This window comes from Rutidosis leptorrhynchoides, chromosome 4 (assembly GCF_046630445.1).
Source record: "Rutidosis leptorrhynchoides isolate AG116_Rl617_1_P2 chromosome 4, CSIRO_AGI_Rlap_v1, whole genome shotgun sequence".
Taxonomy (NCBI): domain Eukaryota; kingdom Viridiplantae; phylum Streptophyta; class Magnoliopsida; order Asterales; family Asteraceae; genus Rutidosis; species Rutidosis leptorrhynchoides.
This window is the reverse complement of record NC_092336.1, coordinates 524,788,246-524,858,201: the sequence shown is the minus strand read 5'-3', so window position 1 is coordinate 524,858,201 and position 69,956 is coordinate 524,788,246. Positions and strand designations below refer to the sequence as shown.

Below are 69,956 nucleotides of genomic sequence, written 5' to 3'. Positions count from 1 at the left end.
GCAACAAGTGTAAAAGAAATGGTCATAGCGCGGCGAAGTGTGAGGTCTACGGACCAGGGGTTAATAGAACGAAAGGAACAAATGGTGTCGGAACGAGTAATGGCGGAGCAAGTAGTGTCGGAGCAAGTAATGCCAATGTAGTTTGTTATAAATGTGGAAAACCGGGCCACATTATTAGAAATTGCCCGAACCAGGAGAACACGAATGGACAAGGCCACGGAAGAGTTTTCAATATTAATGCGGCAGAGGAACAAGAAGACCCGGAGCTTGTTACGGGTACGTTTCTTATTGACAATAAATCTGCTTACGTTTTATTTGATTCGGGTGCGGATAGAAGCTATATGAGTAGAGATTTTTGTGCTAAATTAAGTTATCCATTGACGCCTTTGGATAGTAAATTTTTACTCGAATTAGCAAATGGTAAATTAATTTCAGCAAATAATATATGCCGGAATCGAGAAATTAAACTGGGTAGCGAAATATTTAAGATTGATTTGATACCAGTAGAGTTAGGGAGTTTTGATGTAATAGTTGGCATGGACTGGCTGAAGAAGATGAAAGCAGAGATTGTATGTTACGAAAATGCAATTCGCATTGTACGAGAAGAAGGAGAACCCTTAATGGTGTACGGAGAAAAGGGCAACACGAAGCTACATCTTATTAGTAGTTTGAAAGCACAAAAACTAATAAGAAAAGGTTGCTATGTTGTTCTAGCACACGTCGAGAAAGTACAAACTGAAGAAAAGAGCATCAATGATGTTCCCGTCGCAAAAGAATTTCTCGATGTATTTCCGAAAGAATTACCGGGATTACCCTCACATCGATCCGTTGAATTTCAAATAGATCTTGTACCAGGAGCTGCACCAATAGCTCGTGCTCCTTACAGACTCGCACCCAGCGAGATGAAAGAACTGCAAAGCTAATTACAAGAACTTTTAGAGCGTGGTTTCATTCGACCAAGCACATCACCGTGGGGAGCTCCTGTTTTGTTTGTCAAGAAGAAAGATGGTACATTCAGGTTGTGTATCGACTACCGAGAGTTGAACAAACTTACCATCAAGAACCGCTACCCACTACCGAGAATCGACGACTTATTTGATCAACTACAAGGCTCGTCTGTTTATTCAAAGATTGACTTACGTTCCGGGTATCATCAAATGCGGGTGAAAGAAGATGATATTCCAAAGACTGCTTTCAGAACACGTTACGGTCATTACGAGTTTATGGTCATGCCGTTTGGTTTAACTAATGCACCAGCTGTGTTCATGGACCTTATGAACCGAGTGTGTGGACCATACCTTGACAAGTTTGTCATTGTTTTCATTGATGACATACTTATTTACTCAAAGAATGACCAAGAACACGGTGAACATTTGAGAAAGGTGTTAGAAGTATTGAGGAAGGAAGAATTGTACGCTAAGTTTTCAAAGTGTGTATTTTGGTTGGAAGAAGTTCAATTCCTCGGTCACATAGTGAACAAAGAAGGTATTAAGGTGGATCCGGCAAAGATAGAAACTGTTGATAAGTGGGAAACCCCGAAAACTCCGAAACACATACGCCAGTTTTTAGGACTAGCTGGTTACTACAGAAGGTTCATCCAAGACTTTTCTAGAATAGCAAAACCCTTGACTGCATTAACGCATAAAGGGAAGAAATTTGAATGGAAGGATGAACAAGAGAAAGCGTTTTAGTTATTGAAGAAAAAGTTAACTACGGCACCTATATTGTCATTACCTGAAGGGAATGATGATTTTGTGATATATTGTGACGCCTCAAAGCAAGGTCTCGGTTGTGTATTAATGCAACGAACAAAAGTAATTGCTTATGCGTCTAGACAATTGAAGATTCACGAACAAAATTATACGACGCATGATTTGGAATTAGGCGCGGTTGTTTTTGCATTAAAGACTTGGAGGCACTACTTATATGGGGTCAAAAGTATTATATATACCGATCACAAAAGCCTTCAACACATATTTAATCAGAAACAACTGAATATGAGGCAGCGTAGGTGGATTGAATTGTTGAATGATTACGACTTTGAGATTCGTTACCACCCGGGAAAGGCAAATGTGGTAGCCGACGCCTTGAGCAGAAAGGACAGAGAACCCATTCGAGTAAAATCAATGAATATAATGATTCACACTAACCTTACTACTCAAATAAAGGAGGCGTAACAAGGAGTTTTAAAAGAGGGAAATTTAAAGGATGAAATACCCAAAGGATGGGAGAAGCATCATAATATTCGGGAAGACGGAACTCGGTATAGGGCTGAAAGAATTTGGGTACCAAAATTTGGAGATATGAGAGAAATGGTACTTAGAGAAGCTCATAAAACCAGAGACTCAATACATCCTGGAACGGGGAAGATGTACAAGGATCTCAAGAAACATTTTTGGTGGCCGGGTATGAAAGCCGATGTTGCTAAATACGTAGGAGAATGTTTGACGTGTTCTAAGCTCAAAGCTGAGCATCAAAAACCATCAGGTCTACTTCAACAACCCGAAATCCCGGAATGGAAATGGGAAAACATTACCATGGATTTCATCACTAAATTGCCAAGGACTGCAAGTGGTTTTGATACTATTTGGGTAATAGTTGATCGTCTCACCAAATCAGCACACTTCCTGCCAATAAGAGAAGATGACAAGATGGAGAAATTAGCACGACTGTATTTGAAGGAAGTCGTCTCCAGACATGGAATACCAATCTCTATTATCTCTGATAGGGATGGCAGATTTATTTCAAGATTCTGGCAGACATTACAGCAAGCATTAGGAACTCGTCTAGACATGAGTAATGCCTATCATCCACAAACTGATGGGCAGAGCGAAAGGACGATACAAACGCTTGAAGACATGCTACGAGCATGTGTTATTGATTTCGGAAACAGTTGGGATCGACATCTACCGTTAGCAGAATTTTCCTACAACAACAGCTACCATTCAAGCATTGAGATGGCGCCGTTTGAAGCACTTTATGGTAGAAAGTGCAGGTCTCCGATTTGTTGGAGTGAAGTGGGGGATAGATAGATTACGGGTCCGGAGATAATACAAGAAACTACCGAGAAGATCATCCAAATTCAACAACGGTTGAAAACCGCCCAAAGTCGACAAAAGAGCTACGCCGACATTAAAAGAAAAAATATAGAATTTGAAATTGGAGAGATGGTCATGCTTAAAGTTGCACCTTGGAAAGGCGTTGTTCGATTTGGCAAACGAGGGAAATTAAATCCAAGGTATATTGGACCATTCAAGATTATTGATCGTGTCGGACCAGTAGCTTACCGACTTGAGTTACCTCAAAAACTCGCGGCTGTACATAACACTTTCCACGTCTCAAATTTGAAGAAATGTTTTGCTAAAGAAGATCTCACTATTCCGTTAGATGAAATCCAAATCAACGAAAAACTTCAATTCATCGAAGAACCCGTCGAAATAATGGATCGTGAGGTTAAAAGACTTAAGCAAAACAAGATACCAATTGTTAAGGTTCGATGGAATGCTCGTAGAGGACCCGAGTTCACCTGGGAATGAGAAGATCAGATGAAGAAGAAATACCCGCATTTATTTCTAGAAGATACGTCAACACCTCCAACTGCTTAAAATTTCGGGACGAAATTTATTTAACGGGTAGGTACTGTAGTGACCCGAACTTTTCCATGTTTATATATATATTAAATGAAATTGTTATTTACATGATTAAGTGTTTCCAACATGTTAAGCAATCAAACTTGTTAAGACTTGATTAATTGAAATAGGTTTCATATAGACAATTGACCACCCAAGTTGACCGGTGATTCACGAACGTTAAAACTTGTAAAAACTATATGATGACATATATATGGATACATATATAGTTAACATGATATTATGATATGTAAACATATCATTAAGTATATTAACAATGAACTACATATGTAAAAACAAGACTACTAACTTAATGATTTTGAAACGAGACATATATGTAACGATTATCGTTGTAACGACATTTAATGTATATATATCATATTAAGAGATATTCATACATCATAATATCATGATAATATAATAATTTAAAATCTCATTTGATATTATAAACATTGGGTTAACAACATTTAACAAGATCGTTAACCTAAAGGTTTCAAAACAACACTTACATGTAACGACTAACGATGACTTAACGACTCAGTTAAAATGTATATACATGTTGTGTTTTAATATGTATTCATACACTTTTGAAAGACTTCAAGACACTTATCAAAATACTTATACTTAACAAAAATGCTTACAATTACATACTCGTTCAGTTTCATCAACAATTCTACTCGTATGCACCCGTATTCGTACTCGTACAATACACAGCTTTTAGATGTATGTACTATTGGTATATACACTCTAATTATCAGCTCTTAGCAGCCCATATGAGTCACCTAACACATGTGGGAACCTTCATTTGGCAACTAGCATGAAATATCTCATAAAATTACAAAAATATGAGTAATCAGTCATGACTTATTTACATGAAAACAAAATTACATATCCTTTATATCTAATCCATACACCAACGACCAAAAACACCTACAAACACTTTCATTATTCAATTTTCTTCATCTAATTGATCTCTCTCAAGTTCTATCTTCAAGTTCTAAGTGTTCTTCATAAATTCTACAAGTTCTAGTTTCATAAAATCAAGAATACTTCCAAGTTTGCTAGCTTACTTCCAATCTTGTAGAGTGATCATCCAACCTCAAGAAATCTTTCTTATTTACAGTAATATATCTTTCTAATATAAGGTAATACTCATATTCAAACTTTGATTCAATTTCTATAACTATAACAATCTTATTTCGAGTGAAAATCTTACTTGAACTGTTTTCGTGTCATGATTCTGCTTCAAGAACTTTCAAGCCATCCAAGGATCCTTTGAAGCTAGATCCATTTTTCTCATTTCCAGTAGCTTTATCCAGAAAACTTGAGGTAGTAATGATGTTCATAACATCATTCGATTCATACATATAAAGCTATCTTATTCGAAGGTTTAAACTTGTAATCACTAGAACATAGTTTAGTTAATTCTAAACTTGTTCGCAAATAAAAGTTAATCCTTATAACTTGACTTTTAAAATCAACTAACCACATGTTCTATATCTATATGATATGCTAACTTAATGATTTAAAACCTGGAAACACTAAAAACACCGTAAAACCGGATTTACGCCATCGTAGTAACACCGCAGGCTGTTTTGGGTCAGTTAATTAAAAACTATGATAAACTTTGATTTAAAAGTTATTATTCTGGGAAAATGATTTTTATTATGAACATGAAACTATATCCAAAAATCATGGTTAAACTCAAAGTGAAAGTATGTTTTCTAAAATGGTCATCTAGACGTCGTTCTTTCGACTGAAATGACTACCTTTACAAAAACGACTTGTAACTTATTTTTCAGACTATAAACCTATACTTTTTCTGTTTAGATTCATAAAATAGAGTTCAATATGAAACCATAGCAATTTGATTCACTCCAAAACGGATTTAAAATGAAGAAGTTATGGGTAAAACAAGATTAGATAATTTTTCTCATTTTAGCTACGTGAAAATTGGTAACAAATCTATTCCAACCTTAACTTAATCAACTTGTATTGTATATTATGTAATCTTGAGATACCATAGACACGTATACAATGTTTCGACCTATCATGTCGACACATCTATATATATTTCGGAACAACCATAGACACTCTATATGTGAATGTTGGAGTTAGCTATAGAGGGTTGAGGTTGATTCCAAAATATATATAGTTTGAGTTGTGATCAATACTGAGATATGTATACACTGGGTCGTGGATTGATTCAAGATAATATATATCTATTTATTTATGTACATCTAACTGTGGACAACTAGTTGTAGGTTACTAACGAGGACAGCTGACTTAATGAACTTAAAACATCAAAATGTATTAAAAGTGTTGTAAATATATTTTGAACATACTTTGATATATATGTACATATTTGTTATAGGTTCGTGAATCGACCAGTGGCCAAGTCTTACTTCCTGACGAAGTAAAAATATGTGAAAGTGAGTTATAGTCCCACTTTTAAAATCTAATATTTTTGGGATGAGAATACATGCAGGTTTTATAAATGATTTACAAAATAGACACAAGTACGTGAAACTACATTCTATGGTTGAATTATCGAAATCGAATATGTCCCTTTTTATTAAGTCTGGTAATCTAAGAATTAGGGAACAGACACCCTAATTGATGCGAATCCTAAAGATAGATCTATTGGGCCTAACAAACCCCATCCAAAGTACCGGATGCTTTAGTACTTCGAAATTTATATCATATCCGAAGGAGGATCCCGGAATGATGGGGATATTCTTATATGCAAATTGTTAATGTCGGTTACCAGGTGTTCACCATATGAATGATTTTTATATCTATGTATGGGATGTGTATTGAAATATGAAATCTTGTGGTCTATTGTTACGATTTGATATATATTGGTTAAACCTATAACTCACCAACATTTTTGTTGACGTTTAAAGCATGTTTATTCTCAGGTGAATACTAAGAGCTTTCGCTGTTGCATACTAAAATAAGGACAAGATTTGGAGTCCATGTTTGTTTGATATTTTGTAAAAACTGCATTCAAGAAACTGATTTCGATGTAACATATTTGTATTGTAAACCATTATGTAATGGTCGTGTGTAAACAGGATATTTTAGATTATCATTATTTGATAATCTACGTAAAGCTTTTTAAATCTTTATTTATGAAATAAAGGTTATGGTTTGTTTTAAAAATGAATGCAGTCTTTGAAAAACGTCTCATATAGAGGTCAAAACCTCGCAACGAAATCAATTAATATGGAACGTTTTTAATCAATAAGAACGGGACATTTCAGTTTGGTCGAGGTTAAATGAATGTATGAACAAACTTTGCTTATCGTGTCGGAATAATATAAAGATCAACTTTAAATTTGTTCGGAAATTTCCGGGTCGTCACAAATAGGTTGAATTCGTGTTCTAGGTTATGAATTTGTATGAACAGTGTATGTATCGATATATATGTATATATATATACTATATATGAATATGAATATAGAAAGATGATGAAGATAAATATGATCAGTTCATATTATTACATTTCATGAGGTTACAAGGATTACAAGATTGAGATGGATTGGTGAGGTGTGTGTGATACAAATTGTAAGTGTTGGTGTATAATGAGGGCTTTATTAAGTCACAAATTTTATATTGATATGATGTGCATTGTTGAATATACTAGTTGAAGTAAGTGATGAAGGGATGAGGTATAAATACCTTCATCACACTTAGACTCATGAGCTTTTCCACTCACTTTACACTTATTCCCTCACCTTGATTACACACACATGCTCTCAATCTTGTAACCTTGCACCTAATGAATCTTGGCACAACACTATTCTATCTGTTGTAATCATCATATACATTCATCTTCTACATTGTTCTTCATAACTATAATACATATACATATCAATATATATTCACATATTCATATAAGACTAGATAAGAATACCAATTAATCAAATCTATTCTCTACACTTAGTATCACACTTAGTATCAGAGCGTAAAGAATTCAATCCTATCGATCTTGAGCTCAATTTGTGTTCAAAACAATAAGAAAATAAATTTTTCAAGTTTTTCACCTTTTGAAATGATTTTAGCAAAATTTTATTTCAAAGAGTTTTGATCGAATATGTTAATGCAATGAGCTTTGGAATCATGTAATAAACATTCATTCAAAATCTCATAATCTAACGCTTTCAATCGAGTCCTAATTTTGAAATCTTCATTTTGAAAAATATAAAACACAGATCGAATTCAGGAGTTGGATTCGATTGTTATTTTGATAAAGTATAATTGCATAAGTGTTAGGAATTAACTCATGAAGCTATCTGCAATTTTTCACATCCAAATTCGCGTTTCTGAACTAGCTCTACCGTAGCACCGCCACGAACCATCACAGCCGTCGCCGGAATCTTTATAGTCACCTGAAAATCCTGTTACATAGACTGTCGATTGATACACTTTCTTTGACGATCGATACACTCTTCAATCGATTGATACACACCTCTCAGTCGACCATCAGTCACTATTCAATTTCAACAATCGATCGTTAGTGAATCATACCAATTCTTCAAAATTAAAATGTTATGCTGCCCAAATTTCGATTAATACGAAACAAAGATGAACTGCAGGAAATAAAGATATTAGGGTTCGTTAGTTTTAGAGTTTAATGTGAAAGAAGGGTTTAAGGTTTAATTTTATTAAGTTTTCAGAAAAACAGAATGATACAAATTGCGTTTGACGTTCAAGTTTGAAAGTTGATTTTGTTTGGGCATCGTGACTGTATATCAGAGAAGAAAATAAGGGACAAAGAAGAAAAAAAGATAATTAGAGTTCATCGTGTTTATCAGATTTAATTTTTTTTTTGGAACGAAGCAGTTAAAAATTCAATTCTAAAGGGATTAGAGGATATGTTCAAGGAGGTCTTTAAAGGTTCAATTGCATAGTAATTTAAAAACTCAAGACAGCTCAGTTGGTTAACACTCTCATTTGTATTCTAAGTGGCTCAAGTTCGAGTCTCAACCATTGCAGTTTATTTTTGAAAAGAATGTGTGACTTTTACTATAACAACCCATCAACAAAGAAGTCCAATAGCAAAAAGACCATACCCATCTCGATTTACAAGTCCATTTCTTTAATTGTTAACATCTAAGTTAACTATTTCATTAAATGTCTAACGAAGGATTAACGAAGTCAAGAGATTTAACGAATCTCGTTAAAATTTTTATTGAAAAGGTCAGGATGTTCACGTATATTTTTGGGATTTCCTAATTTTTGAAATATCTCAATTTCAATTCAATTCAATGATGTCAAAACAAAGTTTGTTTTCGTCGTTTCCGACAATACCGATCGCGGAACAAAAACATGAGCATGATGTCGAAAATATCAAGTTGCGAGCTGAGATTGATGAATTGAATTCTTTTCTTGCTCAAAGCAACTTAGGAGAAAACAGTTTGAATCTAAAGTGTATACCCTACAAGATGAATTTCAACAAAAATTCAAGACGTACAAAGAACAAAATACATGTGTTGAACTTATCATTAAAGGACTCAATGATGTGAAAGCTGAATTTGTGTCTGAAATTTCAATGTTGAAAACTCAAATATCGAAGATGGAATTGAGCTTATCTAAAAGAGATTTACTGGAAGAGAACCTACAACAAAAATTTCTTACTGAAACTGAATACCATTTGAAACCAACAATAGTGTCGATAAGTACACAAGTCGAAATCTCCGAGTGTTCAAATTCATATAGTTCGGAATCAGGGTATTCTTCTTCTATGGTTAACAAGAAGGCTCTTTCACCAGAAATTCCCAAGGTTTTCAAATCTCACAAATTTCTTTCTCACGAACAACGAGTGTATTTCAATTACCAAACCAAAATCAATCAACCGTTTCTACAACCAACTTATGTGAATAATGGGTATGTGAATAATGGGGAACTCACGGGATTTCGTGATCAATACGGCTGATATGCTCATAAACCAAAGCAACCCAGTTCAAAGAAACCAATTAATTCGTCAGCTAAACCATTCAAAACTACGCCTTCTGAACCATTGAAGTACTCGTATAAAGAGTTACTTTCCTTTAAGTCACAACCCGTGAATCTGGCTAAACCAAAACCTTTCAAACCGATATCCATCCTCGATGGAATGCAAGATCGATTAATCAAATCGACCATGCCTACAAATAGTACATCAACAACGATTTCAAACAGATTTGATTACATGATGGCGTATACACACTTCAGTGTATGCCCCACTCTTCAAGGTGTACTTTACTATATCAACCAATATTACATGACGATCCTGTTTCACACAATCATCATGAGGGGAAGAAATGATACAAAGGTTGATATTTGTATGAGATAACCTTCAACAAAAAAATCAAGATTCCTACCTACTAAGCTTCCACACACACACACACACACACACATACCATAATACTCAAATTTAACTCTTCTATCTCCCCATGTCTAGTTGAAGGGGAGTAAGATGATTCAATGATCAAGGGGGAGCTAAAAAAAAAATTGACCAAGCAAGTTCCTTCCTACATTCCTCCCAGAGTTTCAGACTTCTGTAACCAACAACAAAGGATTTTCCAGAAGAAGAAGCTTCTCTGGTTCGTCCTAACAATTACAATTATTTTCAAGAGGGAGAGTTCAAGACTTTAAAGAGATCTCTGAGAGCTTAAAGACCAATTCAAACAAAGCACATCAAGGGGGAGAATGTTAAGTCACAAATATTATATTGATATGATGTGCATTATTGAATATACTAGTTGAAGTAAGTGATGAAGGGATGAGGTATAAATACCTTCATCATATACATTCATCTTCTACATTGTTCTTCATCACTGTAATAAATATACATATCAATATATATTCACAAATTCATATAAGACTAGATATAGAACACGAAGTTATCGAATCTATTCTCTACACTTTAGGTAAAACAGATGGATTTTATTGTTCAAATGTCAAACGGATGTTCGTTTTGAATAGAGTACAATTGATGTGACTTGAAAGTGGTGATGGAGTAATTGTTGCGTATTGATCAAATTTTGATAAATTACTATACTATCTATTAGACAAAAATTATGAATAGTACCGAAGGTAATTTCGACTTTTCACTTTTTTTTTCCTTTTAACTAAATTTCATTTCACCACAAACACCCCCCACACTTATTTCAAAAATTAAAATCGACCCCCAAAACAGGGAGGTAAAGTGTCAAATCAACTTTTTCATAAAAAATCTTAAATAAACTTCACTCAAATATTCAACGGGTCATATCTTCTCGCTCGCAACGAGTTAAATTTTTCCGACACCATCGTTAAACTCGAAATAATTTTACGAACACAATGTCACTAACTATACACAAAACGGACACTTTTTAAAAAACGCTAAATATTTGGGGTACTTTTCATACACGTTGATTTTTCACTCGCAGGCTCCGTAACTATTTTCATCTATTAACAACAAACATATATGGGTCTTATTATTATTATTTTCTAATTATTTAATGATTTTTTGGATATATCTCAGTAAATCTTCTACTCTTAAATCATACGAAGTGTTAATATAAGATAGCGACTTAATTGCGTTAAATTTTTAAAAGTCAACAATTTCATAGCGGAACGCGGAGATGAACATATATTGTTAATTTAAAATAACATTTAAATCTTTGACGGATTATACCTTTTAGTTCGACTCGAGTTGCGCTTCAACGACATGATCGTTAAGCATGAAATAATTTTACAAACTAAACACAATAAAATACATTGAAAACCGAATCCCCGGCGCGAAGCGAGAGTTCGAAAACTAGTTGGAATGAAAACAGACAAATATATATAAACACTAATCCCTAAATTAATTTATATGAATAATTAAATTTCAGTATTCACTTAATTATGAACTCTTCCTATTATTCAGGATCTAAAGCAATTATGAACTTTTGGAACAATTGTAACGCTAGATACGGGTTAAGACTTAAGGTTGAGGATATATAGTTACATAAGGTTGTGGTCTTGTGGATATATTATATTTACAAAATAATACTCCATATTATTATGAGTGGTAGTATTTAGTGTTTAAGGTATATATAGGAAAAAAAGTGACATAAATAGATAGACGGTAGCTTATGTAAATTAATATGAGAGGTGAAAGTCACTCTAAAATGTGCAGATGCATCAAATATGAGTGTGTAATCAGTGATTCATCACATCTCTTTTAAACTCACTATTATGAAATAAAAATATAAATTAAATGATATTATGAGAATAAAAATATAAATGATATGTAAAAAAGAAATATAAATGATATATAGAGATAGAGATAAGAATAAATTAACAACAATAAAATACATAATATTATAATATATAATCCAAATCCAAATGGAATTTTGTTATAGTCCATATTTTCTAACAATTAAGATGTTATTTATCGATGTTTGACAACTTAATTTTTTCTCCCCATCAATAATAATTTTTGGATCCTTCACTGGACATAACATTTACATTATTTTTTAAGTTTTATAGATACATTCAAAAGAATACTGTAGAATTTATAAACTCAATTATATATACACGTACTAAACAGTGGCCTACGGATTTGAGGTCAACTACAAAATATATTGAAATCGTGGGCACTAATCCTTTAGAAGCGAATCCTCATTATTCTTTTTGGTACACCACTAAACTTGTATATATATTTCATACACAATAAAACCACTAGTAGACATATATGTCTATAGCTTTAATAATTACCGGCTTTTTGACATGTTTATAGAGACGGATCAAAAGATGAAACAAAGCGATATTTTTGCTCGTAGCTTTAATCAACACGACCAGAAACGATTTGGATACGGCGCACTGCTTGCTTGTTTCGTTGTCACATGGCACTTGTGTACCGTATTCAAGCCTTACTTTGGCCCTCTATATGTTTGTAAGTAATTCTAAGATATGTTTTCGTGATCCTAAAGATTTTACAGATAAATATATTGGTTACAAAAAATTCGTTTGTGTGTTACCTTTTTTAAAAAGATACTCCGTATATGTTTCTAGCGTAGGACTAGCAGCATTATGCGTTAAAAAGTACTCGTTATTTTATTTTTTTAAAACATATTTACAAATTTTACACACATATGCATATATGTATCCCTTGATTTACACTTGATCAAATTTTATATTTCTTGTATATATTATACATAGGCTTATAGCTAGTTGAGCTTAATGATTTGAAAGACACTTTGTTAACTGCATTCTTGATAATCATGGTGTGTTGTATGAAAGATTGATTAGTATGATGTTTTTTTTCTCTCTTTTTACCATTGGATTTTGCAGTAAATTTGAGATTGATGATGGTTGATGAACTAAAGTTGGCGATGATTACTGACATGACAAACGAACCGAAGCGACCATGTAAGTACAAATTGTCTTAGATCTAAGTAACAGCCAAGGACCAACATATTTTAGTTTGTCCTTTTTACTAGATGGTATATACAAATAAATGGGGAATGTACAAATTTTATACTCGTACATAATTGTAAAAGTCTCGACTAGTCAGGATTTTAATCCCATTAGTCCCCAAGTTGGTCGTTTTATTCGGTCAAAGATAACAAAATTTTAATTCAAACGATCAAAGTTAGATATATTAGTTCAAAATCAGATTAGTTCGGTCAAAGTAGGTCATATACACTCAAATCAAAGTTGATTAACGTCCCACTAGTCTTCAACTTGACGGATTAATACCTACAAGGTCTCGACCGACTAGTTACATTTACAACCTTGATTATACTCCTCCGTCTCACCACAAGTGTACACATTATTATTTTAAGATGGTTCATTTCAAGTGTTAACTTTGTATTTCAACTAATCGAAAAAAGTTATTCTGAAGAGAAAAGATTTTTGATTGATGGAGAATGAAGTTAATTAAATTTTCTAAACCTATATAAAAGTAAGTGAACACTTATTATGCTTATCATTTTATGTATATGCATACAAACACAAAAAGTCAAAACACTACTCAATCTCACCGAGAACGTACTGTATACCACGTGATTAACATGTTTTTTTAGGACGACATAACGTGATTAACATGTATGTTATGTTTAACAATAAGATGAAACTGGGCAATAGTAATGTCACTTCTCAAAACATTTTGATTAACTTAAACTCGTCTAATTAATGATTGTAATTAGATGTTCAAACAATGGAAACCAAGCCAATTTGCAACACATTCAGAAAAAGATCAGATACTTGCGAAATGAGCGGAGACGTAAGGATTCAAGGCAATTCATCAACCATCTTCGTCTCTACGTCAAATGTCACAAACGTTTTATGGACGATAAAGCCTTACGCACGAAAAGGAGATAACGCCGCAATGGCTAATATTACAACTTTCAAAATAATACAAGAAGCTGCAAAAATGCCTGAATGTAACAGAACTCACAATGTACCCGCCATAGTTTTTTCAGTTGGCGGGTACAGTGGAAATCACTTTCATGCCTTCTCGGATACCATAATCCCTTTGTACGAAACTTCTCGAAAGTTTAATAGAGAAGTGCGGTTTCTTATGGCGAACAAAAATTCGTTTTGGACAAACAAGTTCCAAGAGGTATTGAACAAACTATCAAGGTATGAAATTATTGACATTGATAACGAAAATGAAGTACATTGCTTTCCGAGTATGATAGTTGGTTTAAAAAAAGACGATCGAAAAGAGCTAAACATAGATTCAATGAAGGATTTCTCCAAGTTTTTGAGGAGTTCCTATTCATTAGAACGATCAACCGCAATAAATATGACAAAAAGTATCAATAAAAGGCCCCGGATCTTGATAGTTTCAAGGAAGAAAACACGAGCGTTTACAAACATTAAATATTTGGTTCGTGTAGCACGAGACTTGGGGTTTGAGGTTATTGTAAGTGAGATGAATGCGAATTTGACGCGTATTTCTAGGCTTGTAAACTCGTGTGATGTGATGATGGGAGTTCATGGGGCAGGGCTAACCAACATTGTTTTTTTACCTGAAAATGGTGTGTTTATACAAGTGGTTCCATTAGGGAAAATGGATTGGATGGCAAACACCTTTTATGGAGAGCCTTCAAAGGGGATGGGATTGAAGTATTTGGAGTATGAGATAAGTGAAAAGGAAAGCAGTTTGATCGATCAATATCCGCGTAATCATCAAGTGTTTATGGATCCGTATTCGATTCAAAACAAAGGTTGGGAAGCTTATAGATCAGTTTATATGGACAGACAAAATGTGAAACTTGATGTTGTTAGGCTTAAAGAGACATTGTCCAAAGCCATTGAACTTCTTTGTTAGTTTAAGAGATTAATGTTAACTTTTGTTAAGTCAATGTTAAGTTAGTTATGCTCACTTATGTATAAACATTCAAAATTGAAAATACTAATGTTATCTTAGAGTATATATGCAATCCATTATATTTACATGTGTGGTTTGTCAATGCAGGTGCCAAATGAGTACACTTGTTTCTCACTGAATTTACTCCTTCATGGATGCATGTTTTTTGCTATATTATGGAATAACATACAGAAAGAAAATGGAATCGAAATGATCTCACAACTATTATTAAAATTTGAATTTCGATTACATGGATTGAAAACAAAGTGAATGATCAATTGTAACAGCCAACGCAACCCGTAGTAGATATTGTCTCATACACAGTCTCACGATTTTGCTTTCACTCATTTTCGAAAAACGAAAAAAAAAAAAATCTTGTCACTTTTCATAAACGGGTTTGGGTGGTTTCATCAATACATACTACAATCTACAGGAATGAAATAACGACGCCTGAACAATTTACAGAATCTACTCTGTACTATAACAAGTGACAGAAACAACCCCTGAAGTTTACTAGACTTGAGAATAACCTATCAAACTTAATTAACACTTTTTCATCAGTAGCATTAACAAATGAATATTTCCTTACCCGCTAACATTATATGAGATATATATACTACTCCATATTAAATTAAAATTGTATATAAACCATCATAAAGTGACTTGGTGGTGGACGTCCTAATATATTCATACAAAAAAAATTCATGTTCAAACCTATACTAAAAACATAAAAATTCAAAAACATTCACATAATAACCAGTTAAACCACATACATCTTAGTATAATACTACATTAGAGATCAGATGGTTACTAACGTTACACAAATAAAAGTAATGAATACAAATATATATTTTAAAAAATCAGATCCGAAACTATCATTATTGGCTAGGTAGTGATTTGTCAACTTTAATATTAATTTTCTAACTACTGATTAAAATTAGCATCGAACTTTAGTTTACAATATATGTTGGTTAACAAATACCTTTCGTATTAATCATGACATGATGGGCGGTCTTATATACAATCTGAGATTGCCTAGTGTCTATAACTATGTACATAACATCTATCTATTTATTTATTGAATTATAATTAAATTATAATTATAATAAAGAGAATTTTATATATAAAACGACTATGTACCAAACGAACCATGACCTACAAAAGTCAACTGTTGGAAGCTTCGACGAGCCCAACACACCCACTATAGAGGATCTAGACTATACTAGACTCACTACACCAACACTTTGACGTTGGTTAGCCTTTAATTTTATAAATCCTTAGTGCATAATAATACTTAGGCGACAGTGTCGACCATATATCATTTAGGCGGTATAACCGACCATGTATCACTTAGGCGGCAGAGCCGACCATATAATAGATACAACACAAGTGCACTAAGAACTTAAACACAAACTAAGGCTTAACCGGGAAACTTAACAAATAACACTTTTATTAATACAAAATACAATTACAATATTACTTACAAGCTTTTCTTCTCTACTCACACTCTTCTCACTTCTTACTTCTTCTCTACTTCTCAACTCACTCTTTTCACAACTTGATTACAAATGAAACTCCTCACCCATATTTATACTTGTCCATGGAAGTTTCTACACACTAGATATTTCCATGGATAAATATCTAGATATTTCTTACCTACAAATATCTAGATTTTTCTACATATAAATATCTAGATATTTCTTTTTACATATTAATATCTAGATATTTTCTTATACATATTAATATCTAGTTATTTTTCCATACATATTTACAAATTCCATATTATTTCAAATTTGCATTGTATTTTAACACTCCCCCTCAATGCAAATTTTCTTCCAACGATGTCTTGGAGACCATTCCAAGTGCTTCTCTGAATTTTGTAAACTTCGATTTACTTAGGCTCTTGGTGAATATATCTGCAACCTGTTCATCTGTCTTTGTTGGCATCATCTTGATCTCTCCTTCAAGGACCTTCTCGCGAACATAGTGATAGCGCACTTCTATATGTTTTGTTCTCGCATGAAAGACTGGATTTTCTGCTAGACGAATAGCTGATAGGTTATCGCAGAAAAGCTTTACTTGATAATCTGTTGATTGATGAAGATCTTCCATTAGTTGCTTCAACCACATAATTTCTTGTGTTGCTGATGCTGCCGATCGATATTCTGCTTCAGTGCTTGATAAGGATACAGTTGGTTGTCTCTTGCTGCACCATGATATTACTCCTGATCCAAGACTAAACATGTATCCAGTTGTTGACCGTCGTGTATCATAGTCTCCAGCGTAATCGGCGTCACAATATTCAGTCACCCGACATTCTTTTGTTCTCTTATATAAAATGCCAAAGTTAATAGTACCTTTAACATACCTTAAGATGCGTCGTACAACATCAAGGTGAGGCTTCTTCGGATTGCTCATGTATCGACTAACCACTCCAACTGCATAAGATATGTCTGGCCGGCTTAGTGTGAGATAAATAAGACTTCCGACCATCTTTCGATACATGGTAACATCTTGAAGACTTTTTCCTTCATCTGCTCGTAGTTTTGTATTCGGATCCATTGGGGTTGAAATAGGTTTGCAATTAAGCATTCCGTACTTTTGTAAAAGATCTCGCGCATATTTCTGTTGTCCCGGAAATAATCCTTCTCTTTTCTGCTCTATTTCGAGTCCAAGAAAATGTTTGAGTTCTCCAAGCTCCTTCATATGAAATCTAATAGACAGATTCTCTCTTGTTCTTTGGATCTCCTCATAGTGATCTCCCGTGATGATTAAGTCATCCACATATACTAGCACTATGGCTAGTTTTCCTTGATCTTGTTTCACAAATAAACTAGAATCTGAAGGAGCAACTGTGAAACCACTTTGTACCAAGAACTCACCAATTTTTCCGTACCAAACTCTTGGAGCCTGCTTCAAGCCATATAGTGTCTTCTTTAATTTGCAGACATGCTCGGGATGGATTTTGTTCTCAAAGCCTCTTGGTTGATCCATATAAATGTCTTTGTCAAGTTCTCCATGTAAGAAAGCGTTCTTGACATCCATCTGCCACAGCTTCCAAGATTTGCTAGCGGCTAAAGCTAGTAGAGCTCGAATTGTTGTGATCTTCGCCACTGGACTAAACGTTTCTTCATAATCCAGCCCATATTGTTGAGAAAAACCTCTAGCAACAAGTCGAGCTTTATACCTTTCAATGGAGCCATCTGATCGAGTCTTCACCTTGTAAACCCATTTACAAGATATTGGTTTTATATCTTTTGACTTTGGAACTAAACTCCATGTCTGGTTTTCTTTTAGTGCATTAATTTCTTCTTCCATCGCTTTCTGCCACTCTCGACTTTGTGCTGCTTCTTCATAAGTAGAAGGCTCAATAGGTATTGATTCATCCACATGAGCAGCATTAGCATACCTCGGATTAGGTTGCCTCGGCCTTGTTGATCTCCGTAATTCTTGCACATGCTCCTCGGCATCCATTTGGCTTGGACGAACCTCTTCGGATGTAGATTGATGTACCCCAGTTTTCCATGAACTCGTTTCCTTATAGTACGATCCATCTCCTTCTTTAATTGGATCCGATATGTGCTCTTTATGTTCTTCTTTCTCTTTTGGAACTTCTTCTAATCCATGAGATTCTGGAAGCTCTATCTTTTGAGGTGACCACCATGAAGAAGCTTCATCAAATACCACATTTCTTGAAGTATGGCACTTTCCGGTATATGGATCACAACATCTCCATCCTTTTCTTGATTCGTCATAACCGACAAAAATGCATCGAATTGCCTTCTTATCAAATTTGCTTCGTAGATGATCTGGTACGAAGACGTAGCATACACATCCAAAAACCTTGAGATGGTTGACGGTTGGCTTGATCTTCCATAATCTTTCATATGGTGAAATATATCCCAACTTTGTTTGTGGGAGTCTGTTAATCACGTATGAAGCCGTCCTCATACATTCGGCCCAAAATCTTCCTGGTACATTCTTACCATGAAGCATACTTCGACAGGTTTCAGCAAGATGGCGATTCTTACGTTCTGCCACTCCATTCTGTTGTGGAGTATTAGGGCAAGTTAATTGCCTTCTGATCTTGTGCTTCTCAAGATAGATATTGAACTCGGTTGATAAATATTCTCCTCCATTATCTGTGCGTAAGCATCGAATCTTAGTATTGAGCTCACTTTCTACCTTGTTCTTGAACTCTTTAAACTTCAGAAAAGTCTCTGACTTCTCCTTCATGAAGTAAACCCACACATACCTTGAGAAGTCATCAATGAATGTCACCATATACTTCATTCCTCCAAGTGATGTTTGTTTCACTGGGCCGAAGACATCTGAGTGTATGAGCTCTAGTGGTGTCTTGGACTGATGCGCTGACTCCTTGAATGGCAATTGGTGAGCTTTACCAAATTGACATCCAGCACATATTGTATCTGTTCGGATATCAATTTGAGGAAGCCCATTTACTATGCGTTTCACCATCATCTCCTTTAACTTATTGTATCCCACATGCCCAAGACGTTCATGCCACAGATCAGCCGTCTCATTCTTTCGAGTCTTATCCACATAAGCTGTTTCAGCAGATAATACATAGACCGATTCTATTCTTCTTCCATGCATAACTGGATTGCCAACCACCTTTACTCTCTTGAATACGGACACATCTTGTGGTCCAAAGAGCACATAGTTCCCTTCTGCTGTCAATTGTGGTACTGACAGTAAATTCTTCTTTAGGCCAGGGATAAGATACACCTTTTAGAGTTGGAGCTTTTGAGAGTCGCCTTCATTTGGAATTATTGTCTTTCCAATGTGAGAAATAGACAACCTTGAATTGTTGGCTGTCAACACGACTCTCTTTCCTTTGTAATCCTCCATTTCTTGTAGCTTTGTCCCATCGTTGGTCATATGATTTGAGCACCCAGAATCGATGATCCAATCATCTTTGTAGTTTATTTTTGACTTTAAAGTTGTTGTAAGAGCTTGATCATCTATGTCAGCTTCAACAGAGAGTCCAGCTTCTGCATCCCATGTTTCCTCATTAATGGATGCTTCGAATGTGACCTCTTTCTTCTCATCTCTTGCAGCGGACACATTTCCTTCGAAAGTTCGCCTTCTGGGGAATCTACAATCTCGAGCAAAATGACCCTTCTTGCCACAATTGAAGCATTCACCATTCTTTCTCTTATCATTTTCCCCGTATTGTTAGCGATGATCTCTTCTTCCTTGTTGAGCTCCCCCTGAAGCGTTGCCTTTTAATTTTGGGTGACCCTTCCACCCATATGTCTTACTTTCTTTCATCGCCGCTTGTCTTCGAGATGTTGCTTTCTTTTTATTGGTGAAGAGTGCATCTTCTCCGTCTTTTACGGTTACTTCATTCATCTGCTTGGCTAATGCCTCTTGATTTGCCAATAGATTCTCCAGCTCTATTAATGATGGTTGAGTAGGCCATCCTCTCACAGCGGCTATAAATCCATTATACTCGGATCTTAAGCCGTGGATGATAATTCTCTTCATCCTTGCATCACTCACTTTCTCTTCAGGAGCAAGTTGAGATATCTCACGGCAAATTGATTTCGCCTTGGTGAAATACTGAGAAATAGACAGACTTCCTTGTGAGATACCCGCGAGCTCATTTTCCAAGAGCTGGAGGCGTGCTTCATTCTTCTTTGAAAATAATTTTTCAAAAGTTTCCCAAGCTGCCTTTGGTGTTTTCTCGTCACGGATGTGCTCCAATAGATCCTCCTCGATTGTAGTCTTCAATATAAATAAAGCCTTCCCGGCCTTGATGTTCCATTTTCTCAAGGCTTCAGCATTTTCTTTCGGTGGAGGCGTTGTGTCACTGCCAGCAACTATTTCCCATAAATCCTGTCCTTGTAGGTAGGATTCTATGCAAGTCCGCCAATAACCATAGTTGTGGTTATTGAGACTCTTGATTCCACTGCTCGTACTTGCGAGATCTGCCATCATGACGTCCAACGTCCAATAAGCTTGGTCCCTGACCGATGAGCTTTCACAGTTCCTAACTGTGCTCCGACAGAATCTTCCTTAGAGCCTTGGTGAAAACAAGCCGATGTAAACGTCAAACGTTTACCGATTTTCTCCACTAGAAATGGTCCCGAACGAACCTGGCTCTGATACCAATTGTTGGAAGCTTCGACGAGCCCAACACACCCACTATAGAGGATCTAGACTATACTAGACTCACTACACCAACACTTTGACGTTGGTTAGCCTTTAATTTTATAAATCCTTAGTGCATAATAATACTTAGGCGACAGTGTCGACCATATATCATTTAGGCGGTATAACCGACCATGTATCACTTAGGCGGCAGAGCCGACCATATAATAGATACAACACAAGTGCACTAAGAACTTAAACACAAACTAAGGCTTAACCGGGAAACTTAACAAAGAACACTTTTATTAATACAAAATACAATTACAATATTACTTACAAGCTTTTCTTCTCTACTCACACTCTTCTCACTTCTTACTTCTTCTCTACTTCTCAACTCACTCTTTTCACAACTTGATTACAAATGAAACTCCTCACCCATATTTATACTTGTCCATGGAAGTTTCTACACACTAGATATTTCCATGGATAAATATCTAGATATTTCTTACCTACAAATATCTAGATTTTTCTACATATAAATATCTAGATATTTCTTTTTACATATTAATATCTAGATATTTTCTTATACATATTAATATCTAGATATTTTTCCATACATATTTACAAATTCCATATTATTCCAAATTTGCATTGTATTTTAACATCAACTACTAAATATATTGAAATCGTGGGAACCAATCCTTCAGAAAGACATCCCCATTATTCTGCTTTGTAGAATTGTAGGTCACTAAGCTGTATATAGCTTTCGTAGCTTGTACGTTTGGCATGCTTACAAATAAGACCAAAACATGAAACAGAGCGATATTTTTGCTCGAAGCTTTAATCAACATGACAAGAGAAGATACGGATACGGTGCACTGGTTGGTTGTTTTGTAGTCACATGGTACTTGTGTAGCGTATTTAAGCCTTACTTTGGCCCTTTATATGTTTGTAAGTACGTAACTCTATACATATTGTATCGCATGTTCAATTCTGCTTCCATGATCACAAATAACTCTTAATGAGCTGTGTGTTGATACGGTGCACTGGTTGGTTGTTTTTTTAGCAGATTTTGAAACTAAGGAAACAGGGCCCATTTGCGACAGATTCAGAAGATCAGATATTTGTAAGATGAGCGGAGATGTGAGGATTCAAGGCAAATTCTCAACCATTTTCGTGTCAACTTCCAACTTCACAAACGCTACATGGACGTTAAAGCCTTATGCACATAAAGAAGATGAAGCCGCTATGAAAAGTATTACAACTTTCACGATAAAATCAATAGAAGAACAAGCGGAAGAAGATGAAGCCACTATGAAAAGTATTACAACTTTCACGATAAAATCAATAGAAGAACAAGCGGAAACATTGCCTAAATGTAGTCAAACTCACAAGGTAGCAGCCATAGTTTTTTCGGTTGGTGGTTTTGGCGGGAATTACTATCATGCCTTCACAGATGTCATAATTCCTTTGTATGCTACGTCTCGAGAATTCAATGGCGAAGTGAAGTTCCTAGTGTCCAATGATCATTCTCAATGGACAAGTAAATTTCGAGATATATTGTCCAAATTATCAAGGTACGAAATTATTGACATTGATAATGAAATTGAGGTACATTGCTTTCCAAGTATGATAGTAGGTCTTAAAAAAGATGACCAAAAAGAGCTAAACATGAATCCAATGAAGGATTTTTCTAAATTCTTGAGGAGTTCCTATTCATTAAAGCGATCTACCGCCATAAATATGACAAATACCTCTAGTAAACGGCCTCGACTGTTGATAGTTTCAAGACAAGAAACAAGTTGTTACAAATGTGAAGGATGTGGTTCGTGTAGCCCAAGACATTGGATTCAAGGTGATTGTGAGTGAGATGAATGCGAATTTGACGAATATTTCAAGGCTTGTAAACTCGGTTGATGTGATGATGGCAGTTCATGGGGCAGGGCTAACCAATATAGTTTTTCTGCCTGAAAACAGTGTGTTTATACAAGTGGTTCCATTGGGGAAAATGGATTGGATAGCAAACACTTGTTTTGGAGAGCCTTCAAAGGGAATGGGATTGAAGTATTTGGAGTATAAGATAAGCGAAGGGGAAAGCACTTTGATAGAACAATATCCGCGTAATCATGAAGCGTTCATGGATCCGTATACGATTCAAAAGAAAGGTTGGGAAGCTTACAAATCAATTTATATGGACAAACAAAATGTAAAGATTGATGTTGTTAGGTTTAAAGAGACATTGTCTAAAGCCTTTGAGCTTCTTCATTAGCATAAGAGAGGGAAAACCTCAATTGTTTATTCAACATCATTTTATAATTGAAGTTTGTAATGTTAACTTAGAGATGAGCCCGCAGGACCCAGTCACTAAATGTTTATTGCAAAATGCAGTTTGGGACATTCAAAAATTGTTCGTGTCACGGTGTTATAGAATCTCATACTCCTTTTTCACCAATCATATTTGAATATGTTACAGAGATTCTAAACCCTTCCAGAAATTAAACTCAACAAGTAAATTTCAATGGTGCTTAACATAAAGAACACCAATCAACACTAGTCAGAAGAAAGTAATAAACTATCATATGTTCGGATTACTCGCAATGATAATTTCATAATTACAGTTCCCAGGATGCCTGTTAGTGTTTAAATCATGTTCACAGCACGTCTTCATACACGAAATATAACAATAACAAAAGAATACAAATGTAGCTGAAATCAATTTCTACATGTCAATGCCCATCTGGATACAGCCAGGCTTGGTATAAATTAGCACCAATTGCTTGTGACTACTGTACTATATTAAAGTATAATGTAATAGACTATATTCCTAACCCCTCTTCACGCAAAACCTAAACAAATGCAGAAAAGAAGTGCACATATGAAATAAATATGTCAGTATCACCTGCACGGCACTTTGAATTCCTTCAATTGGTGCAGGCACGTGTTTATCTTCTTTCTAGTTGTTCACTTCTTCAAAGCGAGAACAAAAAGGAGATGTTGGATTATTCGTATAACTCCCGCATTATGCTGCATAGAAACAAACAAAATGTTTTATATTGTGGGAATCCCCATACCCTGTTTTGGCAGGATTGGGTAACGTTGTTGTTGTATTAGAGGTGGGAATGAAGGTGGACTAATTTTTTTTTTTTGGACAGCTGTTAGGATCCCCTTAACCACCCACGCGTTCATCTCCTACACAGTTATACCCGCCCCCCAACTGCGTGCCCAGGAGGAAACCCGCACCAATCCCATACGGGGCATTGACGGTAAAACCACCCCACCCCCACCCCCCCCCCCCCCCCCCCCCCCTCCCCAACAAAAAAAACGCGATGTGGAAAAGGTGTCATGGGTGGAACTTCATGGCAGGGATGAAATCGTGGGTTAATATGTAGCCAACAGGGTCGAACTCCTGACCTCCCCAAAGGAGGTCAAATGAAGGGTCAAATGAGTTCGGGCTAAAACAAGGATCTTTTTCTGTTGTTTGAAACAGGTGGGTCATGTTAGGATGACCTGCAAAAAACTTTATGATCTAGTATTCAGAAGGAAAACAAAAACGTATAGAATAATTACAATGTTGATCATGATTAAGAAAAACATATTATTAATTCATTATATACTTGGATAAAAATAACTTTGTAAGCTTTAAAACTATACTGGGGGACTTTCAACCTGCTTGACCCATGCAACTCATTCTCTTTAAGTTATATTCATTTGACCCATGTGAGTTAAATACCACCCAAACTAACTAATTCATAAGAAGGATATTTTGAAATTGTCACCTCTAGCTGATAACATTGACTTTATGATGGGAAGGCTTAACGAACTCGATTCTTCTTTTTGCTCTTCTTCAAAATGGCGGAGATATTATCAATTGCCTTTTGCGATGTTTGGGACTCACCTGTTAACCACTGAAGAGCCTCAGATGCAGCACTTTTTTCTGCAAGTTTTTTACTACCACAAGGCTGGCCAACAAAATCTAAACCATTGAAGACCACAGTTGACCGAAACTTATTGTTTTTCAGCTGAGATGTCTTGTAGGAAGGTGGTTGATGACCCGCTCTAAGAAGTAATGTTTGTAAGTGATTCTTTGAATTGTCATTTTCAGCTAAACTGTTATTTATTGAAGATGTTCCCTTATTATCTGCTGCTATCTTCCCAGAGTTCTTTGAAACTGGGGGTGAAGCTTTACGGCCATAAACAAATCTACCCTCACATCGGTCCCCAGATACTAATAGTTTTAGAGACTCCAGGAGCTCGGTCTCGTTGCCTATGTCTATTTTGGGATTCAGAAGCTGTAATAGCGAAAAAAGAAACACACATAAATTCTGGTAACCATATCTCATCATTCCACATGCACAATGGAATTAGTGTTATACGTTAATGCATGTGAGAAGAGCAACGTTTATTTGTATAAGCAGAATTCAAGTCACAAAAATCAGCTTTTTAGTGATTCTAAGTCCGATTATATGATTATTTAGGGTTTATAATTTTGGATAATCCTTTTTATACCAGCTGCAACAAGACTGATTATTCAAAAGAAAATATATGTATCTATTTACTCTAGTTATTTCTCGATATATATAAAGTGAACTGTTATAATTTAGATGAAAAATCACCATTCCGGACACAAAATTTCCAACTTGAAAAACTTATCATAGAAATCACAACTTCAAATACCAAACGCCATCTCCATCAGTGCCGATGGCTATAACTACCACTATTCATTTGATTCAAATTTTCTACAATATCACATAATCTGTTTGTAAACCCACATCTGAATCCCAAACACTGCTAATTTATCACGCAAAACAAGGTGACAGATATATCATAAATATTGGAACCATGTTGTGAATTGTGATCATTAACAATTTAAAAAAAAAAAAAAAAAAAAAAAAAAGTTAAATAAAATCATGCTTGCTTACCTTCATCTGGATGAGTTCATCAAGCTCTCTCTTTAAAGCAAGATACGTGCCTGCCAAGCCAGGTTTCATGAAGAACTCCAAATAACCCCCTAACATTTTCAAGTGCCCATCCTATAACAGAAAAAAAAAAAAAAAAATAAATAAATAAATTCTTGCATTTCAGCAACTTCAAAGTAAATACAAGAAAGTATATTATTTTTTATTTATACATTTAATAAGAAAGGAAGAATTTATTACCAGACCGCCTCTGGTAACGTTTCCTCCGAATAAAAGAACCACAGAATCTGACACAGCAGTTGAATCCCTCAAAAAGACAGAATTCACTTTCACCTTTTCATTGAAGACCAGCCATGGATATGGGATTGTTGGTTCTTGAGAATTGACTGAATTCTATGTGCAAAGATAACAAAGATACATATGAATTAAAATAAAGTGGCATAATTTGGAATAAACAGGTTGGGCCTTTGTAGACGTCAAAACAACAAAATAGGCTTACCGAATAGAGCAATACAGGACCATCTTCCATTGTTTTCAATGATACAGATGTCTTTTTGTTCTGCCAAAAAAGACAATATATGTTTTCATCATCAGATATATACACCCATGAGTTGAGAAGCAGCTTATGACTAATGTTTGCAACCATATATCTCCAAATAGCAGGGACCAATAAAATAGGTCAAAAGTTGCCCAGACTCTTTTCAGTAATGCATACTATCTTGTAAAGAGAGCAGATACATCATACTTACCACAACAGAGCAAATGCCCGGGAAGAGCCCTGAGCAGATGATGGCTCGGATAAGATGTTCATCATGGCTCCAAGTATTACATTTATCCATATTGTCAACTAAACCACCGTCCCTAAGCAAAAAATAGAATTGCTTCCTAAGAGAGTCAATTGCTCTCAGCGTTTGTGAGGAAAGGAAATTTCTCCAGCAGTAATCGTGACCTGATTGATTTCTATCGGCAGCTTTCCAACCATCATAAGCACGAAGAAGAGCAAGGTGGTCACTGTTATCACGTCCGGAGAACTGAGCTTTTGCTGACTCAGCAAGCTATACAAGTCAAGAAATCAGAGAGAAAACTCAACGAAACTTATACTTAGGACGTAAAACATGTACTTAATGTTTAAGCTGATATCATGAGTGAAAGCTGATAATTATCCATATATTTGCGAGAGAAAACTTAATAAGTTGAATGCATAAAAAAGATAGAAAAGTAGCTAAAAAAGGAAAAGCCCAAACAGGTTGAAAGTCGCCTAAAGTGTGTATATAACTTCCAATTCGTTTGATTAAAAAGTTATAAAAAAAAAAAAAAAAAAAAAAAAAAAAAAAAAAAATCGTTGTTATAGTATATAGTTATTTAAATCACATCCAGATAATTTCAAAAAAATATAGAAATAAATGGTTCTGGTCAACCTCCGGAGGTTTTTCTAGAAGAAGTCTCCCTACAGTCAGGTGGAGTATGACTGTCCTCCATATACCCTCTTATCAATAGGGTTGGGTACCATTGTTGTTGTTGTGGTCAACCCAACCCATTTATTTTACCACCTACTATATATGTAAGTATGCTTGTTTAATTAAAAGGAGGGAGTGCAACTTCTTACATATAAAAAGGTTGAAGGCACAATCAATAACTAAACTAATTGCAACAGTGGTGACATGTTTTTTGAATTAAAAATGAACAAGACAAAATATTGATCGTGCATGTTGGTTTCCATGTAGTGCAGAATTAAAACGTGTAGTGCAGGATTAAAAAATTCAACACCATTCTGACAGGTAAAGCTCATTTGAGAATAACCATATGGTACTTACATCCTTTTTGTCAAACGGCATCAAAAATGGATCTCGGGCACTTAAACCAGCAACAACAGTCATTATTGGATCGAGGCAGTTGAAAATCGCCCCTAATATCAACATCTTACCAAGTTTGGGCTCAACTGGAAGCACAGACAATTTACGACCTGCAAAAATAGTTGGTTCAGTTGAGTTTTTAAGAAAAAACAGTAAATAAAGCTATTAAATTACATTCATATGTACTTTGTTGCGTTTACATGTATAAAATCCATATAATTTGTTGGTTCTCGTAGTCCTCGCAATTCTTTTGGTTCTCATTTGAACTTAACCCTACATACATATATATCTATATCTATATCTATATCTATGTATATATTACAGAAAACGAAACAAATTGAAACCAATGTGTAAAATACCTAGCACTGTAAGATTTTCTTTGTCATCTAGAGCCCCAATTACTTTTAAATATTCAACAGCATTCTGAACCTGAAATGTGGCAAAATTTGGGCATTGTGTGGAGAATAAAAGACCATTCAAGAAAGCCGATATTGGCAAGATAACATTTTGTTTGTGAAATGAGTTTCTGTTCAACTTACTGATAAAGGCTCTGGTGGCTGCAAGGCCCTTGATAGGAACTCAGAAATACTACCAAGTTGTAAACTCTTAATTTGAAGACATAAAGATTGTAAGGGTGTCCTCAACAATTCCGGCAGTTGATATTCAGCAAAAGACTCGTATACAGATTTGGGATACAAATGGTAGCATTCACCTGGTTGCACACGACCTGCTCTTCCTCTCCTCTACAACAGTTGAGGAAAAGTTTATTAGCTCAAAAATAAAGAAACCAAACCAACATAAATTATAAGCAAGTCAAAATAGACAGGTTGGATATGACAATCATTTTTCTTTTATTTGAAGTCACAGTAGACTTACTTGATGAGCAGATGCCTTTGAGATCCAAGCTGGAAGCAAACATGGAGTATTGTTGAGAGCATCATACGATGTCTCTTTAGCTTTTCCACAGTCAACAACAAACACGACATCATTGATGGTGATGCTTGTCTCGGCCATGTTGGTGGCCAGAACTATTTTTCTGATACCATCTTCAGGTTTATTGAATATTAATTTCTGTTTAAGCCACGAAAGAAAAAGACACATCAGACATCCATCACCTTTATGACAACATCATTTGAATTCAGACTAAATAAATGGAGGAATTATTATTATCTATTATTATTACTAGAAAAAACACAGAGCTTCTATTTAATGGGTGTCCATCTCAATATATTTATGCCTATGTTAATACTCAGTTAGAAAACACTTTGCATTTTGTGGCAATGCAAAAAAGTATTTTTACTGTTAACTGACTTATAGATAAGCTTACACGTCTCATAGATGTTTATATGTTTGTTTGATATACCTCACACAATGTAAACTCATCGGATGTACCTCAAAATTCTTAGATGGAATCGTAATGACATATTTCTTAGGAGTACTCGCAACAAATAACAACTCAAGTTAAATAAAAAAAAATAACAATGGGCAGTAAGAACGTAATATTCCAAATAATGGTAGCAAAATTGGCGGGTGGGTAACAGCTTAAAGTGGCTTTGGGTTCAAATGGAGTACGCAATTTGACCCGTCCAACCCATTAGACCTGTTTCATTTGTATCTATTTTTTTAGTTAAAGCATTCAACCAAATTCGCATATAAAAAGGCTGAGATTGCTATCAATAATACGAGTAATATTTCCTGAACAGTGTATAAAACTTTCCGTAACCACGCAAAATTACCAACATCAAACGTCTGACAGTATCACTACAATAACTAAACTTTAGACATAGTGTTCCTTAAAGACCAAGCGATGTATAGTAAAAGATAAAGAAATAATGTTAAATAAATAAACTTTCCACAATATTACCTGTTCAGAGCTATCCATAGAACCATGACATGCAAGCAGCAAAACTTTGGTTGGATCTCCCAATAGCGGATGAGATTGGAGTTGATCCTTTAGAGAATTAATATCATCCCAGCCAGTCATAAATACCAAAACAGCCCCTGGCCTTTCTTTTCTACATATATGACAAAGAACATTATCAATAAGATTGAATCCAATTGAATCGGGGTTCCAACATGATAGGGAATCCCTAGTCCTCGGATTAAAATCTCTCAAATCAGCAGATTCAAGGGCATCCTGTTTCAACACAATTTTATTTCTTTTTAGTTATAATAAAGGAATCTGGAGAAAATAAGGTAGAGATTCGTAGTCATACCTCTGCAGCTGAAGCAATTTGAGTTTTTCTTTTACGGAGAGTTTGTTTCTGCATTTTCCAACTTTTCTCTTGGCCATAATTATCAATTTGATTATATGTTGACAATCTGTATCCAGTCAAATCTAAAATATTCTCAAGAAAAAAGCTCCGTACTGGATAAGTGAAACCCTGCAACAAAAAACACTAGTAAGGAACGGGCATAATTATATTCACAACACCAACAAAGTATACATATAACCAGCACTCACCGTATAGAGGGGTGAATATTGAAAGAAACATAATCTAGGGGGGAGGGGGCGTGTTTAAAGTTATTATGTCATCTTCAATAACGAGAATTGGATAATCAGCAGTCACAAACAGGCTGCATGAGACAGTGGTTGGGTGTGCTTCAATCGTTAAAAGTTCTAATAACGACATAATCTGTTGTTTCAATACTTTCGGAGTTATTAGTGTTCAAAAGAAAGTTGATAGACATTGACCAAAAATAAACAAAGTACCCTCACATATACATACTGTAAAATCACTTGAGCTTATAATATGACACTGTATTCCTTTACCTATAAGGGCATACGGCCATAATGCCATATAAGAGGTGACAAACAGCAATCATATTAAAATAGGGGTTAACGATTATCCGAATAACTACATTTGATTTTGCCTAAAAATAGGGTACAAAATATATTAATATCTAATTCTACTTCCCTGCGACTATTGAAACAGCCAATCAAAAACTGATGAATGACCAAAAATCAGAGATAAAACATTTTATCTAAGCATATGCTAGCATATCTTGAAGGAGACGAGACAGAGGTCCCACTCGAACAGGCAAAATGGAATAAAATGTACTCTCAACTTAATAGAAGAAACTTACAGGAATATGAATCATTGGAGCCCCACCAAAGTAGGATGAGAAAAGCTCGGCATTTAAAGTTGCACTCATCAAAATTAACTTTAGCTCTGGTCGGCGAGGAAGTAGCTCCTTTAGAACAATAAGTAAAAAATCTGCCACAAAGTAAATAATTATCAAGCAAGAAATATAATTAAAACCATTGGAAGTTTCTTCAAATTACCTTCATTCATCCCTCGTTCATGGATCTCATCAACAATAACATGACTTACACCTTGCAAGCTCCTGTCAAGTAGTAATCGCCTTAGCAAAATGCCAGTAGTACAAAATAGCAGACGAGTATCCCTTCCTTTAACTCCTTCAAGCCGAACTTTATACCCAACCTTTAGAAGAAGTTAAAAAGATCAAAACAAAAACATGTTACTATGTGGAGGTGGTGCTTTTATCTAATTACTGGTGAAGGGATAGACTGTGGTTACTTTTCTTCTATATAGGGTCAGACAGGCCAAATCAGAAGTTTGGTTAAATATGGAACAGGTCTATTTTGTCAACAGTCGACGGAAGCCTATTTTGAACATGCATACAACCTCCTAGACACCTTATAAACAGAAAAATTAGCCATATTCAATAGACTATACATATAGTGTCAATGAAGTGCAAATATATACATATACATAGCCGGGGTAAGGCTCAAAAGGTGACAATGACTTTCAAAAACCCTCTCTATATATCTAAAACAAGCTTATTTTTCATTTTTCGAAGCTTCTTATATAAATAATAACTCTCAGAAGCTATTGAGAATGTATAGAGAAAAACAAATTTTCTTCTCAAAGTTTTTTTCACTGGTGCTACTTTATGATAATCGTGATAATCACAAAATAAAACATGATAATCAAATGTAATTATGTACTCATTAAATGTAATTATCAAGTTATAATCACATTTTAGAACTAGATAATCACATGTTGACCCATTCGAAATCTGCCCTTTTTTACCTGTTCAACACCCAATTGACCTACCTATTTGCCACCTCTGCCAGTACTATTCAGACAAAACTTTCAAAATATTTTGAAAGTTGAAATAGAAGTTACCGAATCTCCAAGTTTTTCCCCTCGTTCCGCAGCAACCCTCTCAGCGACTGACATAGCAGATATTCGTCTCGGCTGGGTACAGATAATACTGCATTGAGCTCCACGAGCAGCTTCAATTTCTGACTCTAAGATATACTGAGGCAGTTGAGTGGTTTTACCACAACCTGTTTCACCAGACACCACTATTACCTGCCAAAACAGTTTAGACCATAGATAGATTCAAGACTTGAGAGATGGATTATCATAATTTCCCAAAATTGTGAAATTGTGTGTTTATCTTCTGAGAGTTTATATTCTACAACAATAATACCTTACAGCATTATTAAAGAATATTCTCAACACGATACTTCAAAAAGCTCAACCACATATAAAAGTTTTAGAAAAAGATTTTAGAGCTTCTAGGAAGCTTCTAGATGCTCCATCTATGAAAGATTTTGTTGTTTTAAACTCCTTTGAAATATGACAAATCAGTGCTTTAAAAAATAGTTGACTCTTACGAATGATTTGTCCGTCATAGGATGGCATAAATGTTAGATGGCCCATATTAGTTGTTAAACGTAGCATACATGATATTTAAAATTCCAACAGAAGTTTTAATATGAATTCAACACGCACCTGATTTCTAGAAATAGCATTTAACAATGCTTCTTTCTCTTTATATGCAGGTAGACTCCTGCGTAGTTCTTGCATTTTTTGGCCTTCGGCAGATTCCTAAAGATAGGCATGAAGATGTCAACATTATCTGACTTGGTCCCTTTATATAAAAGTGATGAGGTTTTCCCTGTTCGGGGTTTACCCGAGAGGGAGAGCATTAACCAGCTTAAACAGTAACAGATGGTCCCTTTATATACTAAAACATATTCATGCAAATTGCGTGAAGTAATGCAATCGTGAACACAGGATAGCGTATACAAGGATAAACACCTTTAGATAGCCACAAAAGTTTAGCAGAGAGCATAAAAATTACAGGCAGCCATATCAATCCATTTATACATAAATGAAAATTGGGATTATGCTTGATCCATAACAGGTCAAACAGGTACAAATAGTCAAAGAGGAAACAGTCCAAATGCTTCAAAAGTTGCACAATTTATAAACTTTGAATGAGTGAAAGTACTTGTATCATTTTTCGTCGATAATATATTATTATATTTCCAATAAATTGATTTTTGTATTCAGACTTAACAAATCATGTGTATATAAGAGTTTAAATAAATAGCACAGAACATGTTTCAAGCCAACCCAACCCCACTGTAACAGTACTTCAAATAAGATGAATAAAAACCTGCCAATCTTGTTGGATATTGCGCAACTGCAAACTTTTCCGCCTAAGAATTCCCTCTGCAACAGGACTTCGCCTCATAGGCTCATCTTGCTCGTGAAATCTTTCCTCGGTAACAAAACTTGTGGATGTACTTGAGGTAGGTGAACCATTATCTGGATAACCGCCTCTACTAACAGACTTTCGTGAAAGGTACGATTTGAGATGATAATCAACTCGGCTATGTAATTCTGAAGATAGGACCACCTACATATATTAAAAAATATTCATAACCAAATGCTTTGGACAAAAATCCCCTATAGACACTACTCATGTGTGCAGACCATCCCACTAAAGCATTAGTGTATGTGCTTTTACAATTATACGCATGTTAAAAGACTTTTAAGTAATATTCAGTACACAATTTGCGGGTAAAGGCTCCAATATTAGAAGTGCTCTTAGAGACTAAAGTTGCAGAAATCATTACATACAAATGTATATCATGATTAATACTAATAATCTTATGATGGCAAAATGTAAGACGGACACGAAATGATACCTCTCTTTGAGGGCGTTTATCATCTAGATCTGGTCTGTAATTTGGCAAGGGAACTTTACTAAAGACGATTACTTTTGAATATTGACGGCTGCAAAAATTAATACTATTAGTGGACATATACAACTAGATAATACGTAGTTAGACATCAATTAGCCACTGAAAGTCACCTATGTAACCCCATGCGAGTAGCCAGTGCTGAAAGTTGATCAAAATCTCTTCTGTCCTTTTTCTCCCGTGAAACTAACTCTTGCTCATCTTTGTTGCGCATTAATGTAGTTAGCTTCCATTGCCACTCATCAATGTTATCAAGAGTTGAAGCTCCCTACACAAGAACCATTTAATACAACTAGGTGATATACTTCTAACGCATAAGCGAGGAGGTATCAAAAAATAAATAAGTCTTCAGTAAGAACTGTAAAAACCAGCTAAATTTTAAGATTCAAAAACATGAGTCAAAAATTTTGCACCTTCTATGTCTGTTTATCTTTGTTGAGGTATTTGGCAAAGTTTTAAATCATTATTTATTGAAGAAACTCGAGAAATACATAGATGCGTAAATGTATCAAAGATGCATACATTCACTTCAATGGAGATATAACTGTTAAATGAAGTGAATTTAACAATTTATATGACTTAAATGAATGTGTAATAAGTAGCATGTATAGTTGTTATGGTTCTAAACGTACTAGATAATGAATAGAGATCCTTAATTAAGCTAACAACATGTAACCTAAATAGCGCGTCAATGGCTAATATATTTATTATACTTATAATATATCAATACTAACCAGATTGGAGGAGGATTGATAATGTTCTCGGTCAGAATCATCTTCAGAAGCAGCGTATTCATCATAAGCGTGACGACCGTAGGGCAAAGTTTGGTGGAACAAGTAAGGTAATGAGTATGAGTCATTATTTCCGGTTCTCTTGATTCGGTAATTGGAAGAGGTTGAAGATGAAGAAGAAACTCGTGAAGATGAAGAAGCTAGAATTAGCGGCGGAATGAATTTAGGGCTTAGATGGAGACGACGGCGGAGCTGAAATGAAGCAGTAGTTCTGAGTGGATTCAGACATAATCGGATATAATTATGAACGATAACTGAAGAGTAGGTCATGATGATGATGATGAATGGCTAGGGTTTATGAATTCATTGTTTTCTAGAGAAATTTGCAGGATTTGTGTTTGGGAGGGTTTTAGATGGAAGAGGTAAACAGACTTGTGATTTTTTCACCAGCCTACGTGGAAGAGAATGTGCCAATAAAAATATATTTTTTTTTTTCTAAAAATCTTAACAACATTAAAATTGATCTAAAGAGATAGAAATGAATCCAAAGCGACCTTTAACCAAACGTAAAAACTTACACAAACGACCTCACCAACATGTTGAAAATATCTCTCTTATGTATAATTAGTTAAAGACCCGCGATTTCGCGGGTTTTAAAATGATAGAATTTGAGAGAGTATTTGTTAGGTTGATTAAAAAGCAAACAATATTAAATAAACTACAAAGGGTTGTGATATATTCAATAACATACCTCATAATACGTTGAACATATCTAACCATCAAAGTTTTGTAATAAGAAATGTTTATGAGTAAAAGTACATACAAAGTTGAAATTAAACGAATTTTTTTTATCATGGATGAAAATACTAAATAGATACATTATATAACTATTTCATTAACATGAGCGTCACAAGAATTGACCCATTATATAGACACACGAATTCGCGAAATTTTTTTAGGGATGAATCACCATTGACTTGTATGAATCATTATATCTTGTGTAGTATTTGTTAGGTTTATAATAAATTGATTCAATTGCAATATTAGTATTACATGACTTACACTCAAGTAGGACAGCAATGAATCGGATATGGATCGGATGATGTCATATCCACATCCATATCCATTTAGTTTTTGCTCATCCATATTCATATCCATATCCATTTAATTTCAGTTCATCCGTCCATATCCGATGGATTAAGCGGGTTAATGAATATCTGTTGGATATCAAATGAAATGTTAATCCAACGACGATTTTATCAATTAATATAGATTATAACAGATACAAATATTTAATCTTTATGTTCTTGATTTGTTACACATATTTTGATTGTAATTTATCGCCGATTGTGAATTTAATTGAGCAAAATACGTTATAATATAAGCAAATAAACGTTTAAACTAATCTAAATATGTAACTTTGAATATTTTTAGCAACAATTTAATAATTGTGACTATTACAACCCTTATTATCGTTAAGAATTTAAGAATTTTGTAGGTTATATGTATATGTATATCGATATGTAGATGTATATGCATATATTTTAGTACGTATATATGTATATATAGATGTATTTCGGGTGATAATGGATAATCCGTGGATGATAATTTGTCATCCATATCCGATCCACGAAATATTTAGAACATCCATATCCATATTCATATCCGTTAATCGTCTATTTACATCATCTATATCCATTATACATGGATCGGATCGGGTGGATATCTATGGATGGAACATCCATAATGGATGGCATCGGGTCGGGTTTGGTCGGGTATAGACAATACCAAACCCAAACCCGATTAAGACACTCACTCCCAAACCCGATACCATACCCGGTTGGTAAACATTAACTAATTAACCGTCGGGTAACGGATTTCCCCACAGATAATCGGGTAACCATTTAATTCAAATCAAATTAAATTAAATGTTAAAGAATTTACAAACTACATTACTAACTGAGATTAAAATGTTAAAGAATTAAATGTTAAAGAATCTTGCTGTGCAGCTTGTTCATAGTAGCATCCAAGGATTAATCTCAGTTACATGTCTGTACTCGGATGTAATGTATGCATGTTTTTTTTGTCCATTTTGGTGGGCCTTATGAAGTTGGCTAGTAGGATATAAGCCCAGGTTATTATTTGTTTGTAACTTTCAATGTAATATATTGAATAAACTAATCGGGTATATGGGTCGGGCATACGGGTCGGGTATATGAGTTTTTATTTAAAACCAAACCCGAACCCGAACCCGCGAAAAAAAGTAAACATATACCCATACCCGACCCTAAACCCGTATACTCGAACGATACCCGGACCAATAATATCGGGTTTCGGGTTTACCCATCGAGCACGGGTATTTTTGCCATCCCTACATCCATTGCCATCCCTATACTCAAGTTAGGTTTTTTGAACCTAAAAACAATACATATAACAATAAATTGATAGTCTAACATTGTAAAAAAGGCTAACATCCATTTCGTCAGGAAAAGATCCGCGAATTTGCGGGATTTGTTAAAAAGAATTGTGGTCATAAAGTAGAACATAAGGTTTCATGTACTCTTATCTTTTCTTTGAGAATTCGATGTTTCCTTATCTCCACCCTTGAAACACTACACCGTATTCTAATTCTATTCATAGCCGATCAAACTCTTGAAATGCAATCCAATATTGCCCCTTGATCATTTCCCTAGCTAAATCTATTTCCATGTATAATCTGTAATTGAGATCTCCAAACTAAAATTACTGGTTATTTCACAAAACAATAAATATTAGAAAAATGCTAACAAAGATGATAAAATGGGCAGGTCGAATAAATATGTCATATTAGGATGGCACTTAATTCCAGAAGTCATTAATTTGTAATGATCGGATACATTAAAACTACATATACTGCAAAAGAAGATTTATAGCAGTCACATACAACAAAAAACAGAGCAAGTAAACTTTCATTATAGAAAGCAAACGAACAAATGGTAAGCTTTCATTATAAAGTTTTCTTGTAACCATAAGCAACATCAACTATTTAAATCAAACAGATAAATAAAAATATATAAATATTTACTCCATTTTTTATAGTTCGTTTATATTTATATTGTGTTATGCTTACGTAGTTTGAAATTTTAAATTCAAAAAACCAATTTTTACCAACCGACCCCTATGAAGGTACTTATTATTGGGGGTTAGTGAAATTCTTCTCAGTGAGGAGCATGAACAATCAATATAAGTTTAATGCGAGTAGTCAAAATAAAATCACCAGTTTCAAAGTAATACTTTACATACAAATAAAACAATGACTAACGATAGAGTTTTAGCAACATTAGCAAAAACCACTTTGAAGGATTAGCAAATAATAGCATATACTATACATAACCAATAAATCGAGTAATAAATTGATGTACTATAAAAACATAATCATATAAGGTGGATTTTTCACTCACTTGAGATAAATGATCACCACAACTTACAACAGACTCAACACTTGCAACAACAACTGCAACTGCAACTGATTCACTGTCACTATCAACAACAATGCATACATTTTAGAGTCTCTATTCATGGCCCATTAGAATTCCTTACACATATAAACTTACACAATGATCCAAAAATTTTAAACCTTTTCTTCGATACTAAAGGTACCGTTCAGCGAAAAAAAGTATCAAATAAAGCTACGGTCCATTGATGATCCTACATACTTTCAGAAATCTAATAACAAATCTCTTGTAGAAATCATGCATGTCGGCCTCAATCCATGCATATCGAGATTACTCACGTGACGCCTAATACACTTATTGCACATATCAACCTATATACAACTATCATTCTGAAAAACTCTGGAATATAACAAAAATAGTAAGATATGTAACATAACAATCTACATACAAATATATAGAAGCAAAACAGAACACCTATATTTCTATATAGCATGTAACATTTAATTCGACTATTTGATTAGGTGCAGAAAATACGTAGACCAAACTGATATTTGGAATGTACCTCGTAAAAGCGCATACTGAAATAGTCATATCAAGAAACCATTAGCTTGTACCTACCAAATCAGTGCGTAATAGGTGGAACCGGCAATCAACCTTTTCATCCCATCCCAGATCTCAGAGTAAAGCTCATTAGCAAAACTTATGTCCATCTGTCATCTATGATGGTCAATAGTACTTCAATTAGTCTCCATTATTGGTCAACAATGCATAATAAGTACCTTTGCTTTATGGCCATTGAAAGAGAGAATGATTATTGAACTGTTAATTATATTGTGGGAATATAAGCACCAAAATCACAATTTTAACTGTAAATAATTAAATTTCAATGGATGATCGGCTACATTCAAGATGCAATAACCAATACCAGTCAGTGATACAAATCAATATGATGATGTGTTCAATCAGCGTTATCATAATTCATAGCAACAAAAAAAAAAGGAGTATCTTTGTTTATAAGCAATCAGGTAAAATAATGGCCGATTGAAATCGAAATCTCCCAGTCGAGTCTTTTGATTCCTAACAAACAAAACCCACAAATCAAAATCAAATTATGAACGAAACCCAATACAACAAATTATAAAAATAAAGTTATTGAATTATTAAGAACTGAGAACGCCAAATAGTTTTGCAGCAATAGTCTTTTTTGTTAAAGTTCTGATTTTGGTTATTTGTTCGATGATATCGAATTACGTTTCTGTCAAATTGAAATTTTGATTCCGTAAAGAAAGAAAGCAACGTAAGGGGATGAGTTGGTTTATTGATTTATAAAGAAAAGTAATACGGAGTAATTAAAATAAAAATTAATATATGTTTAGAGATTGAAGAACATACCGATCGGCGACAATCTGCAATTCCGCAATATATTAAATAAGAAAAGTCATTCGTCATACGCAATAATTCAATATCATAAAACCGAATTGCATGGATGATGTTATGAATAAGCAGAGATCAATTATGATAACCAACAAATTAATTTCACATAGAGATATTTATTTAACAACTGTTAACAAGAGAATCAAATGGATAAATGGTTGAAAAGGCATTAAAGAAAAGAACATATCATCAAATTGCAACGATTCGATTCATAACGATGTAAATTAAACAAACCCTAATTTGAGATAGAACAAAATCGGAAGGGACAAGAAAGCAAACCTGTTGGGTTGGAAGAATTCCAACTATTGTTGAAGGTGTGCCTGAAGAACCCTAATTTCTGAGAGATGAAGGTCTATTCTTTCAAATGTACAGTACCCGTATTTTTGGGATAAGAAATGAGAATGAAGTCATTATAGGAAGACCCCTAATTTTGTTTCATTACCCCATTTTCTTAAGGGTACAATAGACACATTAACTTATAAATGATGATTTATTAGCTAATATGTTTTATAGATGATTAATGACCATTGGATCAAGGGGTATGATGAAGTAAATTAGTTGATCTAATGGTAATTAAATGGTGTTTGAAAATATTTATTACTTAATAAAAACTCTCTTTTAAGGCATAGAGTAGATAAAACCTAAATTAGCTCACTTTTAAACTAGAGAAACAATCTTAGCCACTCATTACATTAGCTTCCTTTGATCTCAACCCTTAATTAACAACTAATCTAGATTATGAGCTAATAATCCCAACCTTGAATTGTTTGATTACACATTTACCCCTCTAAGCTAAAAAATAAGCGGCCTTTTTCACAAAATTAGGGGTCTCAGCTTTTTGACCATTTGCAACCTATCAAATCCCAATCAAGCGACTAAAACCCACTCAACCTCTCATAATAGAAAATTTAAACACAATTCACTCTAATTTCCTCTCAAAATGAGACGAATCATATCAGTAACAGCTCCTTCGTTAACTCTCAAATATGCTAATGACATCCTTTATGAAGATTGAAATCGAATCAAATCAATTTTTAAAAGCAGACATTGATAAATATGATGTTCATGGTTCGGGCTCAAATCGGTAGATTAATGCATCTGCAATTGGATGAAATTGATTCAAGATCGATCCACGGGCGAAATTTAATCGATGAAATTAAACTTAATCGATTGAAACGCAAGCGTTACAATGATGAACTATTCAAGTTATTGGATTCAGTTCGGGATCTAAATTTATTCGATTGAAAATGGATGAAATTGATGCTCAACAATGGTCTTAATCCGATCACAGGTAAAACATATCAGAGGTAATCCGTTGAATAATCAAAACATTACTAGGATTCTAATCACATATAATTTTTTTACTTTTTTATATTATAATAATTTAGGTTGAACTAAATGGGTGAGATTCATGAGTTTTTTTTATCGAATTTACGCATGTTTTATAATTGCCAAAAGGTATTCATTTTATTAATATGATAATTGATAATCTCTAACAATTAATAATTTGTCCCTAATTCCTATTTCGAATTCTCTAACATTCATGTTACTGTCATTTGTAATCTGTAACAGGATGAAATTTCATAAATCATTGTATACATCATGATACATTAACTCTGAAATCAGTATTCTGTTCTCCAATAAACGATCTTTAGATAAACAGGCATAAGGATACATAATTGATGATTGACAAGCAAACAGTGTTTACAATCCATATACAAATGGTTCTAAATCGGCATACTTATCATAAAATGGTTAATCTATGAATATAAGATTAACAACTAAAGTTTTTTAATTGCCTCGGTTTATTTCAATATATTGTAACATATCTTATTACATTAATAAGATGATTGATACTATACCATTATATTAGGAAGTTCAATTACAGTTATAAAAAATAGTAATGTACAAGTAATACCCGAATTTAGTCCAAAAATAAGTTGATTTTATTTTATCTGTTACGGGAATTTAATTCAAATTTTCCTTGATTTTAGCCTCAATTGATTATAATTGATTTGAATGTAATATCATCCATAATTAAAACCGTGTATATATTTTGGCTTTTCAACCTTATAAATATGTCCTCCATATTTATAAGATCCTCATTCACAAATCACTTCAACACTCAAAAGCAACATAAAGCAATATCAATGGTTAATGTTTCTGCAGTAACCCCACTGAACCAATTGACCAAAGAAAATGATGACTACGAGATTGAAGTAAAGGTACACATTGTGTGAAAGAAGTTATTTTTCTCCAATGCATTTGTTCCATCATCACTTGAAATGGTTTTGATCGACAGAGAGGTATGTTGCTTTGTCTATGTATAAATTTTTTAAAGTAACATCTCTAAATCTTTGTTACATTTTTTATGATTTGAAATTCATTGTAAGGTAACAAGATTAGGGCTGGGATTGAGAAGGATGTAATCCGTTATTTTGATGGTACTCTTAAGGAAGGGTGATTCTTATACCTTTCTAGGTTTAGTTACATCGATAATATAGATGACAAAATCAAGTTTATCACCAATCCTTACAAGATTATGATTTATAAAACCACTAAGGTGTAGAAGGCTCCTGGGTTTGAATTCCAAAATGACATATTTCGAATGGTTACTTACGATGAATTCAATGAAAGGTTGTTGACATCTGATGAAATTTTTCGGTTAGTGATGTTGATTTATTAATTTCATTCATAAATATGCACATGTAAATGTATAAATTTATTGATATTTATGTAAATATCTATATTTAGGTAAATGAGTTTCTGAATTTCTCACTTTCTGATATGAAATTAAAATTAATATAATTGTCTTATACATCAATAGATGTAACAGGACGGGTGATCAACATAATCAAGTTTCGAACAATCAAAGAAAAGATTGTAGAGAGGAAATCTTTGAAATTTGAGCTGCTTAATCATAGGTAATTAAACTTTAAAATAAAACTTTGTTTATTATTGATGTTTGATAAACCTAACATTTTTGCTGATATGTTAACTCCTGATCTTTAAGTGATGAGCGTATACGATGTGATTTATGGGGAGAACATGTGTAATATCCCGTTTTTCCCGTACACATTTAAAGGTACAAACTTAATTTTTAGTACGCTTATAACTTGTGCATTTATATGATTAAAAGACCTAAGTGTTAGAAATTATGTAATTATATATATATATATATATATATATATATATATACACGAATATGTATGTATATATATGTGTTTAGAATATATGCATGTATAGCCATATGCATGAGTCTTTGTTCATGTTAAGGCTTGTGAGACTAAAGATGAGGTTTAGACGTGTGTAGGAAGCGTGAACGAAGTGTACAAGTTGGATAAATTGTTAAGTTGTGTAAAGCTGTCGAATGGCTCGGTTGAAGGCCATTGCCGCGCCGCGGAATCCTTTGTCGCGCCACGACATTGGACTCAAACCAGAGTCAGGAGGCATGTTAAGAAGGGTCGAGTTTCCCTTTATATGTCGCGCCGCGGAGAAGAGGGTCGCGCCGCGACAAATAACTAGAGTCTGAGTCAGGAATGATTTAAGAAAGCTCGTAAAATACGTTAAACGCCGCGCCGCTACAATTTGGGCGACCCACTGGGTGAACTGGCCCCGGATTTTGTTTTTAAAATAAGTGGTTCAAGGGCAAAATTGTCATTTCACGTATGGATCTGATTGGAGCATTAACCTCAACCACTTATCTCATTTAATTCATTTTCCTTTTTCCTTTTCTTTTCATTTTCTCTTCCAAAACATAAAACCCATTTGGATTAAAAGTGAGATTCGAAGGTGAAGACTTGTGATTCGATCTTTGGAGCAAATAGGAAATTTGTTCTCCTCATTCTTAGCTACGACTTGATAGTATTGGTAAGTCTTAACTCCATGTTTTGAGTTTTAGTTAAATTATGGCTAGGGTTTGGTCATTTGAGTCTTGTAAGACCCATTTGGGAGTTAAATGGGTGAATATGGGTAATATGGATGAAAGGAAACCCTAATAACTATAACCTAGGGTTTGGTCTTATGAATTGAGTTTGTAAGTGTCAAATGGTGTTGTTAGTCACTAACACACTTGTTTAATATTGAAAGACTTGTAAATGGGTTAAGTGTGACATAAATTATGAGTCTAAGTGCTAAAATGGGTCAAATGGGTAATGGTTGACCTAATTGGGTGACATGGGTATGAAATTCTCTAAGTTGTGTTAGTTAAGGTTAGTAGACTTTAAATCACTTGCTTTAGTGATTTAAGATGAGTCTTAGCCATTAATGGGCGGTTTTGGTGTAGCTGAGCCATTTAATGCAAATTGGGTCATTAAATGCTCAAGAGTGAGTATTGTGGTTAATTCCACTAGTTGTGTATTGAATGTGTACTTATTGTATTAGGTACTTCACTTTGAAGCTTGTGGAGGTTTAAATCATCACCAAATCGTTAAGGTGAGTGGAATGATTATATGCATATGTATGTAATGTATTTATTTGTATGCTATGGTATGAACCAAAGAGCCGGTAGTGCCATAGTATGTGCGAGCGTGCTATGATGTGAACCAAAGAGCCGGTAGCGTCATAGTACGTGTGTTATAGTGTGAACCAAAGAGCTGGTAGTGCTATAGCACGATTGTTAGGGTGTTAACCAAAGATCCGGTAGCACCTTAGCGTTGTTAGAGTGTGAACCAAAGAGCCGGTAGCACTCTAGCGTGAGTATGACTCGAGTTGTGATGTGAACCAAAGAGCCGGTAGCATCATGACAAATGCGTATGGTGTGAACCAAAGAGCCGGTAGCACCATGACGCGAGAATGGTTAACCATGGTTGTATATTATTTTGTAGCATATTATATTATGTCGATTATATGTTATTGATTACGCTAGTAGCGGTTTGTTGGGAATTATTAGCTTTGTACTTGTGATGGTATGCTAATTGTTTTTCTAGCGTGTATGCGGTATAGGTGTAAGTGATTGCAAGTAAGTATATTATATATATATGGGTATAATTATTGCATTCACTAAGCTTTGCTTACCCTCTCTGTGATGCCGCGTACAAAACCATCGTGTACGATTCGTTAACAACAGGATCTTTACACGGTTGAATACTACATGCTGTTTGAAAACCAGTTTGCATTCATAAAAAGGATAGCGTTTTACAAAAGATAACGTACATCCTACGAATAGGAGCATAAACATAAGTACGTGACCCTAAGGTCGTTATAAAGCCATTGTTTGAAATTAACATAAACTACGAATGCAACAGAAAAGTTCCATGAATAAGACATCTCTAGTAATGCAACGGATAACTAATACAGCAGGTCCTTAACAGCAATTCAATAACAGCATGACAGCAAATCTAACAGCGAAAGCAAGAAACCTCTAGGCACCTGAGAAATACACGCTTAAAAGTCAACACGAATGTTGGTGAGCTATAGTTTAAGTTGTAATAGTAACGTAAGGTAGGCCACGAGATTTCAGTGTAACAAAACAGTATGAAAAGTATATGTATAACCGTGGGCACCCGGTAACTAGACTTAACGTTTATAACCCCCTGAAAGTACACTTGGCGAGTGCGTATGTTCACGAAGTATTAAACACCCGTTAACTGCTAGCGCGACTAGCCCGAGTGGGGATGTCAAATCCTATGGATCCATATCTAAGATTCGCGTTCACCGGTTCAAAAACCAATGACTAAACGTTACCGTGCTAAGGGGAATGTTTATGCCGTTGTATAACCCACACACATATAAAGTTTAAGTACTCGTGCCTAACATGTAAAACGTAAAAAGCGCATGTATTCTCAGTCCCAAAAATAGTAAAAGTGGTAAAAAGGGATGCTATAACTCAGTGATAAAAGCGGTAAAGTCGGTAATGAAAGTACGCAAGTAGTAAGTCGGTCCGAAAGGTCGTCAACCTAAATCAAAGGTTACTAGGTCAGTAGGTTGTCTTAATAAATTCTAATAGTGCATAAAATAAGTTTAAGTGTCATCATCATCATCATTCATCATCATAAAAGCTAAGTAAGTTCGACAAGAATAGAGATCAAAACAATAGGCTGACTTCGGTCAGTTGCTACGACCTCTACGTAAATCAAAAAGACGCATAGTCAGTATCTATGGCCCCGTATATGAGTCCCCTAACCGCTGACCAATTTTCAGAACCTAACTCGTCTTTGTTTGACCGTGGAGACGGTTTAAGTGCGAGTAGGTCAGAAATTTCAGCACAACGTTAATAGAGTGTAGTGACTCTCGGAGGGCCATAAATCCTAAACCGTAACTCGGATTAAGACGAGGCCTAAACAGAAAATTATCTACTCGAACCGAACAAACTGAAAATAAACTTTCCAGTAGCCCAGGTGGCCTGATCAGATACGAAAAACAGTGAACAAGTGCTCCGGTGGGGTTCTTGGTGCTTGATGCTCATCACAGTTCTCATCCTTGATGCTTGTAGCTTCAAGTGTACAACTCGTTGATGGTTTAGCATCACTTTTGACCAAGATTATACCATCAATACACAATATGTTAAGACCAAGTGGTAACACAACTCATTTAAGAGTCTTAGATGGATGATGAACCATGGTTACATCATATCCTTAGTCTTAACACAAATACAAGTCTTATTTACAAACAAAGTTACAAACTTTACATCAATCAACCAAGTATAAACACAATCTAAGTCAAATGAGGTGATGGAACCCTAAGCTAGAGAGCCTGGATCTCTTTCACACAATTTATAAGGTCACAAAACTAGAAAGCTTGCATCTTGGTTGTTCTTGAAGATCTTGAAGCATAAAGCTTGGATCTTTAAGATATATGAAGATAACAAACAAACGTTTGAATCTTTTTAACAAAACAACAAGATTAAAGTAAGAAAAATATAGATCTACAAAGTTGGTGAAGATTCAAAGCTAGAAAGCTTGAATCTTCCACGTTCTTGAAGGATTCATGCTTGAATCAACAAGATATAATCAAGATCAAGGCTAAAGAGCTTGATCTTCCATAATGATGATGATATGCCACAAAAATGATGAAGGAAAAGAAGAAGAAAAAGAAAACTTACAAGTAATACAAGAAAGGAAGGAAAGAAAGAGCAAGTGTGTGTGAAAATCAAATGAGCAAGTGTTTGAATGAGAGGTAAATGGCTAGTATTTATAAGCAAAATTTTGACATGGATTGATGACTTGGAAGGGCCTCTTGGCCGTAGGTTTTGAGGGGGAGGGGAGGAGACACCATTTTGCTTTTTGGTTAGTGGTTGTCTAAAGCATGTACTTATGCTAGAATCCCATGTAACAATATGGATAATCCTTATCCAAATGCTAGTATGACTCATCTAATTAAATGGGCATTTATTTTATTTATTATGGGTCACTAGTAAATAATACTTGGGCTAATTAATTGGGCCACTAGCTAGTGTAGGGTGGGCTAAGGTCCAATAAGGTAGAAAGTCCAACAAGACTAACTATTGTGATCTAGTAAATAATTAATTAAAATTAAGCATCCAAAAGCCCAAGTAATTATTATTATAAAATAATAATTAATATTTCGCAGTCATAATATTCCGATTACGACAAAAGTCAAACGTGCGCGCAGTTCGCGATTTATTCGAAACGTTAAGTAACACTAACGGTTACAAAGGCTTCCGGTGAACAAGTTAAGTATCCTACGTACTCTAAGGCATGTTTTAATATATAATTGGAATTAAACCACGTATATCAAGTTTCCAGAGTATAAAGTAACACAGTACGCACAAATACGCAGTTTCGCTAAAATACAAAGCACAAAAGCAAGTAGAAAAAGTCGGGTCGTTACATTACTCACCTGTTATTGGAAATTTCGTCCCGAAATTTAAGCTGATGGTGATGGGGTCGGGAAAAGGTGAGGATACTTATGCATCATTTGATCCTCTCGTTCCCAGGTAAACTCAGGTCCACGCTTGGCATTCCATCGAACTCGGACAATTGGAATCTTATTGCGTTTCAAGGTTTTGACCTCACGATCCATAATTTCGACAGGCTCTTCCACGAAGTGGAGTTTGTCATCAATCGTAAGTTCTTCCAATGGTATGATAAGTTCCGGTGGAGCAAGGCACTTCTTCAAATTTGATACATGGAAGGTAGGATGAACAGCACTCAATTGAGTCGGAAGATCCAGACGATAAGCAACGGGTCCAACACGTTCCAAAATTTCAAAAGGACCAACATATCGCGAGTTCAACTTTCCGCACTTCCCAAAACGAATTACACCTTTCCAAGGTGCGACCTTCAACATTACTCGGTCACCCACGTTGAATTCGAAGTCTTTACGTTTAAGATCAGCATAACTCTTTTAGCGATCACGGGCCATCTTAAGTCTCGCTTGAATCTAAGAAATCTTCTCCGTCGTTTCATGGACTATCTCGGGTCCGGTGATTTGCACTTCGCCTAACTCGGCCCAACAAATAGGAGAACGGCACTTGCGGCCATACAACGCTTCAAAAGGCGCGGCTTTAATACTCGAATGATAACTGTTGTTGTCAGAGAATTTGGCTAGCGGCAGATGCCTTTCCCAAGACTTTCTGAAGTCAATAACACAGGCACGTAACATGTCCTCCAAATTCTGAATCGTTCGTTCGCTCTGACCATCGGTCTATGGGTGATAAGCGGTGCTCATGTCGAGACGAGTTCCCAAGACTTCTTGCAAAGAATGCCAGAATCTGGAAGCAAAATGGGGATCGCGATCTGAGATGATTGATAGAGGCACACCATGACAAGATACAACCTCTTTGATGTACAGTTGATCAAGTCTCTCTATTGTATCTGTTTCTTTCATCGCTAGAAAATGAGCAGATTTGGTAAGACGGTCAACGATAACCCAGATTGTATTGTATCCGCCCACCGTTTTTGGTAGCTTCGTAATGAAATCCATCGTAATTGCTTCCCATTTCCATTGTGGGATTTCTGGTTGTTGGAGTAATCCAGATGGCCTCTGATGTTCAGCCTTAACCTTCGAGCAAGTCAAACACCTCCCAACATAAGTTGCAACATCCTTCTTAAGATTTGGCCACCATACTGTTCCTTGAGGTCGTGGTACATTTTTTCGGCTCCTGGATGAATCGAATATCTCGACTTGTGGGCTTCATCAAGTAAAAGGCTTCGTAAATCGCCATAACCAGGTACCCAAATTCTTTCGGCATAACATCGGAGTCCAGACTCCTTAACCTCGAATTTAGAGAGCAGGATGTTCAGGTATTCACGAGATATGTTCTCCTCCTTGAGAGCTTCTTCTTGGGCTACTCGGTCTGGCTATGGAGGTTCGAATGGATGGTGATGCTCAGAGCCCGAACACGAAGAGGTATCGTTCTCTCCTTTCGACTCAGAGCGTCGGCTACAACATTGGCTTTGCCAGGATGGTAACGGAGTTCACAATCATAGTCGTTCAGCATCTCGATCCATCGACGTTGTCTCATATTCAGCTGCTTCTGATCAAATATGTGCTGGAGGCTTTTGTGATCGGTGAATATGGTACTCTTTGTCCCATAAAGATAGTGTCTCCACAACTTTAAAGCGAAGACAACAGCTCCAAGTTCAAGATCATGGGTAGTGTAGTTTTGCTCGTGTATCTTCAGTTGATGAGAAGCATAAGCAATGACCTTCGTTCTTTGCATCAATACGCAACCAAAACCATTCTTCGAAGCATCGCAGTACACAACGAAGTCGTCACTGCCTTCGGGAAGGGATAAGATAGGTGCTGTCATAACCCGTCCTTAACCATAAGAACGAGTTAGATAATGTATGATTTCATTGCGAGGTATTGACCTCTATATGCGACATTTTTAAAAGAACAACTGCATTTATTTTACATTACAAACCATAACTCTTATGTTAATACAAGCTTTAGACAATATAAAGATGATTATCGTTTAGCGATAATCTTAGACTTACAAACTTTACATGTGATGATAACAATACGATTTCTAGCATATTTTACATTACAATTCCTCGGATATGCAGTTTTATTTTTAACACAAATATGCATACTCAAGATCTTGCTTAAATTCAACATGTTGCAGCGGAAGCTTCTAGTTATCACCTGAGAATAGACATGTTTAAAACGTCAACATAAAGTTGGTGAGATATAGGTTTAATGCCGGCAGCGGTATAAATATAGACCACAAGATTTCATATGTAAACATTTTAATAAAAATATTCTAAGTGGTTGAGCACTTGGTAACCATACTTAACATTTAATCACGTCGCATATTCCCTTTATTATGAAATCTTACTACACCGTACCAAGTGTAGTCACCGAAACGAAGTACTGTGCAACCGTTGAATACTGGTCGTCCAGTCCGGTTAGGGTTGTCAGGCCCGATAGATCTATCAACAGGATTCGCGTTTACAATACCGCTGTAAATATTAGTTACCAAGCTACAGGGAAGTATGCCAGTGGTACAACTCAACGTAGAATATATTTTTTAGTTACTTGTGTCCATAACGTAAAACATAAAATACATGTATTCTCATCCCGAAATACTTAGAGTTTAAAAGTGGGACTATATACTCACTTTTGCCTTGAAGATATATATATTTTGACTTGGTCTCCGATTGATATCACGAACCTATCCATATATAATATATCAATATATTTTCATTTTAAACAATCGTCACATATATATACTTATAATACTTTTAATGTCTTCTTAGTCCGTAGTTAGCAATTCAATTTTAATGGTTCATATTTAGGTGTTTAATAAATAAATAAAACCCCCCTCGAAATAAATAAAACCCCATCGTATTCGTATTGGTCGGGATTAATCTTGACCCACGGTACCGGTGTTGTCAAATGACGTGTTGCGTACATAAAGTACCGGTGTTGTCAAATGACGTGTTGCGTACAATCATGGGATCTTATGATTAATCTTCTTGTATTGTTTACGGGTGATCCTGAAATATATAAAATTAAATTATGAGTACATATATATAAAATATCATGTTATTTTAGAAAGATGTGATTTATTTAATTTTTCTCCAATTATTTTCGTGGCTAAACTAGTTTTGGATATCCGATTTTGTTTTGGTCATAGTTTCTTCGTTACAACTCTGTTTTCGTTGGTTCAACTTGCCACTTCCTTGGATCGAGTCCCTCTTTAAGAATATGAACTGTAAATACCTTAGTTTGTATTCGAAATCACAGGTCATAGGTCAAACTTTGGTGAAACTTATGAAGTTAATCATTTTCCATCATGTAAACAACCTTAAATGATTATTTTTCTAAAAATACTTATACTTTGAGTTAAATCATGAAATTTTTATGTGTTAACATATTCATAAGAAATATCATTTTTCCAGAATATAAACCTCCAATTCAAAGTTCAAGATGGTTTTTAATTATCCAACCCAAAACAGCCCCCGGTTGCACTCCGACGTCGTAAATTCAGTTTTTAAGGTGTTCTTTGAAAAACCAAGTTTTACCTTGTTAAGTTAGCATATATTTATGATATATTACAGGTCTTGAAGTATTTTAAAAGTTAAGTTAGAAGGATCTATTTAGTTTGCAAACAAGTTTGAAATCATTCAAACTATGTTCTTGTTGTTAAAATTGTATACCATAAAATAAGATAGCTATATATATATGAATCGAATAAGGTTATGAACAAAGTTACTACCTCAAGTTACTTGGACAAGATTTCTGTAAAAGAGGAGTAAAAACCTAGAACCAAAAGAGTGGTGGAGTTGGATGAAAGATTGGAAGTAAACTTGTGTTCTTGGAAGGATTCTTGAAGTGTTTTTGTAAGGGTTTTCTTATGGTGTTTAAGTGTTGTTCTTGAAGCTAGATTTTCATGGTGATAGGCTGAGATGGTTAAGGTGTTTAAGGGTTATGAAAGGGTGTTCCTAACTAGCAAAATGATGTAGCAAAGTTGAAGATGGATGGAGTACTTAAGGTGGTGGTGGCGTGAATGATGAGGAACAAAGACATGATCTTTGTTGTATTTTTGTGTAATAATTCATGCATGCATCCAAACTCTAATTACCTCTCATCTAGGGCAGTAATAATGGCTAGTTAGGTGGTGATTTGATGTGTATATACTAATAGTAAATACGTATAGAAGCTAGGTATGATACGAGTACATATACTCTAGATATACGTATAGAAATCTTGTGAAAAATGGAATGAGAATTCAAATATAGCTATCTTTTGTGAATACACTTATATTGTTTTATGTATTTAAGTCCTTAAAAAGTGATTAAATACATTATATATACGATATATGTATAAACATTATAGGTCATAAGTATTTATATCAAAAAAAAAAACGTTACGTATGGTTATTGTTTTGAAAACTTAAGTTTGTAGTTTCAAAATATACTTATAACTTATTGTTATTAATACAAAATGAGATATTAAAACATCCATAAATCATGTTAAATATGTATATATACATATATATACACAAACATATAATTATCATATATTATATAGTTCGTGATATCATCGGTCAAACTAGACGGTCAAACGTTGTGTAAAACTCTTTTCGAAAACATAAGTTTCAATAATTTGGATTGCTTATCATGTTGGTAAGGTTTAATTTATGTAAATATTAATCTTATAAGTATAAATTGATCGAAAATGTCCGGGTCATTACAGTACCTACCCGTTAAATAAATTTCGTCCCGAAATTTTAAAATCGTACCTATTTTGCGTCATCGGGAAACAAATGCGGGTATTTTTGTTTCATTTGATCCTCTCGCTCCCAAGTAAACTCGGGACCTCTTCGTGCATTCCAACAAACTTTAACGATCGGTATGTTGCTCTGCTTGAGCCGTTTAACTTCACGGTCCATGATCTCGATTGGTTCTTCTATAAATTGTAGTTTCTCGTCAACTTGAATTTCTTCAAGAGGAATGGTGAGGTCTTCCTTTGCAAGACACTTTTTAAGGTTCGAGACGTGAAATGTATTATGTACTCCGGCGAGTTGTTGCGGTAACTCGAGTCGATAAGCTACCGGTCCAATGCGTTCGATGATCTTGAACGGGCCTACATATCTTGGGTTCAGTTTACCTCTTTTACCGAAACGTATTACACCTTTCCAAGGTGACACCTTTAGCATAACCATGTCACCGATCTGAAACTCTAATGGTTTCCTTCGGACATCGGCGTAGCTCTTTTGGCAACTACGGGCCGTTCTCAATCTCTCCTTGATTTGTACTATCTTTTCAGTAGTTTCATGTATGATCTCGGGACCAGTTAATTGTCGACCTCCTACTTCATTCCAACAAATAGGAGATCTACACTTCCTTCCGTACAATGCTTCGAATGACGCAGCTTTAATGCTCGCATGATAACTATTATTATACGAGAATTCTGCTAATGGTAGATATTTATCCCATCCGTTTCCAAAATCGATCACACATGCCCTGAGCATGTCTTCAAGAGTCTGAATTGTTCTTTCACTCTGCCCGTCGGTTTGCGGATGATATGCGGTACTCATATCCAAACGAGTTCCTAGTGCCTCCTGTAGTGATTGCCAGAACTTTGAGGTAAATCTACTATCACGATCAGATATAATGGAAATAGGTATTCCATGCCTTGAAACTATTTCCTTTATATATAATCGTAATAATTTCTACATTCTATCCGTTTCCTTTATAGGCAAGAAATGTACAGATTTGGTAAGACGATCAACAATTACCCAAATGGTGTCGTATCCCCAGGCAGTCTTTGGTAACTTCGTGATGAAATCCATGGTAATACCGTCGCATTTCCATTCTAGGATTTCTGGTTGTTGAAGTAATCCTGACGGCTTCTGGTGTTCTGCTTTGACTTTGGAACAAGTTAAACACTCCCCAACATATGTTGCAACGTCTGTCTTTAAATTAGGCCACCAATAATGTGTCTTAAGATCTTGGTACATCTTTCCAACTCCAGGATGTATCGAATATCTTGTCTTATGTGCCTCGTTCAATATCAACTTCCTTAATCCACCCAACTTCGGTACCCAAATACGATTTGCAAAATATCGAATTCCATCTTCCCGCATAACGAGTTGCTTCTCATACTTCTTCATTATTTCATTTCCTATATTTTCTTTAGTAAGTGCTTCTCGTTGAACTTCTTTGATTTGTGAGTTGAGATTTATGCGAATTTTTATGTTCATCGCTCGTACTCGAATTGGTTCTCGTTCCTTTCTGCTTAGTGCGTCAGCCACCACATTCGCTTTCCCGGGATGATAACGAATTTCACAATCATAGTCGTTTATTAACTCGACCCACCTACGTTGCCTCATGTTCAGCTGTTTCTGATCAAAAATATGTTGAAGGCTTTTATGATCAGTAAACACAGTGCATTTAACCCCATACAAGTAGTGTCTCCATATCTTCAATGCAAACACGACTGCTCCCAGTTCTAGATCATGCGTCGTATAATTCTGCTCGTGAATCTTCAATTGTCGGGATGCGTATGCAATAACTTTCTTCCGTTGCATAAGAACGCAACCAAAACCTTGTCGCGAAGCGTCACAATATATTTCAAAATCATCGTTCCCTTCTGGTAACGATAAAATAGGCGCCGTAGTCAACTTCTTTTTCAGTAATTGAAATGCACTCTCCTGCTCAGAAGTCCATTCATATTTCTTCCCTTTTTGCGTTAACGCTGTCAACGGCTTAGCTATTCGGGAAAAATCTTGAATAAACCTTCTATAATAACCGGCTAAACCCAAAAATTGGCGTATCTGCATTGGTGTCTTAGGAGTCTCCCATTTTTCAATGGCTTCAATTTTTGCTGGATCAACCTGAATTCCTTTGCTACTAACAACGTGGCCAAGAAATTGCACTTCTTTCAACCAGAAAGCACACTTAGAAAATTTAGCGTATAGCTGTTCTTTTCTCAACAACTCTAATATTAACCTTAAATGCTGCTCATGCTCTTGCTCACTCTTGGAATAGATAAGAATGTCATCAATGAAAATAATAACAAACTTATCTAAATATGGACTACAAACTCGATTCATGAGGTCCATGAATACAGCTGGCGCATTCGTCAATCCAAACGGCATGACCAAAAATTCGTAATGACCGTAACGTGTCCGAAAAGCAGTTTTCGGTATATCTTCTTCTTTGACGCGTAATTGATGATAGCCCGATCTTAGGTCAATTTTTGAGTACACACATGATCCTTGCAGTTGATCAAATAAGTCGTCAATTCTCGGTAGTGGATACCGTTTCTTGATAGTTAACTTATTTAATTCACGATAATCTATACACATCCTAAAAGATCCATCTTTCTTTTTAACAAATAGAATCGGAGCTCCCCACGGTGAAGTACTTGGTCGTATGAATCCACGATCCAGTAATTCTTTTAACTGACTCTGAAGTTCTTTTAACTCGGACGGTGCAAGTCTATATGGAGCACGGGCAACTGGTGCAGCTCCTGGTACTAAATCTATTTGAAATTCTACAGATCTAAATGGAGGTAATCCCGGCAACTCTTCCGGAAAAACTTCAGGAAAATCTCTTGCCACAGGCACGTCGTTGATGCACTTCTCTTTTTCTTTCTTTTCGACTTTATTAACATGTGCTATAATAGCATAACATCCCTTTTCTAAACACTTCTTGGCTTTCAAACAGCTAATGAGTTTTAGCTTTGAGTTACCCTTCTCTCCATAAATCATCACCGGCATTTTATCCTTACAAGGAATGCGAATTGCCTTCTTGGCACACACAACTTCAGCTCCTACTTTGGACATCCAGTCCATGCCGACTATTACATCAAAACTTCCTAATTCTACGGGTATTAAGTCAATTTTAAATGTTTCTCCGGCTAAATTTATTTTACAATCACGGCAAATTTTATCGGCTTTAATTAGTTTACCATTAGCTAACTCAATCATGTACTTAGCATCTAGAGGTAATGATGAACAATTCAATTTAGCGTAAAAGCCTCTACTCACGTAACTTCTATCGGCACCAGTATCAAATATAATAGATGCGGATAAGTTATTAATGGTAAACGTACCCGTAACAAGCTCCGGGTCTTCACACGCCTCTCTAGCATTAATAACAAATGCTCTTCCACGTGCAGATCCATTATTCTTCTCTGGATTCGGACACTGGCTCTTATAGTGACCTTGTTTTCCACACCCATAACAAGTAATGGTAGCCAAAGCAGTTCTATTTGCATTGGTGGCAGGAGTCTTGGTACCATTTGTATTTGTAACGAGGGCCCTACAATCTTCAGCAAGATGACCCTTTCGATTACATTTGTTGCATACCACATTACAGTAGCCAAAGTGATGTTTATGGCATCGGTTGCATAAAGGATTTTGTCCTTTGTAACCAAAGCTTAAACCACTACCCGCACCTTGAGTGATTTCTTGTTTCTTAAAAGATTGTTGTTGGTTACCTCGATCATAATTTCCATTCCACTTTCTTTTGTTACCTGATACCTTCACATCAGTATTGGATACTTTCTTATCCATGATGACCTGATCCATTAGCTCGTTTGCCATGGTTATAGCTTCATGAATTGTCTTAGGTTTCGATGCTGTAACATTTGCCTTGACCTTTTTGGGCAAACCATCTTTGTACATTTCAATCTTTCGTTCTTCGGTTGGAACCAATTCAGGACATAGCAAAACTAATTCCATGAATCGCTGATTGTAGTTGGTGATTTCAGTACCAATAACCTTCAGACTTCGTAATTCATCTTCCAACTTCCTAACCTCGTTCCTTGGACAATATTCGTTGATTAACATTGTTTTGAATTCTTCCCATGGAGTATCATAAGCTACATCTCCTCCTACAGCCTTCACAAAATTTTTCCACCACGTGAGTGCACTATCTTGTAAAGTGCACGATGCATACTTGGTCATGTCCTTTTCAACACAACCACTGATTTTAAACACAGTCTCCATCTTTTCTATCCACCGGGTTAAACCGATCGGTCCTTCTGTTCCACTGAATGATGAGGGCTTGCAAGCTTGAAAAGTTTTGTAGGTGCATCCTACACGAGGATTTGGGTTAACTGCAGCAGCTCTTGCAGCCTCGACCCATAACATTCTGTCGTTCACTCGCTGGTTGATGAATTCTTCGACTTCTTGTTCCGTCATTCGATTCAATCACGCCATATTCTTCTATAAGAATGAAAAGAAAATAATTATTCACATGGAATATTATAGATGTAGTGTATATTTACAGTACATTATAGCTTATTAATAATATGAACCAGGTATTATTATAAAAGCTTTTTCTTCTTATTAGCGTTTTATAATTATATCTAGGGTAGTACCTACCCGTTAATGTCCATACTTAATAGCTTAGTACAGAACCAATTACTACCATCTAAATAATACTTAACCATGGAAAATTATTGCATTTCATACTTCACTATTTTACATATGCTTATCTTACATCGAACATTAAGCAAACCACACTAATAATATTATACAAAACATTATATGATCCCATGGTTTAATACGGCAGCGCATCGTTTGGTCTATTTTCTAGGACGTTTAGGTTCAAAGAATCGCTTAACGCTTATCCTGGCTGTCTGCCTATATTTTGGCTGTGGGGCTGAAGAACTGGATGCCGGGATAGAACGAATAGGAATAGCGGGAATATGGGTGGTAGTGTCTAGTGGAGTTGGTGCCACATCATCCTTACTAAACTCGGGATTTAAATTTTCTAATTCATTAGCCTTTCGTTTCTTTCCTAGTTCGAACTTGTCTTTTGTAATTTCCTGTATTTCTTCCTCGGGTTCACTTTCCTCCTCGGGTTCACTTTCCTCCTCGGGTTCACTTTCCGGGTTCTCTATAGTCGGTTCATCCGGAATTTGTGAGTCTTCCCCAAAGATATTATTTTCGTCATCAGATAGGTTAATGACTGGAACACCATCTGAAGATTCTGGTTCGGAGTCGCTGAATGTGATAACAAGTTTTGAGCCCGACATCTATCACACAACAACTAACCCATTAGTACTACATAATATTTACATATAAATTTTAACCAACAATGATAAGCAATGGTTTTTAAATCAGACCCGGTCAAAGTCCAGACTTACTAATGTATCCTAACGACTTATCAGTTAGACACACTAATGCAAACCTGGTTCGCTAAGACCACCGCTCTGATACCACATGTCATAACCCGTCCTTAACCATAAGAACGAGTTAGATAACGTATGATTTCATTGCGAGGTATTGACCTCTATATGCGACATTTTTAAAAGAACAACTGCATTTATTTTACATTACAAACCATAACTCTTATGTTAATACAAGCTTTAGACAATATAAAGATGATTATCGTTTAGCGATAATCTTAGACTTACAAACTTTACATGTGATGATAACAATACGATTTCTAGCATATTTTACATTACAATTCCTCGGATATGCAGTTTTATTTTTAACACAAATATGCATACTCAAGATCTTGCTTAAATTCAACATGTTGCAGCGGAAGCTTCTAGTTATCACCTGAGAATAGACATGTTTAAAACGTCAACATAAAGTTGGTGAGATATAGGTTTAATGCCGGCAGCGGTATAAATATAGACCACAAGATTTCATATGTAAACATTTTAATAAAAATATTCTAAGTGGTTGAGCACTTGGTAACCATACTTAACATTTAATCACGTCGCATATTCCCTTTATTATGAAATCTTACTACACCGTACCAAGTGTAGTCACCGAAACGAAGTACTGTGCAACCGTTGAATACTGGTCGTCCAGTCCGGTTGGGGTTGTCAGGCCCGATAGATCTATCAACAGGATTCGCGTTTACAATACCGCTGTAAATATTAGTTACCAAGCTACAGGGAAGTATGCCAGTGGTACAACTCAACGCAGAATATATTTTTCAGTTACTTGTGTCCATAACGTAAAACATAAAATACATGTATTCTCATCCCGAAATACTTAGAGTTTAAAAGTGGGACTATATACTCACTTTTGCCTTGAAGATATATATATTTTGACTTGGTCTCCGATTGATATCACGAACCTATCCATATATAATATATCAATATATTTTCATTTTAAACAATCGTCACATATATATACTTATAATACTTTTAATGTCTTCTTAGTCCGTAGTTAGCAATTCAATTTTAATGGTTCATATTTAGGTGTTTAATAAATAAATAAAACCCCCCTCGAAATAAATAAAACCCCATCGTATTCATATTGGTCGGGATTAATCTTGACCCACAGTACCGGTGTTGTCAAATGACGTGTTGCGTACATAAAGTACCGGTGTTGTCAAATGACGTGTTGCGTACAATCATGGGATCTTATGATTAATCTTCTCGTATTGTTTACGGGTGATCCTGAAATATATAAAATTAAATTATGAGTACATATATATAAAATATCATGTTATTTTAGAAAGATGTGATTTATTTAATTTTTCTCCAATTATTTTCGTGGCTAAACTAGTTTTGGATATCCGATTTTGTTTTGGTCATAGTTTCTTCGTTACAACTCCGTTTTCGTTGGTTCAACTTGCCACTTCCATGGATCGAGTCCCTCTTTAAGAATATGAACTGTAAATACCTTAGTTTATATTCGAAATCACAGGCCATAGGTCAAACTTTGGTGAAACTTATGAAGTTAATCATTTTCCATCATGTAAACAACCTTAAATGATTATTTTTCTAAAAATACTTATACTTTGAGTTAAATCATGAAATTTTTATGTGTTAACATATTCATAAGAAATATCATTTTTCCAGAATATAAACCTCCAATTCAAAGTTCAAGATGGTTTTTAATTATCCAACCCAAAACAGCCCCCGGTTGCACTCCGACGTCGTAAATTCAGTTTTTAAGGTGTTCTTTGAAAAACCAAGTTTTACCTTGTTAAGTTAGCATATATTTATGATATATTACAGGTCTTGAAGTATTTTAAAAGTTAAGTTAGAAGGATCTATTTAGTTTGCAAACAAGTTTGAAATCATTCAAACTATGTTCTTGTTGTTAAAATTGTATACCATAAAATAAGATAGCTATATATATATGAATCGAATAAGGTTATGAACAAAGTTACTACCTCAAGTTACTTGGACAAGATTGCTGTAAAAGAGGAGTAAAAACCTAGAACCAAAAGAGTGGTGGAGTTGGATGAAAGATTGGAAGTAAACTTGTGTTCTTGGAAGGATTCTTGAAGTGTTTTTGTAAGGGTTTTCTTATGGTGTTTAATTGTTGTTCTTGATGCTAGATTTTCATGGTGATAGGCTGAGATGGTTAAGGTGTTTAAGGGTTATGAAAGGGTGTTCCTAACTAGCAAAATGATGTAGCAAAGTTGAAGATGGATGGAGTACTTAAGGTGGTGGTGGCGTGAATGATGAGGAACAAAGACATGATCTTTGTTGTATTTTTGTGTAATAATTCATGCATGCATCCAAACTCTAATTACCTCTCATCTAGGGCAGTAATAATGGCTAGTTAGGTGGTGATTTGATGTGTATATACTAATAGTAAATACGTATAGAAGCTAGGTATGATACGAGTACATATACTCTAGATATACGTATAGAAATCTTGTGAAAAATGGAATGAGAATTCAAATATAGCTATCTTTTGTGAATACACTTATATTGTTTTATGTATTTAAGTCCTTAAAAAGTGATTAAATACATTATATATACGATATATGTATAAACATTATAGGTCATAAGTATTTATATCAAAAAAAAAAAAACGTTACGTATGGTTATTGTTTTGAAAACTTAAGTTTGTAGTTTCAAAATATACTTATAACTTATTGTTATTAATACAAAATGAGATATTAAAACATCCATAAATCATGTTAAATATGTATATATACATATATATACACAAACGTATAATTATCATATATTATATAGTTCGTGATATCATCGGTCAAACTAGACGGTCAAACGTTGTGTAAAACTCTTTTCGAAAACATAAGTTTCAACAATTTGGATTGCTTATCATGTTGGTAAGGTTTAATTTATGTAAATATTAATCTTATAAGTATAAATTGATCGAAAATGTCCGGGTCATTACAGGTGCGGTGGTTAACTTCTGCTTCAAATCTTGAAATGCTGATTCGTGTTCTTTTTCCCAAACAAACTTCTTCCCTTTGTGAGTCAGTGCGGTCAAAGGACGCGCAATTAACGAAAAACCTTCAATAAACCTTCTGTAGTAACTGGCAAGACCTAGAAATTGGTGGATGTGAGTCAGAGTAGTGGGTGTCTCCCACTTGCTGATAGCTTCAATCTTGGCGGGATCAACTTTGATACCTTGATCACTCACAATATGACCCAGAAATTGGACTTCCTTCAGCCAAAATTCACACTTGGAGAATTTGGCATAAAGTTACTCTTGTCTCAAGAGTTCAAGCACTAGTCGGAGATGTTGCTCGTGTTCTTCTTCACTCTTGGAGTAGATGAGGATATCATCTATGAAGACAATAACGAATTTATCTAGATAAGGCTTGCAGACACGATTTATGAGGTCCGTGAACACGGCTGGTGCATTGGTTAATCCGAACAGCATCACGAGAAACTCGTAATGACCATAGCGGGTTCTAAACACAGTCTTCATCACATCACTCTATTTCACCCTCAACTGTTGATAACCGGATCACAAATCGATCTTTGAGTACATGCTCGATCCTTGTAGTTGATCAAAAAGATCATCAATTCGGGGAAGAGGATATCGATTCTTGATCGTCAATTTGTTGAGTTCACAGTAGTCGATACACATGCGGAAGGATCCATCTTTCTTCTTCATGAATAAAACAGGTGCGCCCCAAGGCGATGAGCTCGGTTGGATAAACCCTCGGTCGAGCAATTCCTGCAGTTGACTCTGCAACTCTTGCAGTTCGGAAGGTGCTAGTCGATAAGGTGCGCGAGCTACGGGTGCAGCTCCCGGCACTAGATCGATCTGTAACTCCACTGCTCTTGGTGGCGGTAATCCAGGCAACTCTTCCGAAAAGACGTCAGTGAATTCGTTCACGATTCGCACGTCATTCACACTCTTCTCCTCTGATTCTAAAGCCTTCACGTGTGCTAAAACAGCAAGTCGTCCCTTCTTTATGATCTTCTGTGCTTTCATACAATTAATGAGGTTCAGCTTCGAGTTACATCTCTCTTCGTAAATAGTCAATGGCTCACCGTCTCCTTGTGGTATACGAAGAGCTTTATCTCCACAGATAATATCGGCCCTTACTTTAGTCAACCAGTCCATGCCGACAATCACGTCAAAGCTTCCCAATTTGATGGGTATCAAGTCAATTTTGAAATCCACGTCAGCTATGTTAATAATAGCTCCTCGGCCAATTTGGTCAACTTTCTCAAGTTTTCCATTGGCTACCTCAACTAGCATATTCTCCTCTAAAGGCACTAATGACCAATCTACCTTAGAGCAAAAGTTTCTACAGACATAGCTTCTATCGGCACCAGTATCAAATAGGACAGAGGCTAATAGATTGTTTATAGTGAATATACCTGTAATCAAGTCGGGGTTCTCACGTGCATCCCCTGCGTTCACATTGAAAGCTCTTCCACGCGGTGGTCCTCCATCCTTTCACTTGTTGGGACACTCATTCCTAAGGTGGCCCTGCTGTCCACACTCATAGCATTTCCTTGGTCCGTTTGGGTTTATCCTCACAGCTGGAATGGGAATCTTGTAGTCCTTGCCAATATGCCCGGTCCTTTTGCACTTTTCACAGACCACATTACAGTACCCAATATGGTACTTGTAGCACCTCTTGCACTGCGGTAGAGTACCCTTGTAGTTGGGGTTCAAGCTAGTGTTCGGGTTGGGGTTCCTTCCGTCGTTAGGCCTCTTAGCGGGGGTTTGATCATAGGTTCTTCCCTTGTTGTTGTAGTCCCACTTACGCTTCTCACCACTGGCTCCTAATTCGGATTTAGCCTTTTCCGGTTCCTTGCTGATAATTTGGTTCATAAGGGTATGCGCCATGCGCATAGCTGCCGGGACGTTGGGTGGATTAGAAGAGGTGACATTGCCTTGAATGGACTTGGGAAGTCCCCACAAGTATCGCTCCATTCTCTTAAACTCTAGGGTAACCATCGTGGGACACATCAGCGCTAATTACAGGTACCTACGGTTGTAACCATCAAGATCGTTGCCCACAACCTTTAACTCCCAGAACTCAGCCTCCATTTTCTATATCTCTGTCCTGGGGCAGTACTCTTCGATCGTGGCCCCCTTGAATTCTTCCCACGGAATGGCATAAGCCTCATCAATACCCTTAGCTTGAGCTAGTGTGTTCCACCAGGTTAGGGCGCTGTCTGACAGCGTACATGAGGCATACTTGGTTTTGTTCGCTTCTGAGCAGTTACTGACGCGGGACACAGCTTCCAATTTCTCAAACCACCTAGTCAAACCAACTAGCCCCCAGTGCCACTAAAGTTGTGGGGCTTGCAGCTTTGAAACTCTTTGTAAGTGCAACCGTTCTGGACGTTCTGGTTAACCGGTGGGGCTGGGGGAATAACATTTGCCATGGCTGCGGCTACTCGTTCCGCAATCATTTCCTCAATTTGTGCTGCTGTGGGTGCTGCTCTTCCATTTGCCATTGCTCTTCTAGACAGAAATTTTGACTTAAGTCAAAATCCAGCATTTAATATATAATCATACAGTATATAGTAAACAGGGGAACAACACAACGCATGCCAATTAAGTAACGCAACCAGGTATAAATACCGCAAAACCAACATACAGTAATGTAAATAGAACACTGTGCAAGAATTAAACAATACAAAGTTCCATTCATTAATAAAGATTTGCATACATTCGCTTAGGTTCGTACAATACATAAGTAAAACATGAACTACAAACGAGATTACATAATGAAATCTACTACAATGCCCTATGGTGATGGTGGGTAAAGGATGTCCATTACGTGGGACATCTGGTCCTCGAGCTCAGTTACCCAAGCACGGAGGATCTCCACCTCCCTCGTCAGTTCCTCGACAGAGGGAGGGGCTGGCAGAGCAGGCGGTGCTGCTGGTGCAGGTGGTGCCGGTGGTGCAGATGATCCGGCTCCAGAAGTATAGGCTGCAAAGCGGTAAGGCTTACGCACGAAAGGATCAACAGGGTAAGGCACAACCTGCTTACGGGCGGTAATCCTATGACGCTGACCATGTGCATTAGTGAACGCTCGACCTCCGTTGATCCCCGGAATAACGGTGCCGTCGAAACGGTACCGCTTCTTCGGCGGGGTGGAGGGTGGCTGTACAGGTGCATCATCAGGGTCCTCCTCGTCGGAGTCATCGTCACTAGAGTCGTCTGTGGATGAGTCGTCGGATGATGAATCGTCAAAAACAGCTGGAGGTGGCGGCGCTCGGCGACCGGTAGTCATGATCCGGTATCTGAAAGGTTGGATCGGTATGACACGTCCATCAGGAAGGCGTCGGCACCAATGGTTATGCTCATTACGGAACGGGACATCCCCGTATTCCCCGGGAATCACAGCACCACCGGAGCGGGGCTGTGGCTCCGAGGGTCCTGGGGCAAGTAGAGCTGGAATCTTCGGGGGGTCCTGGGCTCTGTCTGAGGTAACCACTGGGGCAGGCGTACGACTGCTAGTTCCGGAGGATGAAGCGTCGGGGTCACTGGTTAACGGGACCTATGTGTCGGTAGTAGCAGTAGGTGAGGTGGCTGACGAGTCTGAATCGCTACCCAAAATGATGACAGGTGGAATATCCAACATCCGAACAAGGAAAAATAACTTTTCCATGTCAGTAAGTCATAAAACAAGCACGTATTAGGCACTATAGCAACCTAGCATGGCAGTAATAATAATAGTGCTAAACAGAAATAACATGTGAAAGCAGATAGTAATCATGCAATAGCCGAAATAAGCATACACCAAGTTCACATGGCAATGAAGATAAGCAATAGCATGCAGTAAGATCATACAGCTGAAAATGTAGACAAAAGCATGCAGTAAGTTTCGCAGAAACAAGTAAACTAGCAAGTTGTAGATTAGTCCTATTAGTGAATCCTACTTAGGTTCGGTCTAGACTCACTAACGCAGCCTAATTCCCTACAACCAATGCTCTGATACCAAATGTGACGCCCCGTACAAAACCATCGTGTACGATTCGTCTACAACAGGATCTTTACACGGTTGAATACTACATTCTGTTTGAAAACTAGTTTGCATTCATAAAAAGGATAGTGTTTTACAAAAGATAACGTACATCCTACGAATAGGAGCATAAACATAAGTACTTGACCCTAAGGTCGTTACAAAGCCATTGTTTGAAATTAACATAAACTACGAATGCAACAGAAAAGTTCCATGAATGAGACATCTCTAGTAATGCAGCTGATAACTAATACAACAGGTCCTTAACAGCAATTCAATAACAGCATGACAGCAAATCTAACAGCGGAAGCAAGAAACCTCTAGGCACCTGAGAAATACACGCTTAAAAGTCAACACGAATGTTGGTGAGCTATAGTTTAAGTTGTAACAGTAATGTAAGGTAGGCCACGAGATTTCAGTGTAACAAAACAGTATGAAAAGTATATGTATAACCGTGGGCACCCGGTAACTAGACTTAACGTTTATAACCCCCTGAAAGTACACTTGGTGAGTGCGTATGTTCACGAAGTATTAAACACCCGTTAAATGCTAGCGCGACTAGCCCGAGTGGGGATGTCAAACCCTATGGATCCATATCTAAGATTCGCGTTCATCGGTTCAAAAACCAATGACTAAACGTTACCGTGCTAAGGGAAATGTTTATGCCGTTGTATAACCCACACACATATAAAGTTTAAGTACTCGTGCCTAACATGTAAAACGTAAAAAGTGCATGTATTCTCAGTCCCAAAAATAGTAAAAGTGGTAAAAATGGATGCTATAACTCACAGTGATAAGAGCGGTAAAGTCGGTAATGAAAGTACGCAAGTAGTAAGTCGGTTCGAAAGGTCGTCAACCTAAATCAAAGGTTACTAGGTCAGTAGGTTGTCTTAATAAATTCTAATAGTGCATAAAATAAGTTTAAGTGTCATCATCATCATCATAAAAGCTAAGTAAGTTCGACAAGAATAGAGATCGAAACAATAGGCTGACTTCGGTCAGTTGCTACGACCTCTATGTAAATCGAAAAGACGCATAGTCAGTGGCTATGGCTCCGTATATGAGTCCCCTAACCGCTGACCAATTTTCAGAATCTAAATCGTCTTCGTTTGACCGTGGCGACGGTTTAGGTACGAGTAGGTCAGAAATTTAAGCACAGCGTTAATAGAGTGTAGTGACTCTCGGAGGGCCATAAATCCTAAACCGTAACTCGGATTAAGACGAGGCCTAAACGGAAAATCATCTACTTGAACCGAACTAACTGAAAATCAACTTTACAGTAGCCCAGGTGGCCTGATCAGATACGAAAAACAGTGAACAAGTGCTCCGGTGGGGTTCTTGGTGCTTGATGCTCATCACAGTTCTCATCCTTGATGCTTGTAGCTTCAAGTGTACAACTCGTTGATGGTTTAGCATCACTTTTGACCAAGATTCTACCATCAATACACAATATGTTAAGACCAAGTGGTAACACAACTCATTTAAGAGTCTTAGATGGATGATGAACCAAGGTTACATCATATCCTTAGTCTTAACACAAATAAAAGTCTTATTTACAAACAAAGTTACAAACTTTACATCAATCAACCAAGTATAAACACAATCTAAGTCAAATGAGGTGATGGAACCCTAAGCTAGAGAGCTTGGATCCCTTTCACACAATTTATAAGGTCACAAAGCTAGAAAGCTTGCATCTTAGTTGTTCTTGAAGATCTTGAAGCATAAAGCTTGGATCTTTAAGATATATGAAGATATCAAACAAAAGTTTGAATGTTTTTAACAAAACAACAAGATTAAAGTAAGAAAAATATAGATCTACAAAGTTGGTGAAGATTCAAAGCTAGAAAGCTTGAATCTTCCACGTTCTTGAAGGATTCATGCTTGAATCAACAAGATATAATCAAGATCAAGGCTAAAGAGCTTGATCTTCCATAATGATGATGATATGCCACAAAAATGATGAAGGAAAAGAAGAAGAAAAAGAAAACTTACAAGTAATACAAGAAAGGAAGGAAATAAAGAGCAAGTGTGTGTGAAAATCAAATGAGCAAGTGTTTGAATGAGAGGTAAATGGCTAGTATTTATAAGCAAAATTTTGACATGGATTGATGACTTGGAAGGGCCTCTTGGCCGTAGGTTTTGAGGGGGAGGGGAGGAGACACTATTTTGCTTTTGGGTTAGTGGTTGTCTAAAGCATGTACTTATGATAGAATCCCATGTAACAATATGGATAATCCTTATCCAAATGCTAGTATGACTCATCTAATTAAATGGGCATTTATTTTATTTATTATGGGTCACTAGTAAATAATACTTGGGCTAATTAATTGGGTCACTAGCTAGTGTAGGGTGGGCTAAGGTCCAATAAGGTAGAAAGTCCAACAAGACTAACTATTGTGATCTAGTAAATAATTAATTAAAATTAAGCATCCAAAAGCCCAAGTAATTATTATTATAAAATAATAATTAATATTTCGCAGTCATAATATTCCGATTACGACAAAAGTCAAACGTGCGAGCAGTTCGCGGTTTATTCAAAACGTTAAGTAACACTAACGGTTACAAAGGCTTCCGGTGAACAAGTTAAGTATCCTACATACTCTAAGGCATGTTTTAACATATAATTGGAAGTAAACCACGTATATCAAGTTTCCAGAGTATAAAGTAACACAGTACGCACAAATACGCAGTTTCGCTAAAATACAAAGCACAAAAGCAAGTCGAAAAAGTCGGGTCGTTACACTCTCGTTGTTTATCTTTTTAGATGCAGGTGCGGATAGGGGAAAAGGGGTTGTTAGGCACTAGGTGTCCTTTGATGAAGTTTCGTTGGAGCTTTTGGAAGTTGGCCTAACGTTTTGGGTAGTTTAGTCCCAAACCATGCTCGAAGTGTCGTTTGGATTATAAACTATCATTTGTAGTGGGTCGAACTTGTATTAAACTTAATTAATGGCCTTCGTGCCTTGTAAACATTTAAATTGTGGTACGTTTTAAATGGAACTTGTGGAATGGTTTACATATTTTATTGATGCATAAATGTATAACATTTTAAAAAAAAAAATTATCGTATGGAATACGGGTTGGGTTGTTTCAAGTGGTATCAGAGCATGGTCTAAGGGATTTAGGCGACTTGAGATAGGTGCATAGACTTAGATTTATTTGTGTATGCGCTTTATGCGGGCCTTGTAGGAGACGGGTCGGACCGGGTGTTGATTAGTGCTTAGGTTTATGTGAACTAACCTTGCGCTAATTGTTTTGTGTTGTGTTAGCAATCATCAAGCGAGATAGGCATTGTACTAGCAAGTTAATGCGACGTGCTCGCGTAACAATGATTAGCTACCATTGTTACGGGTTCAAATCGTGTTAAACAAGCGATGTACGACGATTGTTGAGCAAGATGGGGTAGTGTGGTGTATATGTATATACATATGTGTTAAGTTTTCTCGTTCGTTTCTTAACCATTTCCGTTTTATAGTATGAAGACGAGAAACAGACCCGAGACCAATGAAGGGGGTTCGAGCGAGGATGTTGAGTTTACGGCCAAGGTTGATTCCATTATGCAAAGGCGTCATGAGGCCTTTTTAGAGGATGTTAAGAAGATGTTTTTGGATTCGATTGACGAACAAGTAGTCAATCTAGTCAAGGAACAAGTTAAGATTGTTCTTAAGGAGGATAACGCGGGAAGGCGAGACTTCCACTTTAAAAACTTCAAAGATGCTCAACCTCCCACCTTTGAAGGTGAACGAGACCCACTCAAGAGTGCTCGATGGATCTCTGATATGGAGGGGGCTTTCCGTACTAGTGAGTGCCCTCTCGATAAAAAGACGAGGTTTGGTAGTAGCATGATGAGGGGTGATGCCAAGTTATGGTGGGATGCGAAAATCTGACTTTATGGCAAAGAACAAAGTGTGAGTTTGACGTGGGACGAGTTTAAAGAAGAATTTTTCAAGGATTACCGAACTTCGGCCGATCTTTCAAAGCTTAAGGACGAGTTACGTACTCTAATGCAAGGGTCAATGGATTTGAACACTCTCAAGTCCACTTTCTTATCAAAGACCCAATTTTGCCTGGAGTATGATGGGAACGATCATATGTTGAAAGAAGATTTCTACCGAACCTTGAATGATAACTATCAAGAAAGGATTAGTAGGAATTCGGCGAAGACTTTTGACGAGTTATTTGATATCGCTAAGGGTTTTGAGTCGCTTGCTCCAAGAAAGAGTGACTTCACCTTTGGCAAACGAAAATTTGAAGCTACTAGACACTCGAACAAGAAGAGAAAGAGTGTGACCGAAAGCGTCGATAGTGCGAAAAAGGGGGCTTCTAAGAGTTTTGGGCCCACGTGCTACAATTGTGGTCGACAAGGGCACTTGGCCCGTGATTGTACGAACTCATCTTTCAACAAAATCGTTTGCTTTAATTGTAACAAAGAAGGGCACAAGAGGCCGGAGTGTCCCGAATTGCGAAACGATAATGTTAAGCGGCTAGAGAAGGCGGCAGGTACGGCTAGGGGTCGAAATTATTTGATGACCAATGAGGAGGCCAAGCAATCGAGCGAAGTTGTCTCAGGTACTTTCATGGTTAATTCTAATCCGGCAAGGATACTCTTTGATAGTGGTGCAAACTTGTCGTTTGTGTTACCAAAATTTGTGCCTAAACTTAATAAACCGTTAGCTAAGTTAAGTCGTCCGATAGAAGTTGAAATAGCGGATGGCAAGACGGTGCTAGTGGTTGATGTGTGTAAAAATTGTAATGTTGTGTTTGGTGCGGAAAACTTTAAAATCGAGCTCATCCCGATGACTTTGGGTGATTTTGATATCGTTTTTGTTATGGATTGGCTCGATCATAATAGAGCCGATATTGCATACCATGAAAAATCTATTCGAGTGAAGACCCCTAGTGGGGGAGAGTTAATTATTCATGGCGATAAGCAGAGAAGACTTGTGCCGATATGCACTTTTGCACGGGCACGTCGTTTCCTTGTTAGTGGTGGCATGGATTTTCTTGCCCATGTTGTTGATACTCGTGATGAGCCACCATCCATTCGTGAAATTTCGGTGGTGAATGAATTTGAAGACATTTTTCCGGATGAATTACTGGGTGTTCCGGCAGAAAGACAAGTAGAATTTCGCATTGAGTTGGTTCCGGGGGCTACCCCCATTGCTAAAACTCCTTATCGTTTAGCGCCAACGAAAATGCAAGAGTTGTTAAATCAAACCCAAGAGTTGCTTGAGAAGGGTTTTATTCGACCGAGTGCTTCACCATGGGGCGCTCCGGTTTTATTCGTGAAGAAAAAGGATGGTAGTATGAGGATGTGCATCGATTATCGGGAGTTGAACAAAGTGACGATCAAGAATCGTTATCCATTGCCTAGGATTGACGATCTGTTCGACCAACTCCAAGGTGCAACGTATTTCTCTAAAATTGACCTACGGTCCG

The 69,956-nt window shown here is 36.0% G+C and overlaps 2 protein-coding genes and 1 pseudogene across 2 annotated transcripts; 2 read left to right on the top strand and 1 right to left on the bottom strand.

The window, feature by feature from the left end:
• Positions 1–12,398: 12,398 nt before the first annotated feature.
• Positions 12,399–14,925, top strand: LOC139842532 (alpha-1,3-arabinosyltransferase XAT3-like). The gene is made up of 3 exons (XM_071832663.1): positions 12,399–12,540; positions 12,939–13,016; positions 13,796–14,925. Exons 1-3 carry the CDS (start codon positions 12,399–12,401, stop codon positions 14,923–14,925), a joined length of 1,350 nt encoding a protein of 449 aa, XP_071688764.1.
• Positions 14,926–21,890: 6,965 nt separating this feature from the next.
• Positions 21,891–23,350, top strand: LOC139841746 (alpha-1,3-arabinosyltransferase XAT2-like; annotated as a pseudogene).
• Positions 23,351–23,668: 318 nt separating this feature from the next.
• On the bottom strand, positions 23,669–35,089 carry LOC139844924 (DExH-box ATP-dependent RNA helicase DExH3). Its single transcript, XM_071835146.1, has 20 exons — positions 34,613–35,089; positions 33,992–34,146; positions 33,825–33,912; positions 33,290–33,532; positions 32,620–32,715; positions 32,005–32,193; positions 31,137–31,296; positions 30,938–31,068; positions 30,067–30,234; positions 29,715–29,987; positions 28,727–28,921; positions 28,390–28,593; positions 28,210–28,279; positions 27,812–27,960; positions 26,747–27,052; positions 26,497–26,556; positions 26,238–26,390; positions 26,001–26,111; positions 24,858–25,370; positions 23,669–24,105 (listed from the first exon to the last, which is right to left on the bottom strand). Exons 1-19 carry the CDS (start codon positions 34,937–34,939, stop codon positions 24,894–24,896), a joined length of 3,555 nt encoding a protein of 1,184 aa, XP_071691247.1. The 5' UTR covers positions 34,940–35,089; the 3' UTR covers positions 23,669–24,105; positions 24,858–24,893.
• Between the last annotated feature and the right edge of the window lie 34,867 nt (positions 35,090–69,956).

Bases quoted from the DNA above. Each gene is read 5' to 3' on its own strand.
- LOC139842532 (XM_071832663.1), top strand. From the start codon at position 12,399: ATGAAACAAAGCGATATTTTTGCTCGTAGCTTTAATCAACACGACCAG. The intron at 12,541-12,938 runs GTAAGTAATTCT...TGGATTTTGCAG, and splicing joins CTTTGGCCCTCTATATGTTT to TAAATTTGAGATTGATGATG. The intron at 13,017-13,795 runs GTAAGTACAAAT...GATTGTAATTAG, and splicing joins AAACGAACCGAAGCGACCAT to ATGTTCAAACAATGGAAACC.
- LOC139844924 (XM_071835146.1), bottom strand. From the start codon at position 34,939: ATGACCTACTCTTCAGTTATCGTTCATAATTATATCCGATTATGTCTG. The intron at 33,533-33,824 runs GTATCATTTCGT...TAATATATGTAG, and splicing joins ATAAACGCCCTCAAAGAGAG to GTGGTCCTATCTTCAGAATT. The intron at 26,112-26,237 runs GTAATAAATTCT...TTTCTGTTATAG, and splicing joins ACGTTACCAGAGGCGGTCTG to GATGGGCACTTGAAAATGTT.